Source organism: Diadema antillarum, unplaced genomic scaffold (genome assembly GCF_040938485.1).
Source record: "Diadema antillarum isolate AM-2024a unplaced genomic scaffold, OU_Dant_1.0 seq00000799_RagTag, whole genome shotgun sequence".
NCBI classification, from domain to species: Eukaryota; Metazoa; Echinodermata; class Echinoidea; order Diadematoida; family Diadematidae; genus Diadema; species Diadema antillarum.
This window is the reverse complement of record NW_027271683.1, coordinates 1,011,757-1,083,845: the sequence shown is the minus strand read 5'-3', so window position 1 is coordinate 1,083,845 and position 72,089 is coordinate 1,011,757. Positions and strand designations below refer to the sequence as shown.

The following is a 72,089-nucleotide window of genomic DNA, read 5'->3' as shown; positions in this document are numbered from 1 at the left end:
GTTGTTGTTGATAAATACCCTTATGATATAATGATAGTAAGTTATATCCTTTTGTTGAGATATAGTTTTTTTTTTTTTTTCTGATTAATTGACATCAGCCGAATGCTATATTTTTCTCCACTCACGCAGTGGACAGGCTGCACAGTGTATTATAATACAATTGGCGTGACAATAGGCCCTACATAATTCTGTTAACCTGCATTTCGTTCGAATTTGGCGTGTGCCTTGCGCTTTAGAGTTGCCCTTGGCAACCGTGTACCTGCCCTATGTAGTAACTGTTGGCGGTCCCAGCGTGTGGATCTTGTTGGGGCATACTAGGGACGGGGTGATCTTTTGCCCTGCAGCTATGGGAGAAGAGAAATCCTCAAAATAATAAATGATAAAAATGGTTTATTTATAGATATCCCTTGTGTTCAAGCCCATTGCTGGTTCTCTCCGAATTGATTCTTCGGGCATGGGCTCCCTTAGACTGTAGCTGTTTGAGATCTGTACCCGGCAGGCATGATGACTGTCAGGTCACTTTTTGTAATCAAGAGCCTGCACAGGGTAATGGTTTATTGTAACCAAATCTGTGTTCATACCATAATTCATGTGATAAATACGCTGTTATGATTTTCGGTATTTTATTGTGATTTGAGTCTGCAAGGGGTTATGGTCCATGCAACCTAATCCTCCACGTACACATTACAATACATGCGAGTTGTTATGATTTTAAATATTTACTAAACCTACCTGCAATTAATATTTTGTTGTTGTTGTTGATAAATACCCTTCATGATGTAATAATAACAAATAAAATATGAGTTTTGGGATTTTTTTTCTCTTTCTCTTCTGGTCGAAATATTTTTCTGATTAATTGGCATTCTCAGTCAAAACTCCAACAACTGATGTTTTTTTTTGTACAGTGTATTACAATACAGTAGGCCCTATGTTAACCCTCATCTTGTTCGAATTCGGCGTGTGCCTTGCGCTTTAGAGTTGCCCCTGGCAACCGTGTACTTGCCCAGCGTGTGGATCTTGTTGGGGCATACTAGGGACGGGGTGATCTTTTGCCCTGCAGCTATGGGAGAAGAGAAATCCTCAAAATAATAAATGATAAAAATGGTTTATTTATAGATATCCCTTGTGTTCAAGCCCATTGCTGGTTCTCTCCGAATTGATTCTTCGGGCATGGGCTCCCTTAGACTGTAGCTGTTTGAGATCTGTACCCGGCAGGCATGATGACTGTCAGGTCACTTTTTGTAATCAAGAGCCTGCACAGGGTAATGGTTTATTGTAACCAAATCTGTGTTCATACCATAATTCATGTGATAAATACGCTGTTATGATTTTCGGTATTTTATTGTGATTTGAGTCTGCAAGGGGTTATGGTCCATGCAACCTAATCCTCCACGTACACATTACAATACATGCGAGTTGTTATGATTTTAAATATTTACTAAACCTACCTGCAATTAATATTTTGTTGTTGTTGTTGATAAATACCCTTCATGATGTAATAATAACAAATAAAATATGAGTTTTGGGATTTTTTTTTCTCTTTCTCTTCTGGTCGAAATATTTTTCTGATTAATTGGCATTCTCAGTCAAAACTCCAACAACTGATGTTTTTTTTTTTTTTTAAATTAGAGGTATGCTCCCAAATTACTCATTTTTTTAGCAGTAAACGTATGCAAGTTACATTCCATTATCATTAATGCAACACGCTTAAGCATTTGATGCAGGTTGTGTATGGTTACCCAGGGTGAATTGTACAGTCTTCTCTTTATTGTTCAGGATGGCATCTGCTACGGGTGCCATCTGAACTGCATACAGTATCAGCCGAATGCTATATTCTTCTCCACTTACGCATTGGACCGGCTGTACAGTGTATTACAATACAGTAGGCCCTATGTTAACCCTCATCTTGTTCGAATTCGGCGTGTGCCTTGCGCTTTAGAGTTGCCCCTGGCAACCGTGTACTTGCCCAGCGTGTGGATCTTGTTGGGGCATACTAGGGACGGGGTGATCGTTTGCGCTGCAGCTATGGGAGAAGAGAAATCCGTAAAATATTGAATGACAAAAATGGTTTATTTATAGATATTCCTTGTGTTCAAGCCCATTGCTGGTTCTCTCCAAATTGATTCCTCGGGCATGGGCTCCCCTAGACTGTAGCTGTTTGAGATCTGTACCCGGCAGGCATGATGATTGTCAGGTCACTTTTTGTAATCAAGAGCCTGCACAGGGTAATGGTTTATTGTAACCAAATCTGTGTTCATACCATAATTTATGTGATAAATACGCTGTTATGATTTTCGGTATTTTATTGTGATTTGAGTCTGCAAGGGGTTATGGTCCATGCAACCAAATCCACGTTCACATCACAATACATGCGAGTTGTTATGATTCTAAATATTTACTAAACCTACCTGCAATTAATGTTTTGTTGTTGTTGTTGATAAATACCTTCATGATGTAATAATAATAAATAAAAAATGAGTTTTGGGATTTTTTTTCTCTCTCTCTCTTTTGGTCGATATATTTTTCTGATTAATTAGCATTCTCAGTCAGAACTCCAACAACTGATGTTTTTTTTGTTTTTTTTTGTTTTGTTTTGTTTTGTTTTGTTTTAATGAGAGGTATGCTCCCAAATTACTCAACTTTATTTAGTAGTAAACGTATGCAAGTTACATTTCATTATCATTAATGCAACACGCTTAAGCATTTGATGCAGGTAGTGTATGGTTACCCAGGGTGAATTGTACAGTCTGTTCCTTTTTTTTTTTTTTTTTTTTTTTTTTTTTTTTTTTTGTTCAGGATGGCATCTACAAACGGGTGCCATCTGAACTGCATACAGCATCAGCCGAATGTTATACTCTTCTCCACTCACGCAGTGGACCGGCCGTATATACAGTGTATTATGTACAGTACAATGATTATGTTAACCTGTCTCGTGTTCGAATTCGATGTGTGCCTTGCGCTTTGCAACTGTTACTTGCCCTATATAATATAATGGTTGGCGGTCCCAGCGTGTGGATCTTGTTTCGGCATAGGGATGAGGAGATCTATTGCTTTGCAGCTGTGGGAGAGGAGAAATCTGTATAAGAATGAATGATAAATACGGTTTATTCGTAGACATTCCTTGTTTTCAAGCCCATTGCTGGTTCTCTCCCCTGTTCTCTCCAAATGGATTCCTCGGGCATGGGCTCCTTTAGATTGTAGCTGTTTGAGATTTGTACCCGGCAGGCATGATGGTTGTCAGGTCACTTTATTGTAATCTAGAGCCTGCACGGGGTAAGGGTTCGTTGTAACCAAATCTATGTTTGTATCATAATCCATGTGATAAATATGTTGTTATGATTTTCGGCATTTTATTGCGTTTAGAGCCTGCACGGGGTTATGATCCATCGCAACTAAATCCACGTTATGCCATAACCTATGCAAGAAATATTTTCAATATTGACTAAAACTGACTGCAATTAATACTTTGTTGTTGTTGTTGATATATACCCTTTACGATAACGACAATAAGTTAATAAAATGTGTTTGGGTGTTTTTTTTTTCTCTCTCACTCTCTCTTGGTCGAAATATTTTTCTGATTAATTGGCATACCAATTCAGAACTCAATCAGCTGATGTTTTAAATATCTAGGTATGCTCCCAAATTACTCAACCTTTTAGCAGTCAACGTACACAAGCTAAATTTCATTATCATTATTGAAACACGCTTAAGCATCTTATACAGGTTGTATAGTTATCCAGGGTGAATTGTTCAGTTTGTTCTTCTTGTTCAGGGTGGCATCTGCCAACGGGTGCCGACAGTATCAGCCGAGTATTGTATTCTTCTCCACTCACGCAGTGGACCGGCTGCACAGTTTAATACAATTTATTACAACATACTATGTCAATTTGTAACTTGTTCGAATTTGGTGTGTGCTTTGTTCGCTATAGAGTTGCTCTTGGCAACCGTGTATTTGCCCTACATGTTCTTTTTGTCCAGGATGGCATCTGCCAACGGGTGCCATCAGAACTGACAGTATCAGCCGAGTATTGTATTCTTCTCCACTCACGCAGTGGACCGGCTGCACAGTTTAATACAGTTTATTACAATATATTATGTCAACTTGTAACTTGCTCGAATTTGGTGTGTGCCTTGTTCGCTACAGAGTTGCCCTTGGCAACCATGTATTTGCCCTATATAATATACTGGCCGTCGGCGGTCCCAGCGTGTTTGTCTTTTTGGGGCATAGGGATGGGTGATCTTTTGCGCTGCAGTTATGGGAGAGGAGGAATCCGTATAGAATTAATGATAAAAACGGTTATTTTTTTTTTCATTTCTTGTAAAATTGATTCTTCGGGTAAGGATTTCCTTCCTAGAGTTGCCCTTGGGAACCTAGTATTTGCCCTATATACTGGCGGTTGGCGGTCCCTATGAGACTTGAGATGTCTTCTCTTCTGTCATAACACAATACGTATTACATACATGTGTTCCTTCTATTGATCGGATATAGAACAATTACCGGAGTTTTATTATAACTTATTTTGAATATTAGTATTCATGCTTATGACAAACTGTTCTCTTTATGTTTGTGCCTACTTAGATCGTATTAATGTTATGTATAGGACGATCCTATTTTCCTTTGTAGACAACGTTATATTAAGAGACAACGATAAAATGTGTAACTGCAATATTGCAACAATCTCCACAGTCAAATTGTTCTATACTGCCCTCTACAGGTGCCCTCGTGGACTCAAGCAACGGACAACACGCTCACCCTTTAATACGCAATTCTATAGACACAGCATTCAATTCAATTAATGATGATGACTTTTTTGATTTGGCAGGACCTTCTTTTGAACAAAACGAATCAAATATCAATCAAAATGACAATTTTTTTGATAATTATGTTTCTGACAGTTTTAATTCATCGCCGCAAGAATTAGATTATGATTTTGACACAGAGAACCAATTGCAAAGTCCGTCTTCTGAATATCTTACTCAATCCCAATTTACCAATGTTGTCAAGGAATATGATAGTACTACTTTTTCTCTTTTACATTTTAATATTAGAAGTATTAATAAGCATTTTGAAGAATTGAGGTTATTTTTAAATAGTCCCATCATGCATAATATCTCGGCGGTAGGTTTAACCGAAACCTGGCTCTCTCATGACTCCAGTCTTCCCTTCGCTCTCGACGGGTACGATTTAGTGGTTAATAACAGACAAAATAGGGTAGGTGGAGGCGTTGCCATATATGTTAAACAAAATTATGATTATGTAGTCCGCGATGAGTTCACCAGTATGACTGATTTTTTTGAGTCTTTATTTATTGAAATCACAGTTCCAGGCAGCAAAAATATAATCATAGGTGTAGTATATAGACCACCAAACGCGAATACTAAATCATTTTTAGATTATTTTTCGGATCTGGTTAAAAACCCACTTTTTATCAACAAAAATTGTTTTATAATGGGTGATTTCAATATAGATTTGCTAAAACAGAATAATATGTCGCAAGATTTTTTGGAAATATTTTTGTCTGCCTCTTTTTTACCCTTAATATCTAAACCCACACGTATAGTTAATGAATCTGTTTCTTTAATTGATAACATTTTTTGTAACATTCTTCCTCCTCCTGATTCTTTTGTAGTACTCTCAGATATCACCGATCATTTCCCCATCTCGACTGGTTTTTCTTTAAATGAAGCAGTTAATAATAAAAACAACAATATATTTAAACGAAGAATTACTCATGAAAGTATAGCTAGGCTAGGTGCTAGCTTAGACACCGCAGACTGGTCCTGTATCTTTGATACAGATGATGTTAATTTGTCTTATGAATATTTTATGAAGATTTTTATCCAACATTTGGACATTTGTATTCCAAAACGTAGAGAAAAATCAGCTAATTACAAAAAAATACCCAGGCTCCCATGGATTTCAAAATCGCTCCTGCGTTCAATAAATAGAAAGAATAATTTATATTACAGATTTAAAATGAAACGTACTGAGCAATCAAAGTTGAAATACACTAGTTACAAAAATACTTTGACGAAAATTATACGAATAGAAAAGAAAAAATATTATACTAATCAGTTACAATTTTACAGGCATGATATGCAAAATACATGGAAAGTTTTAAAGCAAGCCATGAATATATCAAATGTTAAGTCAAATATTACAAAAATTAGATTTGATGGTGAAATTGTTGAAGATTCTCAACAAATTTGTGATGTTTTGAATAACCATTTTTCTTCAATTGGGGAAAGCCTGGCAAGTAATATTCCTCCCTCCACAAAACATTTTTCCGAATTTTTGGGTCCCCCAAATTCTAGTTCAGTATTTTTTAATCCAACATACACTCAGGAGATAATTAATATTGTCTCTGATTTCAGTTCCAAAAAAAGTGCTGGACACGATGACATCAGCAATTTTCTTTTAAAGGGGGTAATATCGTCAATTGCGGATCCCTTAGCTCATATATTTAATCTATCCCTTTTTAATGGCACCTTCCCCGAAAGTATGAAAATAGCAAAAGTCATCCCCTTGTTTAAAAAAGGTGACAAATTAGATGTAAATAATTACCGACCAATTTCTTTGTTAAGTGCATTGTCAAAAATTCTTGAAAAAATTATTTATAAAAGAACTATTAATTTCTTTAAATTCAATCATATATTTACGAATTCTCAGTTTGGATTTAGGGAGAAACATAGCACCACACATGCATTATTGAGTTTTATAGAAAAAGTGGCACATGCTATCGATAAATCTTCTCATTTGATAGGTTTGTTCCTGGACTTCTCCAAGGCCTTCGACACCATCAATCATGATATTTTACTTAACAAATTACACCATTATGGAGTGCGTGGGAAGGCCTTGGAGTGGTTCAGGAGCTACCTCATGAACAGGAAACAATATGTTTCTTTAAATGGTTGTAATTCACAAATATTAAATATTAAATGTGGGGTGCCACAGGGAAGTTTATTAGGTCCACTGTTGTTTACTGTTTACATAAATGATTTTTGTAGATCATCAGATGTTCTTTCTTTTATTCTTTTTGCAGACGACTCAAATCTATTTTTTTCACACAATAATCTTTTTACCCTTGTTAATACAATAAATTTAGAATTAGAAAATGTTGCCCAGTGGATAAAAGCAAATAAGCTATCTCTTAACCTTCAAAAAACAAAATATATGCTCTTTAGTAATTCTACTGAGGCATTACCTGTTGATATTGTTTTAGATGGTACTCCACTCGAAAATGTCTCCCATATAAAATTTCTTGGAGTAACAGTTGACAATAAGCTGTCCTGGAAATTTCATATTGACAGTATATGTAAAATTATTTCACGTAATATTGGTATAATTAATAAGCTTAAGTTTTGTTTTCCTTTGTCGTCCCTGCTCGTATTATATTCATCCTTAATATTGCCATATTTAAGTTACGGTATTCTCGCGTGGGGAAATACATATAAAACATTCTTAGATAAATTACTTTTATTGCAAAAGAAATCACTCCGTGTTATATGTCATACTGCATTTTTGTCCCATACTGACCCACTATTTTATGAGCATAAAATATTGAAAATTAATGATTTGTATTTGTTTAATCTAGGACAATTTATGTATAATTATAATAAAAATAATCTCCCAAATATATTTGAAACAATGTTTCAAAGAAATCAATCCATTCATAATTATCCAACACGGCGATCAAATGATTTCCATTTGCCATTTCTGAGAACTTTGTTGGCTCAAAACACATTTATTTACGACGGGCCAAAGTACTGGAATTCACTTCCCAGTAACATTACTACTGCTCAATCTCTGAATTCCTTTAAGAATAAATTAAAACCATTTTTATTGAAACTTTACAACATCCAACAGAGTTAGTTTCCCTTTATCATCTCAGTCAAGTCATCATTTTTTTTTTACATAAGTCCTCCTATTAAACTATGTCCCTCTCTGTGTTCTAAATATAACGATGTGTTTTTTTTTCTCTCCTGCATTCTTACCAACATAACTACGTATAAAAAATGTTTTGCATTACATTCAATCCAGCTTGTATTTTATCACTTATTTTACATTATGAAATCCAGATTGCTTGCGTCCACGATGGCACATGCTGTAGTTCCCTCTTTTTTCTCCCTTTTTTTCCTCTTTTTTTTTCCTCTTCTTTTTCCTTTCCTTTTCTCTTTTTCCTCTTCCCAATCATTTTGATGTCAGTTGACATCGGCTCGTTTATTGTGTTTTATATTGATGTTTTGTGTATTTTTCTGAGGGTCCCATATCGTACAAGCTTTACTTCTTAGTGGGACCCTCCACTTCCATCCTCATCCTTAGTTGACTTGTATTATACGCTTTATGTATTTAACAAAGATGTAATCACATCTACTTTTCATTTTCATAATTTTCTTATGTACCTTTTCAAGTTTTGTTCTGTATCACAAATATCCCGTGTATACGCAATGTACATAAAGTTCTTTGTTCATTTTGATGGAGGTGAAAATAAAGTTGAAAGGCTTGAAAGGCAAGAAGTAGCATTTTGTAGCAAAATGTACAATATAGGTCAAAAATCAAGGTCAAAGGTCAAAGAAGTCAAAGGTCAAAATTCTGTGTAGAAGTTTTGAAGCCCTCACCTAGTGCCATCACATAAAGCAAACGGAATCGAAATCGGGTTAGAAATGGCGAAGGAGTAGCATTTTGAAGCAAAATGTACAATATAGGCCTAGGTAAAAAATCAAGGTCAAAGATCAAAGAAGTCAAAGGTCAAAATTCTGTGTAGCAGTTTTGAAGCCCTCACCTAGTGCCATCACATAAAGCAAACGGAATCGAAATCGGGTTAGAAATGGCGAAAAAGTAGCATTTTGAAGCAAAATGTACAATATAGGTCAAAGGTCAAGGTCAAAGGTCACAACTGAAATTCTGTGTAGAAGTTTCAAAGCTCCCATGTAGTGCTATCATATAAAGCAAAAAGAATCAAAATTGGCTCATAAATGACAGAGAAGTAGCAAATTGAACATTTTGATCACACACGGACGCACAGACGGACGGACGGACACACGGGCACACACACGTACGGAGCCCGTTTCATAGTCCCCTGCTCGAACTCGTTCGGCGGGGACAATAAGCCTATGGATAGACTGTTTTCCGTGATAGAAAATGTACACCCCAGATCCAAGGACAGTGTTCTCTGATTCTGCCACATATAAATTGGAAATTGTTGTCAATTGATGGGAGTAGGAATGCCGTAGACATCAAAGAACGATTTCCTGACATGATCACGAAATGTGGCTTCCACCAGACTCTTGATATTTCGACGAGAGGCAACAATTCATTGGATCTCTTCCTCTCGAATAGACCCTCACTGATTAACCGTTGTACGACTCTTCCCAGCTGATATCACTGACCATGGCATTGTCTCATTTGATTTTTCATCACTACACTCTTGAGAATTAGGCCTCGGAAAAGAAAAATCTATATGTGGAAAAAAATCCAATATGGACGAAAGGAAAAGGAATACAAGAATTCCAGCACGCGTTTGTGTCTAAGTACTACGTGGAATGCCCGGTCGCAGACATTTTTTTTTTTTTTTTTTGACTGTTATCAAGGATGCTCTCTTACTAAGGATATGCCGGCAAAGACATCTTCGTCTTGATTTATTAACCATCCGTGGATCAATGCTCCGTGTAAGAGGATTTGCACGAAGGATGAAGCGCAGCTTTAATAAAGCCAAAATAACAATGAAGCAGAAATACTTCACAAGATACCACATTGAAAAAGATATGCACATCAGATTATGTTACCATGGAAGCACATTGTTCAACATTGATAAAAGATTGTGTTTTGCACATCGGGAAATCATACTGGACATTGTGTGCCTCATCTCAAGTCAAATACTGAAAACTGAAGGAGTACAAGTCCAAAATATTTCAATTACTATGGTTTATACCTTAGAAATGGTGTTACCATTAATTTAGCACACTGGTCAACATTGGCGAAAGATAAAGTTTGTGCATGAATATACGGCAGTGGTCACATGTACCAAATTTCAAGGTAACACACGTAAACAGAGGAAAACTGACCAGAAATGTTATAATTTATTATTGGAAAATTGGATGGAGTCCCATTTTCTTTGCTCAATTTTCCAATAATAAATTTCAAGGTAAATACAAGACGTACACGTACAATCGAGGGATCTACCTCAATCCACATTTTTTTTTGATTTGTACAAAAATCTGTCGTACAGGACAACAATATATCTTGACTCTCACAAAATATGTCATGCACGATAACATAGTAATCATTTCTCAACACTCAAACCCCCCCCCCCCAAAAAAAAGGGGGCATCTTGCACTTCACACATTGATCACAACAAATGTGCCGAATTTTAACTGAATTTCTTTTAAAACTGAAAGAGCAGTTTCATCCAAAATATATTGGTACTATCACTTTTAATTACCCATTTTCATGGCAACGCATCACTGACGAACACGTTTCTCGCACATCTACCTACGATAGTGGTCGCACATGCTCATAAAACGGATGAGTAGTTCGATCCATATCATGATTTTGCAACGGACTGACTGACCGTCTGTCAGTCGACACCAGGGTGATTCCAATACACCTTCAGGGATCATACACACCATGTATGTATGGGTGGGGGTATTATGAATAAAGTCAAAAGAAATAGATAGACAATCATGTATCATATTCATTGATAGTGACTGAGATTTGTGTCCAGTCTCCATTGGGACGGCCCACTCTCAACACGAAATATGTGGCTATACATGTCTAGAATATGTATGATACACAAATAAACCAAATTCGTGGAGTCCAACATTATTTCTTGATGATATCTGAATTGCTTTATTAATGTAAATTATGTACAACAGTAAGAAATAATTATATTGTGGCTCTCAATATATATCACGTAAAAAAAAGAAAGTATTTATAGCACATCGTCCGTCAACATTTCATACGAGAATTGGGAGCAGGTGCGATTACAAGTGTACATGCATAATTCACATTTTGATTTGAAAGTTACATGGTAACACTTTACAACGAAGTGACAATCCGCATCGTGCGGCTTTCTGGTGCAAAATGATTAACACTGATTTCCACATATTATGACAAATATGATATTTAACCATGAAGAGCAATATTATAAACAGTGATATTTTACACCGTAAAGCAGCAAAATTTTGACCGTAGGCATTATAATAATTCATGTTTCCCCTTTGGCGATAACATCCTCCACAAACATAATTACTGTAATGAACCATTCATCGAATTTTTTCATTAATAATACGGGTATCAAACTCTCACGTAAACTCTTGTTTCCTGAAACTAAGAAAAATGTTCTTGAATAATTTCTACTTCAAATCAAGTGTAAAAAATCTACAAGTAATGCCACTATAGCTTTTGTCCCTGCAATTAACTTTGTTCGCAGATTTAAATTCTTGATAAACCTCATACTCTATATACGGCCACAGGGAAACTCTACAAGAAAATTAGATTAAAAAGAAAAATCTTGAATTTACCACACTGCAGGGTAGACAAATTTCCAGCCACTGCACAAAATGTGGATTTAAGCACAGTAATCTCCCGTTTTGCAAGAGCATCGAGTACAAATGACCTTCTCCTACACCTAACTCACCAAAGGTTACGGTACTTCGTTCACAGACAGACAAAACCACCAACGACATCTTGGTCAATTTGTGAATGATCTGCAATGTGATGCACACAACCAGGAAAGAGGGTCTTAGGTCTATCACTTAGTCCGAAATCCAGTAAACGCTTAATACACCAATACACTGTTGTTAATCTCCGTCCCGAACGGTTCTATTACCTTGATATCATAATTCTTTTACAAAATTGCATTGAGTGAGAAGCATCAACATTGCTCACATGTTTTCTTGTGTACAACGTGTGCATCCTTGACGGAGTGTATACATAGGTACATATTCCAAAATATTTGGCGCAAGTCTCATTTCACATACAGATTTATTACATGTAATAATGACAGGTTAAATTAATGAAGCCATAAGAGCAGTGAAAATAAAAACAAGGTTTAACATAACAACACACCGGAAGCCCATTCTGTTATCATACCTGTGATTTCGTCTTACCAGAAATCCATTTCTCCACAGCATCTTCATTACCTTACACCAGTGTTAAGACTTACAAAAAATAAGAATATCTACCAGTATACCTTTTCTATTAAAGCGATGTATACATGGCTGTTTCAGAATGTTGATGACAAGCATGTGTTATCATAGTATGATCCTAATACATTTGTAGGAGAGCATATTTCCCTCTATATAAATCCAGAGACTCCAACCCAAAGCACCTTCTGATCTGGAGATTCTCCCGCCTGAAACCCCTTGCAAACGGGAGATTCCAAGTTGATGTGTGCGAAGCGCGAAATCCCCAGGGTTCTAGATGCTCTCTGGTGCTATTAAGGCTTATTTTTTCAACATACGATAGCAATAGATAAGAAAGCCTTTCCAACGGGAGACACAGAGCCAGGGCGGGAGAAATTAAATCATATTAAAGCAGGAGAACGGGAGATTTTGCAAAAATGGGTTTTCGGCGGGAGATCTCCCGTCGAAAACGGGAGAGTTGGAGTCTCTGTAAATCATGTACTATTAAAGGCATAATATCTTTAGGGGTATATATCTCATGTAGTCACAACACTACAGCTAGACCCTTGGTGAGTTACATCACACTGTAAAAGTGGAAATTTTCGCGGTGTGGAAACTTTTGCACATTTCGCGCAACCAGACGCTATGAAAAGCACACGAATATTTCTGCATGCCATATGTTAAAAATACGCAAAATCCATCTTACCTGGCCAAGCGCAAAAAATCATTACTCGCGCGAATATATTGACTATTACATTACCTGGTCATAGGTTATATATGTATGAAACTTGTGCACATTTTGACTCACGGGCATAGAAAGGGTTAAAGGTCCTGTTTACCTTTAGGAGCAGTGATTTAAAAAATATTCCAGATATCACATTTGAAGCATATGTGTAGGTCAGCTGAATCACAAAACATCTTACCATATAAAATTTTGCAATAAAGCCTAAAATATTACAAGGAGATATCACTATTCTTCTCAAGAAACTGTAACTGTAGACGGTTTAGTCTAGAAACATTTAATTATAACTATTGTTCACATTTTGTATATTTAACAAAACTTAACATCGATTGTACTGGTCCAAATTTTTACATTCTTGGTTGTTTCTATCCCTAACTCACATTTTAGAACTATTTTGAAGTACTAATACTCGGTTTTTGTTTCAACTGCAAATGGTAAATTATGCCTTTAAAGAAGCATTGCCATATAGCGAGCTTGTGTCACTAAAATAACATGAGAGGGGAAGAAATAGGGTTACTCCGAATGTTGCATGCTCAAGCATTATGTGAGTGACAAGGGATCCACTGAACAAGTGGTCACATAATAGAATTGAACTGCACACACATGTGAATATTTTACTTTTGACGGTGTGTGGGAATGTAGACAATGTTCACATCTGTCAGCGGGTTTCAAACGGAGTAACACATTTTGTCCACAAAATTGACCAGTGTGACTCAAAACTAAGAACCACTGAAAGAAGATGACACTATCATTATGCAGGTAATCACATAAAGTAATAATTGGGTTTTTTTTCTAATTTTCTCTACACTATAGTGTCCAACTCGGAGGGTGAGTCAGTCTACATAGAATAGATTACCAGGGCATGACATAATCATCACGGCAACTGGAATTGATTGTATAATATTAAAAAAAAAAATCTTATCTGACTCTTTTTTCTTTCTTTTTTTTCTTTTCACAGACCACTTTGACTTTGCCAAATCAGCACTGCCACATTACACTTTCACCATTTTCAATCAAGTTAAAGGGGTGTCTTATTGAAGTCTATAATGTATCAACATAATTTCCTCACTAATGTTCTACAATAGATCCATCAATGAACTTATTTTCACTTGCATTGGCGAGAGTAATTTCAATTTGAGCTGCTGACTGAAAAATAGGAGTGATTTGGCTCAAAAGTAGGAAAGAAAGAGCAGTTCTGTTTAAATAGAAGTGTGTAGTAAAATTATTTTTTAAAAAAAGAAGGAAACTCCCACTGAAACAAGAACTGGAAATGGTCAAATTTCAAAATTCTTTCCTCCAAATTCAGAATAGTTGGGAGTTGTGGCTGTTGACCCATTCTACAGACCTTAATCTATTACTGCTATTATCAACACATGACCATCATCATATATTGCAGGAAACTGCAAAGAATCCATGCACAAACAGTAAACAGACTTTGGCAATAGTCATGGCACTGAAAACCCCTATGGTCCAAATTCATGAAGGTGGTACAATCTTGTCCATGGTTTAAAACCAGGGACAAAGACTGTAGTTTTGTATGGGGTGCCAAATTTCGTTATGAAATCAGTCATTTTGTCAACGAAATGACCATTTCGTTATTTAAACAAAATGACCATTTCGTTGACAAAATGACTGATTTCGTAACGAAATTGGCCATGGGAGACTTGGCACCAGATAAAAAACTACAGTCTTTTAAACCATGGACAAGATTGTAGCACTTTCATGAATTCGGACCCTTGGGGCTAAAAAAGCGTATTACGAAAACCCACGCAAATCTGTCAAATCCATCGAGCCTAGTTTGTGGCTGTGAATACCCTTGGACATCAAAAATACAACTAAACACTGATTTTTTTTTTTTTTAATACACATGGATGGTCTCAATGCAAATGAAATATAGTGTAAAATGAGGAAAGTTCGCGTGTATATTCTAATTTCGTGAGAGCCAAGATTCGCAAAATTAAAATGCATATGAAAGTTCTTGTCTACACTAAACACATTGAATGTTAGAGGTAACTCGCTAAAATTTCATGCCGCGAAAAAGGCCGATGGCACCAATTCGCGAAAATTTCATGCCGCGAAAATATCATGTTTTACAGTACTTGATACTGATCTGGACATTGACTGCTGACCCAACTTGAATCAAATTTCCATTTCTCCATATTTTCCGTGTGGACATTGTCTGGACAGATTTCTATATAACATACACCACACAGTTTTGCTCTATTATGTGTGTCTAGCTTTGACTTATGTTTGCATAGATACGTATTAAACCACTGAAGCACCTTATTTCACAGAAATACACTGTCCCCTCCACTGTGACGTAATAGTTGCAGTTATGGTATTTGTCAAAGGTACAGGCATATGTGATAAGTTCTAAAACCAAGAGACAATAATACCAGGGATACGCCGGAAAAAGCAAATGCCTCAAACTGGTCAGCTTACTCTTTCTATTAAAGACTACACTACACAACCAGCTTCCTTCCACATTCTTTTCTTCTTTACACTATTCTTTAAATGACTTGTTCTTAGAAATGCTGCTGCAACAGAGTTAACTTGACTCCAAAACATCAAGGTAAAAAAAAAAAGTTTCGAGTAAAATAAAAAAAAAAGAAATGTTTTAAAACTGAAAGGAAACTACAGACTTGGATTACTAGTAATTGCAAAGGTTAAAAAATACTGTACATCAAAGCTCCAGGTCAACATCATTATCTGCATGATGGTAAAACAGTGAACATTTAAGATACATGATGGGCCACTACTGAGATATCATAATTTTTCTGTTATTTTCATATCATATATAATATATATGTCATTCTTAGTGTGTTCTGCAGTTTCCAGCTTATGCCATTGTTTCTGTCAGAATAGCAGAATGGTGAGTTCTGTAGTTCCTTGTTCCTTGTATTATTGGTATCATGCAAAACTACATATCATCTGCATGACCAACTACTACAATCCTACCAATGACACTTACATTTCAAATAATATATCTATGAGTTAAATCTGTAAATTCCCAAAACTTTTTAAAACTTGCCAAAGAGCAATACTGATCGAAGAGGAAAGAAAGAATAATGAACATCAAAATCAAAACAAAAACATTTGACAAAAATACTGCAAAATTATTTGTATTAATTACGTGTTCTCCTATAATTGTATAATTGTACATTGTATTTCAGAAGAATTTCCTTTACAGAGTATCAACGTCTTTCCTTCCTTTGTTTGGTCCTAAGTCGTATCCACACTCCTTATCTTTCTCTTCACACCTAGACTTCTACTGGGATCAGCTTGAGTTTAAAGTATAGTGTAGGTTCCATCATATGGGGGGGGGGGGGGGGGGGGGGCATTTTTACTTTTGAATTTTAAAACTTTGATGTATTGACTGTCATATTCTTTAACTGAAATATTCTATTGTACATCCAAGTATGATATAATGTATCATCTTATTTTGTTACATTTCATGAATTTTCTATTCCGCTTGTTGACTCTCAATACTATGGCCTACAAGTAAAAATCAGGCACAATCCTTTTTTGCTTGCATTTTGAATTTGGTCTCTTTTCCTCTCTGCATCTATAACTGCAACATATCAGTGAAATTGTTTAGTAAAGTTACAAGTATTTAATTTGTTTTCAATAAACTATGATTGTGCTTTGCTTTGGATCATTGTATCACAGGCACAGGTAACAAAGGTCATAGGTTGTAGGTCACATGGCCATTATGCTAAAGGCACATAGACCCAGTGGTTGCGGGGGCTCTGATGGATGATACTGCCAATCACCGTTAGCACGATACAAAGATTACCGAAGGTGAGGGGTCGTCAAGAGTAAAGCACGTAGGTGTTGCTATATAACGTTGCCTTTGTTGTCTTCTGCGCGTCAAGCAGTCTGTAGTGATGTCAAGGTGTGCGCTTCTTAGTATGACGTCACAGAAGAAGTTTGCTAAAGCTGTCATCATCAGCCAAATCATGAACCAAACTGTGATGAGACCACTGACAACAGTGGACCGGACTTCTTCTGACTCCTGGAAATGGGTCACAGCGTAAGCGCCAAAGAGGAATCGATAGCAAAGGTCTCTGTAGGAAATTTGTGCCGTGCGCCCGCTTACGCATTCGACTAAACCACCAGGTCTATGTGCCTTTAAGAGTAAAGCAGCATTACCAAATCTTTGGCAAACATGGACTTTTCCACAGGTAAGGCTAGATATTTCCCTTAACTGCATTCAAATAATGAAGACAGAGTTTCATGCTTACACACCAAACAAATAAAGAGTTACATGGTACAACAATTGCACGATTGTACTGGTAACAGCTCTGTTCATCTATAGACAGTTACAACTAATTGGAAAGAACAATTGTGACCTTCATAATATTTGAGCAAATGAAGAAAGTGTAATTTTGATTTCATGATTTCTTAAAGACTACATTTTCCATTCGGTTGAAAAGCCAATTGTATTAAAAAAAGTAAAAATAGAAACGTCCATGGTGATTGTATCTTCAGAAATCACGGCTGGCCTTATAGTAGGGTAAAATTACTGTACAACCGCACCGAACTGAACAACAAATCAATCAGTTGGAACCTCAAAGGGCTCGTATAGTTCTGGTTGAGACCTAACTTCAGGTCCTTACAATTTTTGGGTGAGATAATGAGAAACCTCTTATGAAATATGAAATAGCATGTAATTCCATGAGAAAGTCAACATTTATTTGAAGAAAATAGGTTTTGAAATGGCTGAGATATCCAAAACAGAGCGATTCTAATAAAGTGTGGGACCCACATTTTATTACGATTGCTTTGTTCTACTTTGTTTTTAGATGTTTCAGTCATTTCAAACCCAATTTTAATCAAATAAACTTTGAATTCCTCTTAAAATGGTATGCTCTGTACTATTTCATAAGTGTTTTCTTGGTATCTCGCAAAAGTTAAAAGCCCAATTCTCATCTCCACCAATACTGTGCCATCCCTATAATATCGGTGTCACTGCTGCAATCATTGCGATCATCTTTATGGCACATACCTGAGATGGAGACACCTCTGAAATTGAAAGAGGCGCTCCAGCATATTAGTTATGAAAGAAAATAATCAGATTAAGGAACCTGCATTTGAAATCAGATATAAAGGTACCCCAGCAAATTGGTTATGAAAGGAAATATCCAGATTAAAGATCATGCATCTGAAAGTGGATATAAAGAAAATAGAATCTATGATCATGCCATTATTATAATGTTACTGAAGCATCTGATTAATGCCTCTTTGTGCTATCACTTGAAACCTCCTCAACCACGTGACTGATAAGTCTTCATTTCCTATTGTTATTCCAATGTCGTCTAATTCAAATTTCCACCAATAAGGCATACACCCAAAGAGAAGTATTTCCTTCTCCACTCTTGCTACTGATAATCTATAACAATTTTTCCTCCAGAGAATACTAGCAAATTCCATCTTGAGTGACAAAAACAAATGGTATTGTAAACTAATTGTTCTTCAATAAACTAACAAAGCAAAGTGAAATAAACATATAGTGAAGAAAAGTAGAATCAGGACTACATAGATCTGTTAAGTGTGGTCACAGTCAAATACGAAGTGCTACCTATAGGATTCTGGAATTTCAACAGACTTTGCACGGGAACTAGCAGGTTGCCGTATGCAATGTATTCAATGTTCCCATTTATGAGGTAACCAAAGAATGTCAAGTTTGGCGAACTACAGGTGACCCCTTCCTCGATTTCTCGCACATTCTCATGTGCTTTCTTTGATTTCACAACATCAATTAAAAAGACTATTGGGTTTACCACTTCCCTTGTAACAACAGTAATATTGTACTTTCTTACACACTCATATATATGGCTTTAGAAATATAATATCACAATGTAACCACCGAAGCATTCCATGGATGTTTGCAAAACGGCAATATTCTTGTAGTGATAAAGTCTTCAGCTCAATGTGAATGCCTGTGCTCGGAAATCACAGAGCCATCGACTGTACATTCATATCCACACACATCATCCGCTTTCACTGTACTTAACATTGCATCTGATCAAAGTTCAGAAATTGATCCCAAGCGAAGCTCGGTCCCAGTATATATAGGACGACGGCGATCACCACGGGCTGCGACATCGATCACGGCGCGATATTGACGTTGACGAAGCCAGCATTGCATCCGCATCAGGGCCAGACACACTGATAGAGGAGATGCCGTAGGGGGAGGGACATGTCTGCAGTAGACAGTAGGGCCGATTGAGATGTGTGATTTGGGGGTAGGAAGAGGAGGAGGAGGAGGAGGGGAGGGGGGCAGGTGAAGGGGGAGGGGAGGGGTCAGCAGCATGCCCCTTTGTCTTCGGGCGGGGCTTTCTCGTCTCCGAGATTAAAGGCGGCGTCATCCTGCTCCCGGTCTTCGTGGTTGATGGCTTTGTCGTTGGCTAAGATCTGAGAGGGGAAAGCCAAAAATAAAACACATCAGAAACATTGTACACAGGCCCCTATTTACTACAAAGTTGCTACTTTGGCGTACAGATATTTTCGAAAATAGAAGGGCACATTACCTGTTGCATAATCTACCAAGCTATTAAAGAAAAAAATGAATTAATTTTTATACTTTATCTTAATTAATATGTTAGAAATCATAAATTACAGATGCTCTAACTCAGAAAATAACAATTATTCTAATACAAGTATTCTAATTTTTGGTGATATTATTCTTTGTAGCATTCCTAACATGTTAAACAATGTACTTGAATGAAGAAAATCTGGTATCAAAATCAATTTCTTATGTATTCTATTGTTCTATGAATTTCTTATTTATTTCAGTGTTTTTCGATCTTCTGTTTTTTCATTTTTTTTCTACAAAAATGTATTACATATCCTATTGTAAGCATAATTGTGCTAAAAATTAATTAATCTCAGCCATTGAAAGTGAAAATAATCATATCATTTTGAATAAGGTGAGAAAACTCTATTTGCATAGACTTTGTACACAAAATCACGTTTTTGAGCCATTTTCGGTCCGACAAGCATGTATAAAAGATCATGCAGCATCATAACGATATGCCTGATTTTCGTGGAAGTGGTGTCATGAGATGTGCGAAACTAGAAAGTAAAAAGTCAGTGAGCGGCGCAAAAATTTGACAAAAATTGGGACAATCCACGCGAGCACTATGCATATCACTTTTGCTGCGGCTGTCACTGGATGAGAACACTACAGTGCATGACATCACACATTTAAAATAGAAAAATGATATAAAAGAAAATATTACGAGAATTTCTCACAATCTTTGAATATTTTATGAAAAGTACCAACTAGGCAATTCTTTGATTTGATGTATTACTGACTCATGTGAATTGTAATATTATTCCCCTTGCTTTCCGAAAGATCTACATGTAAAGTAGAATGTTTGTTTCATTAGGCTATAGATGTCAATTTGAAGCTGACATAGTTCTTTACTGTTGTCCATACTTTGATGTAACAAAACATTGTAGTCTTACTTATCCAGTGGTGGTACGAAACTTTAAAGATTCATCCCTTTTGAAGACTGTCCGATTTCCCTCAAACATTCACTAGTGTTCTATTAATGTTGCCGCATTTACTCAATCCAAATTATATAGTTGGGTTTCATTTTCCACTAACGCTGAGTGACACGGACAGATCACACCTCCCTCCTTAATAATGATAACAATAATAATAATAATAATAATAAGGAACTAGAGAAGCACTCTGAGAGCGCAGACCTCCGCCAAGCATGCAAATCATTTTCACCACTGATCTTGTTCTTCCGTAAAGATATCAGTGATTTCCACCCATACGTACTGCATTGTGTGCTGAAAGTTACCAGATTTCCCAATACGTGTTATATAGAAGCCTTTGTCACGTCATAAACCCTCAACTGCACGGCGCGCCTCACCCCAGCAGAAACTAGAGCACAGTGCGCGCAGGCAAACCTCAAATACGCGCAGCCTGAACTCCCAAGTTCATTGACCCTACCTGCCAAAATGTCAAAAATCCTTCATAAATTCCCCCAAAATTTTCGGATCACTGCCAAAAGTTAATTGTTTGGTACTTGTGTCATTCTCAACCTTTCCTGCAAGTTTCATCCCAATTAGTTCACTACTTTTTGAGTTATTTTGCACACAGACAAACTAACTAACGAACTAACGAACAAACCAACGGTAACGAAAACATAACCTCCCCCTTGGTGGAGGTAATAATGTCTTCTTTATCCAGGGTAGCCTCATCAGTGTTGCTACTGCTCTACCAGAGGGCCCTGCCACTATCATTACCCTAGCATTGCCAGGTACCCATACAAGGTGGGTAAAAACATCTTGTCCAAGGACGCTAGCACTGAGAGTCGAGAGTCTTATCCACTATGCCACAGCTCCCCCCCCCCCCCCCTTCTCCTTTCCTGTCTCCTTCACTAAAGGACTGTGAACATTCACATATCCAATGCTGCACACTAGCACTGGTCTGACGGTCCTTGACCAGTAAAAATTACAGTGGGACCAGTAACTTTTTTCCGGAATGGACCAGTAACACATGGAAAAAATGGGTTAGTGTGCAGCCCTGAAATATCAATATTACGGATGTCTAATAGTGTTGTACATTACCCATGTTGTAGATCACCACCTCTACATAACTTCATCAGTCTTCATATTTTCTCTTTATTTTCCCTTTTTTTTCAGGGAGTTGGTTTAATACCATCCATTGATACAGTGGAACTGTCTAGTTCTGTAAAGCTTCATATTCCTCCCTTTACAAATATTTTTAGTGGTGTTGATTAAAAAAAATAAAATCCACGTGGCTTTAATGCTTCCATCATCACAAGGGGCACTGCCATTGAAATACAATGTAGTTGCAGCCTTCTGACTGAATGCCTGATACTGGAAGATACTGGGCACATGGTGGCGCTGTTGAATAATAACAGACTCGAGTTTATAAGATGTTATCCCAGCATGTAAAAATAGCTGAGAAAATCTTCAAAACTACAGTAATTTGGAGAGAGAGATTACACTGGAGGTATTTTGTGTATTAAAATTTGAATAGAACTTGCTCTGTGTATCAGCGATGTGTTGTTGACACACTCCTGTGATAATACCCTATCTAATCAAATAGCGCCACCACTGTTTGAGTTTCCACAGCTACATGCAACACGGAGAATTACAGTTCGGGAGCAACAATCAAGGATATGCTATTGGCAAACCCACGCCAGCATGCAAGCTTTTCTACAGGCTGTTGTGTCCCCTCTCTACTTGAAACTATTCGCAAAGGCAGAAAAAGAAAGTGTTGTAATCGCAGCAAGCGGAGACTCAAAAGGAAACAAATGCCCTAAAACAACCTTTCAGATGGGTTTGGACAGCATGCGGTGGATTGATATACAAAATCACATCAGCCACAAGTGTCACATCACAAACAAGAGACCCGCGGGTCTAGCGCTCACCTGAGTATCGCAAGTTCACCTTTCACGCAGTCACTAATCTAAATTATTCACAGCTCTATCAAAATTTGATGAGGCATTCTCAAGTGGAAGATGAAAATGTACAATAAGGGCCCAATTTTTTCAAGATTCCTTAATTTGGGGGAATTGGGGCCCCCTGGGGCCCTCTGGGTGGGGCATGGTGCCTAGTTTGATAAATTGAGATCCTGACCACCTAGGGATGCTACCTGCCAAGTTTGACAAAAATCCATCATGAGGTTTTCAGGAAGAAGATGAAAATGTACAATTCAGGCCCCCATTTGGACCCTTCCAACCACCCCCCCCCCCCCTACCCCCAAGAGGGGCACCCCTGGATCTCCTATGAACAAACTTGAAACTACAGTCATTAATGTACTCACTCATAGTATTATCTCAGCTCTATAACTTCTGATTCTAGAGAAGATTTTTAAAGATTCCTTCATTTGGGGGGTTTGTGCCCCCTGGGGGCCCCCTGGGCGGGGCATGGTGCCTATTTTAACAAATTGAGATCCTAACCCCCTAGGGATGCTACCTGCCAAGTTTGGTGAAAATGGGTCATGGGGTTCTCAAGAAGAAGATAAAAATGTACAATTTAGGCCCCATTAGGACCCCTCCTCACCCCCCCCCCCCCCCTCCCCCGGGTCCCAAGGGGGGGCACCCCTGATTCTGCCATGAACAAACTTGAAACTACAGTCATCAATGTGCTAACTCATAGTATTACCCTAGCTCTATCACTTCTGGTTCTAGAGAAGACGATTTTTGCGGATTCCTTAATTTTGGGGGGTTTGGGCCCCTTGGGGGCCCCCTGGGTGGGTCATGGTGCCCATTTTAACAAATGGAGTTCCTAACCCCCTAGGGATGCTACCTGCCAAGTTTGGTGAAAATGGGTCATGGAGTTCTCAAGAAGAAGATGAAAATGTACAATTTAGGCCCCATTAGAACCCTCCCCTGGGTCCCAAGGGGGGCACCCCTGATTCTGCCATGAACAAACTTGAAACTACAGTCATCAATGTACTAAGTCATAGTATTAACTTAGCTCTTTCACTTCCGGTTCTAGAGAAGAAGATTTTTACAGATTCCTTAATTTTGGGGGGTTTGGGCCCCCCTGGGGGCCCCCTGGGTGGGGCATGGTGCCCATTTTAACAAATTGAGTTCCTAACCCCCTAGGGATGCTACCTGCCAAGTTTGATGAAAATCGGTCATGGGGTTTTCAAGAAGAAGATGAAAATGTAAAAAGTTTACGCACGACGCACGACGGACGACGGACGACGGACGACGGACGACGGACGCCGGACGAAGGGCGATCGCAATAGCTCACTTGAGCCTTTGGCTCAGGTGAGCTAAATATGTAGACCATATACCACCACACAGGTATTGGCTGCAGTGAATTTGAACACATCGAAAATGTTTCCTAGCCACAATCAGATGCAGGAACGAGCAGCCGAAAAACAGCATGCATTTTCCTTCCATCCATGAGTGTTCTAATCACTCAATATTGGTTTTTACCAACAAACCATCCAACGAAATGTGCAAGAGATATCTTGCAAAGGACAATACCCTCCCAGAATCAAGTTTGGAGGTATATCTATATTGAATGTTGATAACAAAGTGCCTGAGCACTAAAAGCACTCTGAGATCGCGGATCTCCGCCAAGCATCTAATTTCCCCCACTGTTCTTGTTCTACCATAGAGATCGGTGATTTCCACCCATACGCACATGCTGAAAATCGCCCAATTTCCCAGTATAAAGGCTTTTGTTTACATCATTCGCTTCAAGCTGCGCGGTGCCTTGCCCCAGCAGAGCACGTATATGCAAAACTCAAATAACGTACAGTTTGAAGTCCCAAGTTCATTGCCCCTATCTGCAAAAAGATGAAAAATCTTTAAAATCAATCAAAATTCCTGGATCACTACCAAAATTTAAAGAGCAGTTCCTTGTGTCATTATCAGCCTTTCCTGTAAGTTTCTTTCAAATCTATTCACAACTTTTTGAGTATTCACAAATTTTTGAGTTATTTTGCACACAGACAAACTAACAAACGCCGATGAAAACATAACCTCCTACCTTGGTGGAGGTAAAAATCAGCTTTTGAGTGTGTACTGAGAAAAAGAGGCTTTGAAGTTCAGGGTCTGGGCACGTGCGTACTTTAGTCAATCTGAGCTCTGTGTAATGAATGGGAAAACAAGTTGCTATAGAAACTGTATAACAGCTACAATAAAAGGATTATCATAATTATCGAGCTGAAATTTTGCATACATGTAGTCTTATTATCGAATCTATTTATGACTAATACTAACTTTCAAAGCAGTGTCATTATACACAAAATGCACAGGTGAGAGTGTATTAGTGGAGATGCAGCATACTCAAGGGTATTTTAATGGTGAAACATGCATGTGGCAAAGTCGAGTGCATGTTACACAACACTGTGACTACTTGAGAGGGACCTGCATCTCCACTAACGTCCTGAACTTAAACCTGTGCATTATTTGTTTTATAAAATGGTTCTGTAATTTATTCTCATTTTACAAGTCAGATACGTGTATAACTTGCGGCGACCTTGCTTTTGAAAAAGCCAAGATGTCTGAAGAAATGCCCCAACCAACCACGCTGGTATACACGTACTGTAGCTAAACGTCCACAAACTTTTTATATGGTGTTTTGATGTCGCATTAAAAGAACATGACATACAGATTTATCTGAATGTGATAGAGGTGCAATTGTATCAATTGACAAATAATTTTTGGAAAAGGAACAATTACATTTTCAAATTTGTACAAACTGTACCACATTCCAAGCACACAGCCCATACTATTGATGACTTTTCATACTCAAAAGAAAGTTGCTTTATGGGTACATAATTGTGTATGTGTTTGGGAGTTCTGGGTCCCATTTCAATAATAAAAATTTTAAGGATAGCAAATTCTTGTGTGGGACCCAATTTTATTATGATATCGGTGTGATGGAAATTATTGTTAGAACGGCAAATGTCATGGCAGTGCCAACAACCCAGCTTGCTGATTAGATGCTGCTATGGGAAATTGTTATTCTATGTAGCAAAAGTTGCTACCCTAATAAAATTGGGGCCCAGATGTTATTTAGCTATGTGTGTTTCTTTTTTTTTTTAAAGACATTCCATTGGACACTCTCACAATGAAGCAGTCTTCCAAATCCCCTTTCAGTCTATCAAGAATTAACTTTCTGAATAAAGACTTCCATTCAAGTAACTGTGAATTTTCCTTGGGCATTTATTCGGAGGCTTTGGATGAGCAGTTATTCTCCAAATCCCTCACACTGCTGCAGTGTTAAAGAGAGAGAGAGAGAGAGAGAAAGAAAAAAAAAAGAAAAAGAAAAAAAGAGGAGCCCACTTCCACACTTCAATGAGCATTGAGTTGAGGGTACTTCACTGTAATAGGGATGGTACAGTTTTGGTTGATACAGGGCTACAGGTTTCTAACTTTTTTGTTATGTTTGTTTGGGTTTTTTTTTTTTTTTTTTCAGATGAAAAATGAAAGCGCAAATAATTCCAAGAGTGATTTTACATTTATTTGATGAAAGCTGGTTTTTAAATGGCTGAGATATCCCCAGCAAAGCAGCGGGACTCACTTTTTATGTGGATTTCTTTGTTTTAGTTTGTTTTTTGGATATCTTGGCCATTTCAAAACCATTTTTTTTTTCAAAATTAACTTTCAAGTCCTCTTAGTATTGTATGCACTTTAAAATTTCATAAAATGGTTTCTTAAGTTTCTTGCAAAAAAAAAAAAAGGCTGAATCCTCACCTCGACGAATACTATACCATCCCTTTAACAATTTCTTGGTTGTGCACCATCCCTTTAACAATTTCTTAGTTGTGCACTATTATGTGCATGGCTGATTTAGAGGTTAGGTTAATTTTTGTACGATTGTTTACTTTTTCTTCATCTTTAACATACCGCTATGCTTGGCTGAGTGGAGTATGAAGGTCTGAATAGCATGCAGTTAAACATGCTTTTAATTTGTTATCTGCAAAATATAGCGTCATGGATCCCTACACTGGTAGTCATTATATCTGAACCACTTGCTGTGTAGGTGTAAATGTTGGTGCAATCTTGCAGAAATTCAAGGACTGCTTACTTTTAAATGCATTCTTGAGTTTTACTGTGCCAAATTCTGGAATTCATGCAAGCGATGTGATTCAAAAAAAGTCTGCTCCAAGTTTGGATGAAAGATTTGAACAGTCTGTCAAGTCAAACACAGACTCATGAAGAAGTTTTGCAATTCAGCTTTCTCTGGACGGCCATGTGAATTGAGCCTGCAGCTGCGAGCCTGAGACCAAGCCCTGTTATAGTTGTTCTTGCTAATGATAGAACTGAATGCCTGATGCTCTATTTGTGTCGAACACCTATCCACTTCAGAAAACACGTGTCCTCCAACTGAATGACAAACTGCCCTATTTAGACGTAGGGTGAACATGTGCGTCTTGTCTCTGTGTTCTTGCACCAGCCACATGCCAGACAAATTTTTCAGCCAACCAATTGTGCCAGATGAAACATGGAACACTGAACAATATTCTTTTCAGAAGCTGCAAAATCCTCTTTTTATACCTCTGTCAAAGAAGGAGGTCATGTTTTGTTTTGTTTTTTTACCAGCATTTCTTTGTGTGTTTGCTGGTTTGTTTTTGTTTGTTTCTTTTTGTTCAAAATAACTCAAAAAGTTGTGGATGGATTTGGATGAATCTTGCAGGAAAAGTTGATTATAACACAAGGAGCACATTATTAAATTTTGGTAGTGATCCAGGTATTTCTGTGAATTTTGAAGTACTTTTGATATTTTTGCAGATACAGTTTGCAGGGTGAATGAACTTGGGACTTCAAACTGAGCGTATTTGAGGTTTGCATACATGTTCTGCTTGGGTGAGGCGGCGCGCAGCTTGAAGCTGGTGATGTAAACAAAAGCTTTCTATATTGGGAAATTGGACGACTTTCAGCATGTATGTATATGGGTGGTGATGGGTGATAGTGGAAATGAGCTGCTTGGTGGAGGTCTGCACTCTAAGAGTGCTTCTCTAGTTCTAGAGTGTGCACTTTCTTTCCATTAAGAAGGTTACACTGTAGAAATGTGTATTTGTATTGAGTTATACATTATTTCAAACCTTCTGTGAGTGTGCCTTAACTAAAAATCTGTGTCTGGTGACTTTTAGTTGGTTTTGTGATATGGGTCACATACAGTGTACTATAAGGATCACATCACACTACTGTACCTCTGCAAAGGAGGTAATGCCTTTGTCGCTGTTTATTTGTTGGTTTGTCGGTGTGCAAAATAACTCAAAATGTTGCGAATGGATTTGGAGGAAATTTGCAGGAAAAGGTGATAATGACACAAGAAACAGACGATTCAATTTTGGTAGTGATCCAACATACATGTGTATTTTGTTTTTATTCTTTATAATTTTTGAAGGGATTTTGATCATTGGCGGATAAGGTCAATAAACTTGGGAGTTTAAGGTTTGAGGTTTGCACACGCGCACCAAAGCACCTGCTCTGCTTGGGTGAGGCGCCGCGCACATGATGTAAACAAAAGGCTGAATATTGGGAAATTGGCTGATTTTCAACATGCGTGTTTGGGTGGAAATGCTGCTCTGCAGAGGTCTGAGCTCTGCGAGTGCTTTTATAGTTTCTCACGCAATTGCTGTGGTTCTCAATCTCAAATTCAACCACTTGTGAAATTGTCCAATAAGTCTCAATTCGCTAGATACAGGGCTGGCGGAGTGTTTTCAAAAGGGGGGGGGCCCACTTCGGGGTTTCATGAACTGATGAGCAAAAAAAAACAAAACAAAAGGGTCCTCAGGTCATCTCTCCCCTTCCATTACTGGGTTTCTTTAGCAGACAAGCAAAAACAAAAACAAAAAAGGTCTTCAGCTCATCTTTCTCCTTCCACTTCCAGGTTTCTTAAGTTGACAAGCCAAAAAAAATAAAAAAGGAGGGGGGGGGGTCTTCAGTGGGAAAAACATGACCTTACCGCACTCACACTTCAAGATCTCTATCTATTTCTATTTAGTGCCACTTACATACTTCTGGATTACAAGAAGTGTGGGGACCCAGAGTGATGACACCTTATGTATTCCTTTGTATGGTGCAGAAAAAAATGGGGGGGGGGGGTCCCCGAGGTCCCCCCCCCCCCCATTCCGCCAGCCTTGAGATAATTCTCTCGCGACATAGATAGCTAATACAGTCTTTAGGACTGTAAGGAGTATACTTACACTTGTAACCAGAAACCTGGCTGCCTCGTCAATGTTGATGTTATCTTTGGCAGACGTCTCGAACCAATTCACAAAGCCTTTGTCCTTGCAGTATTCGTCCATTTGGCTGCTGTTATTTACAAGGCCCTCTTTTGTTTGGTCACACTAAGTTATGCAGATGAAGAAACAAAGAACATTTCACAAACATATAATGTGAGGGAATGTCAGCTAAAGTGATGTTTCAAGCCCCCCCCCAAAAAAAATTCAATAGACCATCAGATATATTACTGCACAACTTGCAGCCTAATTAATTGGAACCATGCTACATTATGAAGAACTGTAACAAATTCGGCCTCAATTGTGGTGTGCGAGTATAATCAACAACAAAATTGCACGAAGACAAATTTGAACATTTATTTTCACAACTACTGTTAATGTATTAAAACCTGTAACATTCTTGGCCTATTCATAAAAATTTGGAGAGACATTTTGGAATATATGATAAGTTTCACTCTACCTATATGAACTGGCTGACTTACAGAAAACTGAAGATTTTTGGGAGACTACACTCATCTATAAATTGGCTGGTTGAAAGAAACTCGCAATGTATCTGAGATTTCACTTTACAATATTGGTTTAATAACTGAGGGGACACTTAACAGATATTTGGGTAGGGATCCCGGTGATCTATCACCTGGTCTACTCCCATTTCGTCCAATAGCCATTTAGTGTAAACCAACATGGTCTAATCCCGTTTCGTCTACAACCACTTCGTCTCATGACCATTTAGTCCAACTGCCACTTAATCTCAGTACCAGTTGGCCTACTTGCAGATGGGCTATGCCTATTTCGTCTAATACCCACAGTGTATTAGACCAAATGAGGAAAATCCTATGGAGACGAAATTGCGATTAGACCATCTGCTGATTAGACTAAATGATAATTAGCCAAACTGGGCATTAGGCCAAGTGAAGATAAGACCAAACGAGCATTAGACAAAATTGACAGTTGACCAAATGAGTTAAGCCGTAGTAGTGTTAGACGCACTGGGAAGTATGTGTACGTAGACCATCTGAGAGTAGACCAAGTGGCAATAAACCGCAATCCCTCACCTTCAGAGAAACTGGAGCTGTACATGTTTGGGTGGCTTCCACCTCATGTCAAAGGCTAACTGCAATGAGATCTCGGTGTTTGGCTGACTCAGAGAAATCCTCTCGAGACAAATCGAAAGGGCAATATCACTAGCCATATTGGCTATTAAAAAAGGTATGGGAAGTTCCACTCACATTATTGAAGCAATTAATTGAAGAGACCTGGGATATTTGGGTAATCCCTTCATCCTATTAGCTTCTTTACAGAAAAGGGAAACTGTATGGGCAGTCTCCCCCATTTCATTGGCTATCAATAAGAAAAACTTGAAGTCTGAGGGTGGTTTCCCTAACTTCACGTGTGAATTCAGACATTCAAAACTTTGAGGATTTTTCAATTCTCCGCATTGCTTCAAACACAACCAATTAAGGCATTACCCCCGCACCTTATTAGCTAATAACACGGCTGGGATGGGGCTGCCGTTCGGTAGCTGAACTTTAGAGTCCAGGTCGTGCTTCCATTTAGTGACCGCCTCAAACGTCGACACTCTCGTCACGTCGAAGACGATGAAAGCTCCGACGGCCTCCTTGTAGTACACCCGGGTCATGTTGCCAAAACGTTCCTGGCCTGGGAAGATGATGAGGTGTTAAGAAAGGAAGAAAATCACAGACTTTATATTAAAAATTGGGCACAGATTAAGAGGGTAATCACCAAGGAATGGCGGAATTACCATGTACGATGTTTGTTGAAATTTTGCACATTCTTATTTGGATAAAGCAGCCACTACAGTATACGGATGTAAAGACAAATATGTGATGGTACATCAAAAAATTAAGAAAAAAATGTGTATGCACTGATTTCGTGTGAGGACTCAAAATAGGTGAAATTGGTCAACCTAGTTAATCTTCATTTCTACATATATTGTGAAAGAGCAATACATTGACTACATTTTTGTTAAGTGTGAGATCCTTCCCCTCCTCTTCCCCCCCCCCAAAAAAAGTAAAAAAGTAAAAACAGTTACCGTAAGGTTATTGCAGCACAACAAAAAATGGATTCACAATTTTTTATTGGCTTTACAACTGGATATCAAAAGGAGAAGTTTGTGAAGATCTGTGTGTGTTTTGGTTCATAGGGCACTTGTATGAGGCCATACAGATTTGGACTTCATGAAATTGGGGTACTAAGACTAATTGCCTATTCATGCCAAACAAATATCTGGTGAAACACATTTTTAGTCCACCTTGCATAAAACATCCTCACGACTTTCATATATGAAAAGGACTGAATTTCTCATTAGACTTGTCCAAATTTAGTATCTCTCACTGCCGCCATACGTAGCTCAAGCTGAAGTTTGAAATAGGGTATTACACAAATGCCAAAGAAGAAACATCCCAGCTTCCTGTGGATTGGAGTAAAGGTTATATTCAGCTCACGTGACTTCCACTCATACAGAATTTATTTCATGTATAAAAGATTTATGTGGTCTGAAGCTTTTATGTCCATGGATCCGAAATATGGTCAGAGTGGAGCCAAGATACCTCATGATAGGTTGCTTTTATGCACTTTTTGCAGCACTAATAGTGCTACAGTGACCTCTGAAATTTATCATGAACACTTCCATGAGATGGTTACTACAATGTACACTTGGTTTTGCAATTTCTGATATAGCACACAATAAGAAAGTGCAATGTATGTTCATAAAAGGCTCACTGAGAATATTAAACTGCAGCCACAATGTCTATTATAGCAATGCAAATACTTGTACCACTCTATGTTGATACAACAAACAAAATTTGCGGTACTGACTCATACAGTGTAATACAGAGACTCCAACTCTCCCGTTTTCAACGGGAGATCTCCCGCCGAAAACCCATTTTTCAAAATCTCCCGTTCTCCCGTTTGAGATTTAATTTCTCCCGCCCTGGCTCTTTGTCTCCCGTTGGAAATGATTTCTTTTCTATTGTATGTTGAAAAAATAAGCCTTAGATAGCACCAGAGAGCATCTACTGTAGAACCCTGGGAAATTCGCGCTTCGCACACATCAACTTTGAGTCTCCCGTTTCCTAGGGGTTTCAGGCGGGAGAATCTCCAGATCAGAAGGTACTTTGGGTTGGAGTCTCTGTGTAATAACGGAGTATGGTTTTGAGTCGTAGAGTTATCCATTTGTCAAAAAAAGGCTGCAGGACCACTCATTTTTGTTGGAGTCCAGAGACAAAAAAAGTGGGACTCACTCTGATATGTGCAAGTCATGGTGATGTAAAAAGTCAATCAGAAGTACACAGATTGAGAAAGTCTAATATTATTCTTGAATTCTGTTACGAAAGTTTGAATTCAATACAGCTATACACGTAAACTGGCTACAGATATTGCTCTATGATACAATTTATTTCGCTATATAATGTATGGTGCAAATTTTATTTTCCAGAAGTGTGTTATGTATCACTCTGATGTATTTTTTATTATGCATTCGAAGAGAAATTTTGACATGTTCGCAACTAAAATAGAGGCCTTCTCAAAGAGATGTGGCTTTTCAAAAGTAAATGGAAACTTGGGTATTGTGAACTAACTGTGCTTGTTATCCGAAATTTCAAGACTGGCTACCCTCAGAAACCAGATCCGATCATCAAAGGAGATTTGGGATGGAGTAGGGGACTGGCTGACTAGGGAGATTAAAGGGATCTTAAGTTCTCCAGACAATACACTCAACCAGTTGCTTGAGAGACGTCGTCAATGCTCATAAAATCACTGTCTACTGTAATGTATTGAACAGCGCTGCTTCGTAAATGCAGTGGGTTATCACTAGAACTACATTGTATTCACATGAGAATACTGTGAAACATAATTCGCGGCATGAATTTTTTGTGAATTGGAGCTGATGGCCTTTTTTACAGCACTTTAAATTTTTGCGGGATGCCACTGGCATTCAATGCATATACCTTGTAGTGTAGACAAGAACTTTCGCATGCATTTTAATTTTGTGAATCTTGCTCTTGCGAAAATAAAATGCACGTGAACATTCCTCGTTTTACAGTACATTTTGTAGCTCGGTTCTGAATGGTATGCTGAACCCCATTGCACACAAACAACCCTACTGCACCCACATAAATCCAAATAACGCAGAATAATACAGCCGCTACATGCTGAAGGCATCCAAGAATGCACAACAGCGAAACTAAAGAGCCAGATCAAATGTGTAATTAAATTTTTTTCATCACTTCCGCTGATTGTTATAGAAGCAGGCAACTCGTTTCAGAGTTAATGGCATTTTTTACAAAAGGGGTAGAGCGTCAAATGTCCAGTATTTATCTCTCTTTGATGAAACTGACTTTTTTTTTCTCTTTCTCTCTTTTAAATTCTTCTGCTGGGATTTGGCGGAGTAATAATGAGGAAATGGAGGTGGTCATACAATTAAGAGTTGTGTTCACACTGAGCTGACTTGTGCTATCTTCAGATAATCATGGGTGTGAATAAAATGAGTGCCACAGTGTAAGTTGGAAACATTTTTTTGATTGCATGAACACAGCCAAACAAGACTCTGTCTTGTGCTGCTATAACCCAGATAAAAGCAGCTCACAAGAATGGTGCTGCCTTTCTTTTCAGGGCACAAGAGAGTGTGTTTCATGACTTGAGTGGACAGCAGAGACTCCAACCACAAACACCTTCTGATCTGGAGATTCTCCCGCCTGAAATCCCTAGCAAACAGGGGACTCCAACTTGATGTGCACGAAGCGCGTATCACGAGCGCAAAGTCCCTTGCGGTCTAGGGTTCTAGATGCTCTCTCGCGCTATTTAAGGCTTATTTTTCAACATACAATGAAATTAAGTAAGAAGTCATTTCAAGCGGGTGAAATTAAATCTCAAGCGGGAGAACGGGAAATTCTGCAAAAATGGGCTTTCGGCGGGAGATCTCCCGTCAAAAGCGGGAGAGTTGGGGTCTCTGGGACAGGTTCGATCAAAAGGTCCCTCGATATCCAACACACACACTGTGTACCATGTGTCTTCTCATGAATGGCAAGTACTGTGTGTATGGATGCATGACATCACTACAAATATTATAGCTGCTATGATGAAGGGTGCGAGCACTCAGCATCAATGGAAACCTAACACTATCGTAGAAGTAGTGTGGACCTCCCCAAGTTTAAACTGCATTCACAGTGCATTTCATAACAATAACAATGATTAATATTTTTAAAGCACATATTATCATTAATGTTTACAGACATAATTTACCATTTGCAGATGAAACAAAAACCCAGCAACAGTGCTTTAAAATAATTTTCAAATGTGAGTTAGGAATAGAAACAACAACTGCAAACATTTGAATTAGAATAATCGATGTTAAGTATTGTTAAATATTACAAAATGTGAACAATATCTAATACGATAATAATATATGTTTCCAGACTACAGATTGTAAACTGTCTACAGTTACAGTTTATTGAGAAAAATATTGATATTTCCTTTTATATTCTAGGCTTCGTTGCAAAAATTCTATATGGTAGGATGTTTTGTGATACAACAGACCTACACATGCATCAAATGTGATATCTTGAACATTTTAAGATAACAGCTCCTAAAGGTAAACAGGACCTTTTATATAACCTCTTTGCTGGTCATTATTATATTAAGTCTGCTAACTCTGGGAATGACACAAGATATGGGTAGAAAACAGTTCAAGAGGGATGCCAAGTTCAAAAAAATTTTATGAGTGAGATTTTCATGACTCGGCATCTCGGTGAGCGAATGTTCGCGCGAGCGAGGGTGTGGGAGGGGTTTTTCCCCCCTGTGGCCTCCCACGGTAGGGAGCTTTTTCAATTTTTAGCTCTTAATGGTGCGATCAGGTGCATCCTTAAGTGACTATTTTTCACTTATTTTGAAAGACAAAAGGAAAATATACCTTCAATTGCAACTATCACTTTAATCTTTTAAAGCTGTATGCTCCTTATTATAGGCCCAAGTTGAAGACTTCGCCCGATGAGTGAGAAAAATGGGTGCCATGTGTGAGATTGCCCCTAAATGCTCGAGTCTCACGCAGAATGCGTGAGACTTGGTAGCTCTGGTTCAATGATATGGTTCCCCCAATACAAGGAAGCCTCATCACATGATCAGATATTTACATATTATTTACATTTTAACTACTATATTTATCACATCACTGCCAGGTTCCCAGTTTCCCAGCTATACATTGTACATGTAGACAGAAAGGTACACAGTGTGCATAGTGAATATAAACTGTCTTGTTGCGAATGAATCCATTATTTACTTTCAAAGGGGGATGAAACCGAAACATGGCACAGTATGTGGACTGAGTGAATGCAGCTATAACAGTAAAAAAGATCGGTGAGTTTGAGGAAAACCACACAATCCATTCAAAATTTATGCATTGTTAAAGTTTGGTGCAGCCATCGCTAGATAAGAAGAGTACACATGAAACACTTCGTGACATCACACGTATGGAAAATCACTTTTTTTTTTTTAATTGAGAGGATTCTACACGTACATATTAATGAAAAATACTTGGAACTCATTCCCTTGAATTGTAACTTACATGTGTTTTAGGTAATATTATCAGTAACCCTGAAAAAGGTATAAAGTTAAAGGACAAGTTCACCTTAATAAACATAAGGTTTGAGAGAAAGTAGCAATATTAGTAGAACACATCATTGAAAGTTTGAGGAAAATCAGACAATCCGTTCAAAAGTTATGAATTTTTGAAGTTTTTGTGCAGTAACCGCTGGATGAGAAGACTACTGCAGTGTACGATGTCACATGCGTACAACAATATAAGGAAAATATAAAGAGAATTTCACAAAATTCCATCTTTTGAAAAAAGTACACATTCCCCTGACTGGTTACCGACAAATGTTATGGGTAATATTATTCCCCCTGCCTTTAGAAAGAGGCAAGTCAAGTGCTCTTTTATTATGCGAAAAAAGTGAAAATATGTTAAATTTTCTTATACATTTTCTTTATACTGTTGTACGCAAATGACTCACAAGCTGTAGTAGTCTCCTCATCCAGCGGTTCCAACACAAAAATTTTAAAAATTCATAACTTTTGCATCGATTGTCCAATTTTTCTCAAACTTTCACTGATGTGTTCTACTAATATTGTTGCATTCTCTCAATCCTTATGTTTATGAAGGTGAACTTGTCCTTTAAGTGCACTTTCATTCTAGAAAAGTGAAAACATGCTGAATTTTCTTTATATTCTCTTAACAGCATTTTCCACATGCGACATTAAAAGATGTTGTAGTCTTCTTATCCAGCAACGGCTGCAAAAAAACTTTAAAAATTTAGAACTTTTGAACAGATAGTCTAATTTCCCTCAAGCTCTGCTGATGTATTCCACTAAAATATGCTGCAACCCCTCAATTCACACACACACACACAAATACAATGTACAGTTATATGGGTTTAATTCTTGATTCATACGAGGTCAAAGCTTCATCCATTATAACACCCTGCATCCAGAAAAAGAGACAAACTGATGTAATAGGAAAGAGGAACAGACCACCTGAAAACATTTAAAGGACAAGTCCACCTTCATAGACATGTGGGTTGAGTGAATGCAGCAATTTTTTTGTAGAACACATCAATGAGAGTTTGAGCAAAATCGGACAATCCGCTCAAAAGTTATGAATTTTTGAAGTTTCTGCTCAGTCACGGCTGGATGAAAAGACTACTATAGTTTGTGATGTCACATGAGTACAACGATATAAAGAAAGAATAAAGAAAATTCAACATATTTCCATTTTTCTCGCATAACAAAAGAACACTCGACTTCTCTCTTTCAGAAGTCAGGGGGAATAATATTACCCTTAACATACGTCAGTAGCAAGTTGAAGAACTGTGCACTTTATTCAAAAATTAAAGTTTTGTGAAATTTTCTTTTTATTTCCCTTATAAGTTATAGTTGTATGCATGTGACATCATACACTGTAGTAGTCTTCTCTTCCAGCAGTGACTGCGCAGATACTTAAATATTCGTTACTTTTGAACGGATTGTCCAATTTTCCTCCAACTTTCACTGATGTGTTCTACTAATATTGCTGCATTCTCTCAATCCTTATGAAGGTGGACTTGTCCTTTAACCCCACTAACACGCCAGGGTAATGACTGAAAAATCGAAACAAAACAAAACAAAGGAACACAACTCTCGACTTGGATTTCCTACCTTCTCATAACAGTCATCATATTGATGATGAGTTGCATGCTGTATAGATAAATGATACGCTGTACACTGGGGTACCCTCGTGACCCAGGTTACCGCTTTGTGTAGCGCCATCTCATGTCCATTATCATACTTTGTACAATGTTGTCATGGCAACTATTTTCTCATCATCTGCACCGGCATAAATTGGCGTGGCGATAACGATCCCAATGCCGATTTTCCTTCTATGTCAACTTTTAAACAGCGAGGAGTACAACAGATCATGTACAAAACTTTGTAATTGAGAAAAAAAAAGTTATTATTTGCATGCATTAATTGTTGCATAATAACATGGCCTTTATAATTTGCAGCATGAAATTTTTGCGAGTTGCCTCTCATCAATGCATGGGTGTTCACAAGAACTTGAGCATGCATTTTGATTTCGTGAAACTTGGCTCACATTCCTCACTTCCTGGTTTTACAGCACTAGGGAAGAAGTTCACCTTCTCTACTTACTCTGAAATTGGAAACTGCAGAATCCAAAACGCCTTCCTCGGTCCAAAATTCTACCCCTAATTGTAATTCAGCAATTCAATAACGTCTAGACATCACAGTTTGGCAAAATAAAAAGCACAATATGAAACAACTTTACACCTGCATATGTATACTTTGACAAAAAATAAAACATAATAAAAGAAATAAACAAACCTGCAATGTCCCATAGTTGTAATCTGATTAGCGTGTCCGCATCCCAGTTGATAACTTTCAGTGCAAAATCTACTCCAATCTGGAATCAAAAAGTACAACGAGAAACAAGAAATTTCATTACAGTGTGTAATCTTGCTATAAACTTTGCGGGCAAGTTCAAAGCACATTCAAGGGATGGTATAGTTTGGGTTGAAATGGGGATTTACTAGATTTTGATTATTTGCAAATAATTAGAATCCATTTATGAATATGAAATGTTAAAGAGCATACGATTCTATGACAAATGAAAAGCTTTTTTGATGAAAATTATTTTTGAAATGGCTGAGATATGCAAAACCAAAGAGGTCCTAATTTAAAAGGTGGGACCCACCTTTTATTAGGACCACTTTGTTTAACAGTACTTTGTTTTTTGATATCTCAGGGATATCATAACCAATTTTCATCACATAAGCTTTCAACTCCAGTTAGAATCTCATGTTCTTGAATGTTTCATACAAGAGGTTTCTAATCATCTCGCAAAAGTTAAAGCCTGAATCTCCAACTCAACAAAAACTACACCATCCCTTTAACGGAAACATACAGGGAAGCATTAAGTTTTCAACAAGTACCACTGTAGGTACAAATTGTATGCTGCAGCAGTTGCAGTGTGCTACACAATTTGTAGGTGGTGACACTGGAAAGGACTACCACCACCACCACCACCAAAAAAGAAAAGAAAGAAAAAAAAGATAATAATAATAACAATGATAATAACAAATACAAATGTATTCAAACGAATATTCAATAATAATTCAAGTTGAAATACAGCGTAATTATTCACTTTCAAAGTAGTCATCGTACGCATTATCGTAACTTGTTGAAACCACACTATGATGATGACTTCTGTTACGAGATTACAGAATATTTAAAACACCTCACCAGTGTGAATGTACCATACATTAAAAAGTTTTACATTACAAGTAGGGCCTTTCTCAAAACCACTTCAAATCTTCTTATATTTATCATTCTACTCGTACATTTACATTCTATATAGTGTGCACATTGTAGTATGTGCGTGTACCAACAAACACTGTACATGTACAGCTTGCATACTGTCCCCTGTGCAAGTCACTATTCTTCACAATGTACCAATTTTTTGGTACTTTTAATTCTATTAAAGGACAAGTTCACCTTCATAAACATAAGGATTGAGAGAATGTAGCAATATTAGTAGAACACATCAGTGAAAGTTTGAGGAAAATCAGACAATCCGTTCAAAAGTTATGAATTTTTGAAGTTTTTGTGCAGTAACCGCTGGATGAGAAGACTACTGCAGTGTATGTATAACTTAGATGTCACATGCGTACAACAATATAAGGAAAATATAAAGAGAATTTCACAAAATTCCATCTTTTGAAAAAAGTACACATTCCCCTGACTCGTTACCGACAAATGTTATGGGTAATATTATTCCCCCCGCCTTTAGAAAGAGGCAAGTCAAGTGCTCTTTTATTATGCGAAAAAAGTGAAAATATGTTGAATTTTCTTTTACATTTTCTTTATACTGTTGTACGCATATGACTCACAAGCTGTAGTAGTCTCCTCATCCAGCAGTTCCAACACAAAAATTTTAAAAATTCATAACTTTTGCATCGATTGTCCAATTTTCCTCAAACTTTCACTGATATGTTCTACTATTATTGTTGCATTCTCTCAATCCTTATGTTTATGAAGGTGAACTTGTCCTTTAATAGAATACACACACATGTAGGATCTACTACACTGTACCGTAAGCATTTGATACAGGTGTACCTTGATCACATGGCATTGCTTCCTATGACTCGTGATATGACAGGGTCTGCAGGTATGCATGTGATGTGATAGGACCAATGCCAACTGCTACCTGTATACATTGTATTTTGATTGCATTATTGTTTGTTCTGAAATCGCAACTCCTCAGCTCTTCACAAAACATTCAACATCATTCAAGACTTGTGCAAACATGCGGTAAAAAACTTTGACCTAATTTGAAAAGTCTAGTGTACTTCGAAAGCCAAAAACATTTACATATGTGCTGTACAGTGTACGTGCTGCTTTACATTTCATTGTATTCTGGGCTGCCCAGAATGAAAGAAACAAAATGGAACCCTTGAATCAGAACAAATTACTGAAAACAAAAACAAAAGCACATTCTGGTGAGTTTGCACGAGTGCACTACATGTACAACAATATCATCATTTAGAAGTTAATCTATCAGATCATTCAAATTGTATTGACATAGTATGTTCTAGGAAGCTGCATTTTTATTATCATGCTAAACACGAAACTCAATCAGCCTTTTTAAAGGTACTGTTTACCATTGGGAGCGTTGATCTAAAAAATGCTATAGAGATACAATGTACAGATGTATATCACATTTGATGTGTGTACACTTGTAGGTCAGTTGTATCACAAAATACCCTACCATTAAACATTTTGTCATAAAGTCTGAAATAATAGATATAATCACTATTTTCCCCACTAAATCATAACTGCAGATGGTTTTAATAGTCTAGAAACATTTTTATCGTAACTATTGTTCACATTTTGTATTATTGAACAATACTTAAGATTGATTACACTGATTTAATTTTTTTTACATCACGGGGGTTGGTTGTTTCTATTTCTAACTCACATTTTAGAACTACAAATAGTACTTGTATATTGTACATGGGTATAATTTGAAGTGCCAAAGCTGGGGTTTTGTTTTATCAGCAAATGGTAAATTGTGCCTTTTAAACAGCTCATCTTCTACATGCTGGCACAATTACCGCTTTATCACTGGTCCACGTGTACTATAAACTTGGTGAGAGATGAAGTTACTATTAAATGACTGGCACTTCAGACAATGACCATTTGAACTGATTTGCACTTTCTATCCACTTTTACATGATCGAACGGCATGTACACCTACAATGTATAGTACATAGTACTGTAAAAGTGGTTTCTTTCGCGTACAGAAACTTTCGCGGTTTCCATCGATGCCGACTTTTTCGTGTGTGTTTAAATTCGCGGTCGGTAATGATAGCGTTGTAACAAGCCACGAGTTCAAAACATTTTCGCGTGATGTTAAATTCGCGGTTCAACCTCAAAGCGCGAAAAGCGCGAAAATAAAACCACCGCGAAAGAAACCACTTATACAGTACCGGTACATGAAATACAAAATGGTGAAAGGAAACTGACTTCATCGAGAAGGCATAATTGTACTGTGATAGTCTTTGGAATTCACACATTCTAGAAATAAAGATGCACATCACATCAACAAAGCTTTGATATCATCAAAGGTCATCCAAACCCTCATACTGTCGAAGTGGAAATTTTCGTAGTGTTGAAATTTTTGCATATTTTGTGCATTTCATGCAACCAGAAACTAGCGTAAAAATAAAAGCATGCAAATATTTTTGCTTGCCATACAATGTCTGTATGTTCCAATAGCTGACGTCTTGATCCTGCGTAATTAAAAACAGGCTGTACGGTACTCGTCTTATATGCAGCCGAGCACAAAAAATTACTCGCGCAAAAATATCCCCTTTTGCAGTATATCGCAATTTTCGGTCAAATTTTGATTTTGCGATTTCCAGTCATTTCGAGAGTGGACATTCCATTATTACACATATTGTAAAAGTTTCTAATTTTTACAGTTCTTGTCGAGGTGAGGATTTAGCTTTTAACGTTTTTCGAGATATTCAGAAACCACTCTATGAGATGTCAAAGAGCATGCGATTCTAAGGGGTATCAAAAGTTTATTTGATGAAAATCCGTTTTGAAATGGCTGAGATATCCAAAAACAAGGTGAAACAAAGAAATCCTAATAAAGTGGTGGCATGTCGCCTTTTATCATTATCACTTTTTGGGATATCTCAGCCATTTGAAAACCAATTTTCATCAAATAAACGTTGAATCCTTCTTAAAATTACATGTTCTTTCATACATTTCATAAAGGTTTCTCATTATCTCACTTAAGAATGTTCAAAACATGACTCCCCATCTCAACCAGTACTGCACAGTCCCTTTAAGATGTATTTTTGTGTAATTATGACATAAATAGAGCCTTGTCATTTCATTTTGTTCATTTCCCCATACATGTACTGTAGGCAGGTGTGTTAAAAAGCAGCGATATGCCATCCTCTCCTATTCAGATGACCAAAAACACAGTGCACGTGGTCAACCAAACTGTCATATTGTACGCAGAATGTTTCCTGAGGTTTTTATTTTTTGCGAATATTGTGAGTCAGGTGCTGTTTGCAAATTTAAAGATGCATGGAAATATTGACTATGATCCCGATACAAATGTGCAGGAATGCCCAGTTCAAAAAATTTGTATGAGTGAGATTTTCATGACTCGGCATCTCGGCGAGCGAATGTGCGCGCGAGCGAGGGTGTGGGAGGGGTTTTTCCATCTGTGGCCTCCCACAGTAGGGAGCTTTTTCAATTTTTAGCTCTTAATGGTGCGATCAGGTGCATACTTAAGTGGCTATTTTTTACTTATTTTGAAAGACAAAAGGAAAATATACCTTCAATTGAAACTATTACTTTAATCTTTTGAGCTATGCTCCTTATTATAGGCCCAAGTTGCAGACTTTGCCCGATGCGTGAGAAAAATGGGTGCCATGCGTGAGATCGTGAGACACACCCTAAATGCTTGAGTCTCACTCAGAATGCGTGAGACTTGGTAGTACAATGTATATGGCTGAATGTGACATGCACATATCTACATGTACATCATACTCTGTTCAGTACTGGACTCTATGATCACGAATTTAACCACTCGCAGAATCATTGGGGAAGTCCACATTCGCAAAAACTTAGACTCATTATTAATCATTATATGGTGTATACAGTATCCTTGAACTGGCCACAAACTGTAATTACAAGAAGGTTGTTCCTATCTCATATTGTTAAGTTCTATTATGATTTTGTAGTTTCGTGAATCGGTTAACTAAACCTTTCTCAAATGGGGGATACGCAATAAAATATGTGTTTAATCTAAGTGTAATGAGGACAGCATGGCAAGTTTTGACTGCAAATACCCCCAGAATGTGACGGATTAAACTCTGTAAAGTTCAACCTGGTTGTTCACTTGCCTTTGAATGTTGTTGTACAGTATTCTTCCACACAGGGTCTCAGGTTACTGTGCATTCTTACACCATTGAGGACTACAACTTTGGCACTGGGCCTGAAACTCCAGGCCTTCAAATACTATTGATACTTGGACTATGATTTTGCCCCAGGAAATCCAGGTGAACTTGAACCCATCAATAAACGGAAGGCCTATTGAGCATATTTGGTACTTTGATCCCTTGCTGCAGAGGATTATTAAACAAATACAAACTCCAGGTTGAGCAAACTTAAAAGCCATGTGGAATTGAAGTGCTATTGTACAGTGTAGCTGTACATAGGGAATCGATAATTGCTGCAAGGAACGTGTGTGTGTGTTTTGATGCAGATCTAGCATCCAAACATTCAAAGATTTCTTGACTTTACTGAGGACCCTGAACCTACTAAGACCAATAAGTGTTTATCCAGGGGTCATCATTAATATCTGATAAATGGAATCCTTACAACAGCAGCTTCCACTGCATATATTTATATGATCTATAGAGTACCATTTAACTTTTGGGAACAGTTCACCAGTTGTTGTGTAAATGGTTTCTAGTTCATGCTTTGTTTTTTTCTCTGTGTCTCCCTCCTGTTAAAAGTTGAATTGTTTATTTTGTCGTCAAGTTTGATACATCTGTACAACAAATACGGTTTAATAGTCTTTGGACATTTATTTGGTGTTATAATTAAACCAAAATTGAATTGAATCGAATTGAATTGACACATTTTATATATATTTTTCTTTTCATAAATCAGTACAGTTGAGTCCCACGGTAAGGCAGAAAATCTCAATTTCTACTATGGGAAGATGTACACGTGTATATCATAACCGTAATACAGAGTTGTGTACATTGTACACAAGTACCGTAATACTTGAGGGATTAACAAAAAGCAATACAGTACATACATTGAATGCTAAAAACAGCAAAGACAAGTTAATGCTCCAAAATGAGCTTGATGTTAAAAAACACACACACACACACACACACACACTTCACGCCTTGATGTCATTTAAAGTTACACAATGATGTACCTGTAAAAGAGTTGAGTAGAATTTTCCTTTTTTCAATACAAAACTTTAATAGTCTAAATTGAATTAATATTCCTGTTGTTCTGAAATTTGCTGGTACACTTGTACATGTACAATTGTATGTGTACGTGCAGGAGTAGAGCAGGAAAAACAAAGCTTTGAGGGAAAAAATAGTGAAAGAGGGGAAATTTGCATTCAGGATCGCATTGTGCATTGTGAAGGATATAGTTGTTAAACCATCTGTGGTTTTGGGTTTTGTTTTTTTTTGGAAAAAAAACCCAGAAATTCAGTGAATGTGCAAAGCAGAAATCATTATTAAACTACATGTGTACCGGTACATCGTAGTAGCATAGTCTACTGAGTGTGATGAATGCAAAACAAGCATGATGAGCAGAGGGGTGAGCGACTATTAAAGCATGTCGGTAATAAACACAGTGTTGTAGACTGTGAAGCAAATGCTATTACAATGTACAGAGTGTTACTATCCAAAGCATGCATGTATTTTGATGAGTGTAGAGTACTGAGTGGGATGAATGCTGTACAATCTTGAATGAATTCACAGAAAGGAATGAATGTAAAAGAACAAAATAGATGGCATGCATGAAGTGAGGCATGCAAAAACATCACGATGAGTATAATGTGCAAAGAGGGATGAATGTTTTGCGATCATGATGGCGTTACTGTACTTTAAAGGTCCTGTTTACCTTTGGGAGCAGTGTTTTAAAAAATGTTCAAGATATCTGATGCATACACTGTATACAGTGTGTAGGTTTGTTGTATTCACAAAACATTCTACCATAACATTTTTGCAATAAAGCCTAACGAAGATTTAAGGAGATATCAGTATTTTCTCATTAAACCGTAACTGTAGACCGTAGTATGGAAACATTTTTATTATAACTATTGTTCAGATTTTGTGTATTTAACAATTACTTATTAAACATCGATTGTAAAACGGATTCAAACTTTTACAGTGGTTGTTTCTATCCCTAACACTCACATTTTAGAACTATTTTAAAGCACTAATGCTGGGTTTTTGTTTCTTCTGCAATGATGGTAAAGTGTATTGTATAATGCCTTTAAGCACAGAGCAGGATGAATACAATCTTGACAATTAAACTGATGTCAAAAGTATTTAAGTGGATACTACAAGTTGTAGCAATCCTGATGAGTTTAAAGTGTACTGAGTGGGAAAATAATAGTTTTTATGGTCGTCTCTCTTCAAAGTAGCCTTTTCAGTATCACCAAGTATGCTGCACTATTTAAAGAGGACACTGCCATTATTATACCAGCTAGAGTTGTCAGATATCCATTTTACTGGGTGGAGAGGGACATTTTGAGGAAAAACATCTTGTCCATGGACGTAGGCATTTCATGAGATTTAAATTCGAGACCTCCGATTGACAGTCAAGACTACAATAGTATCCACTTTGCCACAGTGCTTCCACAACTGGATGGATGTTAATAATCAGCAAATCATGATGAATTCACAAAGTGGACTGAATGCTACAAGAACATTTTGTACAATGTAGATACAGTGGTACTGGTTGAATGAATGTTTAATCATGAATCTGGTGTACCGAATGGAATGAATGTTGCCCGAATTGAAGATAACATACATGTACGGAGTGGACTGAATGCTACCAAGACATTTTAATTCTTCTTAAAAAGTCAAGCACGTTTAACCCTGTGTCTGCCAGCCATGGGTTACCGGTGCCTTCAAAGTGTACAATACACGGCAGGATAAATACTTCAAGATATGTGATATTACTGGTAAGTGTCGAGTGAATGCCAGGTTTAATACGATCGCTGTTTTGCATGCACACTGGAGCGCTTTCTTTGGCAATTTACAATGTACTCTGTACAGTGATGTCTGGAAAACTACTGTGTATTTTGCCAAAAAATAGAGATTACTCTAATACTCGTCCAAATCCCTATTGTGTCACCATTGCCTCTCTGATCACTGAGGCACAGTGCTACACATACGTCACTCAAGGGAACTTCCTACATTGTAGCTTTAAATACAGAGCACTGCATTGGACATCAAGTTTGGACGGATTTAATTGAAAGCTGATCTGAAAAAGCTTGACTACTTGAGAACAAGCTACATATTATTAAAGTGCTGTGGGCATTTAATACGAAAGAGTTCAAGACAAGATACAGCATGTATATTTTGATCTTAATTCAATATTTGCAAGTACTCGGTACCAATGGTAATAGTATTTGGGAAAGAGTTCATAATGTTCTGAAAAAGCTTGATTACTATTCAAACAAGAGACCCGGGGGTCACGCGCTCACCTGAGTATCGCAAGTTCACCTGCCATACATTCTTGCAGACTCTTACCTGAGAACATTGGAAACTTGTGGTGGGGGTACATGTAGCTTTGAGAATGGGGGCATGGTGTCCATTTACATATTCCATCACACTGGTAAAAATACCTGCCAAGTACACTGTACTTTATAGAACGTTGGATTATGTAGCTTGCGAAAAAAGACTTAAAGCCCTATCACTTTTGATTAGAACTAGAGAAAAATATTATTTAATATTCATTAATTTAAGAGGTTTGGACCCCCCTGGGGCCCCTAAGGAAGCATGGTGCCTATTCAAACACTTTGAGATTTTATCCCTATGGGAATGCTACTTGACAAGTTTGGTGAAAATCCATTATGTTGTTTTCAGCAAGAAGATGAAAATTTGGGCACGCATTTGGACCCCCCCCCCCCCCATCCCATCCCGCTTCCTTGGGTCCCAATGGGGTGGGGGGAGGGCACCCCTGATTCTCCCATAAACAAACTTGAAACAACAGTCAGCAATATACTGACTCATTGTATTAACTTAGCTCAATCACTTCCAGTTCTAGAGAAAATCTGTAAAGATTCCTTACAGGAGGGGGGACCCCTGGGGCCCCCCAGGTGGGGCATGGTGCCCATTTGATGGAATTGAGATTCTATCCCTCTAGGGATGCTACCTGCCAAGTTTGGTGAAAATTAGTGGAAGGGTTTTCAAGAAAAAGATGAACATTTACCATTTCGGTCCAAATTTAGGCCCCCTGGGGCCCCCCAGGTGGGGCATGGTGCCCATTTGATGGGAATGAGATTCTTTCCCCCTAGGGATGCTACCTGCCAACTTTGGTGAAAATTCATTATGGCATTTGGTGATAAGCACAATCAGGGTATGCAATCATGACTTTCTCACTTTAAAAAATTGTAACTTCTAAAAGAATGCACCAACTGACTTAAAAATTCACATGCAGTACTCATACTAAGACATCAGTAATCACATGTGGTAAGACAATAGCTAATTTCTTCTCATTTACTGTTAATTTTTAAATATCAATTACCAAAAAGTCCCCAAAAACCCACGTAATGCGTCAAAAAAAGCGTTTTATAACTTACGTAAAATCAAGATTTGATGTCCATATTTTAAGTCTACCCCTATGTGTTTAGTATCAAATTATGGATTTTTTCCTGGCATTGCTTGCATGCAATAAAAAACAGTGGTTCTTTCAGTTGGAGAAAGTTATGAGGTCTGAAGTCCCGTCCTGGTAGGAGTGTAATGCTGGCTTATTTTGTGACATTGTGACCTTTTAACCCATGCTGTACAGCTATACATGGAGAAACAGCTTATTGTTCTGCTTTCCCTGAAAGTACTGAAGACACACTATAATATGGTGTGCTGTTTGCCAATAAATGTTCAGCCAGTTTTGAGTTTTGGGTCATTTTCAAATGCTGAGGAAAATATAAGTGCAGCCATTTTTCAGTATTTTCAGTGAGGTATATTGACTACTTAAAAGAATCTTTTCCCCTTATTGAATATCCTTGTTTTTTTAACCATGAATTGTACATATACCACGTAGAAATCTATTGTGTGAAAATTTTAGCAAATTTGAGCAATAGGAACTTATTTTTGTATATTTTTACAAATTGCTGAGTATAAAAAAGACCGATCCACCCCCATGTTATACTGCATAAAGGTCATATGATAAGTGTTCAGTGTTCATATTTCAATGCTTGTTCAATTTTTAAAGATATCTAAGCAAAAACATAGTATTTTGGCTTAATATGTCATTGTTTGAGTGTCACAGCTTGGATATCAACTCAAGTCATCATAAATCTCACATTCATTCTTCTATCTGTGTTTACAAATATGAGAATTGATCCAAACACTGTGCGCACATTGAAGGTCAAACTGCACAGATAATTTTTTGATGAAAAATATCATATCTTCCAAAGTACCAGCCCTAATTTCATAAAAAATTTGTAATAATGGCCACTATATGTCTGTTACCTATTCCTGAAAGTTTCGCCTCTTCACTCTTTGGCAAAAGTGAAATATGATAAAATATGTAAAAGTGGTTTTATTTGAATTCAAAATAATGCCTACAAAATTGATCATCCATTTCGAGAAGTGAAAATATGAAATTTATTCATATTTTGTGATATGTCATGGCTATGTGCTGGTGGTGAATGAAACCTTGGGACATTTATCAGGAATAGATCTAACAGCAATATCAGATGAAAAAAACATTCTCCTTTTTTTTAATGAATTTTTCCAATATATTAGTCATTTCAATGTAATTCGACACCCCTAATTAAAATGCTAATTTATGTGCAGTTTAATGCAAAATTTTGACTCTTTCTTTACATGAAATGAAAATTTGAACACTCAGCTACAACAAACAGCAAAAAAAGCATTTTCACCAAGTTTTTTCATTTTTCCCCTGTTACACAATTGCATACCCTGATTGTGCTATTGACCATTTTCAAGAAAAAGATGAAAATGTACAATTTGGGCCCCATTAGGACCCCTCCGCACCCCCCTCCCCTGGGCCCTCGACATTTCGCACGATTACTCTGCAACACGCAATGCTCTCGCCGCGATGCTCCATGACTTTTTTCTTTTGAGTTTCCCACACATTTTGACACCAAATTTGTGACGCCTGGGGGTACGGTTCTGAAGTTACATGACTTTTTGTACATGCACGTGAGGCCAAAAATGGCTAAAAAATGTGATTTTGTGTACAAAGTCAATGCAAATTGAGTTTTTTCACATGGTTCATATAAATATGCTTATTTTTACTCTCAATGGCTAAAATTAGTTTGTTTTAGGAGTATTATGCTTCAAAAAGTGTCTGTGACAAATTTTGTTACAAAAAACAACAGAAACAAAAGGTCGAAAAAACAAAGAAATACATAAGAAATTCATGAAACAATAAAATAAATAAGAAATTAATTTTGATACCGAATTTTTTTTCAAGTACATTTGCTAAGAATGCCACAAAGAATAATTATACCAAAAATGAGCACTTTTAGAGCTTTACTTACTGATTTAGATGAAAGATTCTGATTTCTCGCATAAATTATCATAATTAATCAAAATAAAATAAAAGAAGACTATTTTCTAAAATTTAAAAACACGATCTTGTAGATTACATCGCACACTACCATTGTGCAAAGTTCCGCGACGATCGCGCGATCCACGGCCGAGATCTTAGGGGGGCCCTTGAGGCCCCCCCCCCCCCAGTCTTTCGAGCTACCAAAATAGCCCAGTCTTTTTTATAGGGTTAATGTATTTCTTAGTATGACACACGAAAGTGTGGGGGCACGAGCCCCCACAGCCCCCACGGTTCCGTCGGCCATGGTTAAGTACAGGCCAAATAAGAAGCAGTGATTGGGAGTTACAGGCCAACGCCTTCTTCCTGTATACCAGTACATGATGATGATGATGATGATCATTGGTATTACAGTTGTATGTACACACTGTCTGTTTTCAACTTTGGATGTACAGCAAATATGGTTTAGTCTTCAGATTTTTATTGGGTATTTTTTTTCCCCATACAACAGAAATTTAGTGCAATTCAATTCAGAGTAGAATGAACACTGGGATATCACACACGGCGAGTTCAAATTGGAATGCATAGAAATCAAGATGAATGCAGTGCACTGAACAACAGAGCTGTAAATTCTATGCTAAAATAATTCATTCTGAGATATGCGGCATATCTTGTCCACACGTGCATATGTTTGTAGATGATACCAGGTGAATATAAAGGTAGCGATGGTTGGCTTTTATCATTTAACACATTAAAATGTTATCATATTTTATCATTTGATATAAAATCTGTATATCAATTTAATATTTTGTCATTTGATATTACAAATCTGTATAATTTTATATTTTATCATTTGATAAATCTGTATATAAAATGTTACATTTTATCATTTAATATAACTCTGTTCATATTGTAAAAATATTATATTTTATCACTTAACATTAAGAAGCATGACTCACCGTTGCTCTGTAGTGCTGTGAGAAAAATTGATGGACGTATCTCTTGATGACGCTCGTTTTGCCGACCCCAAGATCCCCAATGACCAGCACCTTGTAGAGATGCTCTCTCTTCTCGCCCGCTGCAGTCTAGAGGTAGAGTGAGAGAGAGGCCATTACAAAGCTCATTAAAAATAATAGAGTTCTTAAAGGGAAACATTACCCTTGACATACTGTAAAAGTGGAAATTTTGGTGGTGTATCTATTTCGCTCATTTCGCATGACCAGAAACCAGCGTAAAAATAAACACAAGCGAATATTTTTGCTTGTCATACAAAATGTATGTTCCACTATAAAAAAAAAACAATATGTCTCGATTTCGCGGGATTAATCAGCACATCTGCACCTCAAGTAGCACACCTGGGCCAAGTACACACACAAAAAGAATGCCCTAAAAAAGTTTGCTTGTTTGTTTGTTTAGGTTTTTTTTTTAACTTGGGGCATCTAAGAAGGACCATATGGACAGACAAATGGCGAATGTCCAGTGGTGCACACAATGTACATCATGAATACAAACTTGTAGCCTGTACACACAGACAGACAGACAGACAGACCTTGCGTTCACATTGTCCCCCGCGCCGCGGGGAAAGTCCCGAGCTGTGAGACTTTCTCCTCCAAAACCATAATGTGAACGCTCGCTGGGACTTGTCCCCTCGTACCCGCGAATCAATTCGGGTCCGGGGACAGACTGACAGTAGTCCACAAACATACTGTACACTAATGCCCCGAGTGCCCTTTGGGTTGGAGGCATCAAACCTTGAACAAAGAGACCTCCTGTACCAAACACATTGTATCCATAATTCAACAGCACTCAGTGATTACATTCCATACTGTGTGATGCACATTGCACAGCTTTTCTCCACACCACAGAACATCTGGTGCCTGTCATAACCGCAAGATGCCTGTCTATATACAAACATACTGTACACGTGTAGTTTTGTTTTGATTAATTGTTTGTTTCATGGTAATGAAACACATACTTTTTTAGTGTGCACTAAATACTAGTATCGTATGATACAAGTTTCCTTTCGATTTCACAACTCATCTTTATTAAGGTTGAACATGGATTAGATCATACTGAAGACACTTAGATTGGTTAGAATGCTTTTCTCTACCGGTATTTCTTTTCTTCTTCTTTTTTTAATTGCCTGTTTAATATCTAGCTGCCTTCACTTGAAGCTCAAACCCAAACTTATCACAAACATAAAAATGTACTTGTATTCTGCAAGTTGTCATGACAATGTAGCCACAAGGATGTAAATATGCCACAATGAACTAACATTAGAACTCGTAACATTTTGCTCTATATTTGATATTACTACTTCTCCATCTATCAGTAAAATTGCATAACATGTCTATCAATCCATGTATTGTATAAGTACTTTGCTAATAAGATTATTTGGCTCAACAAAGTGAGATATTTAAAAACAACAATACCAATAGCATGATACATCAAGATGTCTGTGTTATGTTTTAAATAGCTCTATTTAATAGGTGACTGTGCCAACCTGTGAACATTTTCTTTCCCCGTATGGTGCAAGTACATTGTACCAGCGAGGTATTATAATCAATTACAATTACATGAATTACCTTGTGTGGAGTCAGACACAGCAATCTGCAACATATGGCCAAGAACATAGACTTGTTTGAATCACCACACGTACGATGAATATAACCACATTCTATTCCACATTAACCCGTTCCTTACTGGAATCTGGTATACCAGGTTCCTGTGGCGTCAACTGATGAACCTGGTATACAAGGTTCCCAAAATGTAGACAGGAGTGGCTGCATTTGTGGCCTAAATTCATGTTAATTTGTGTTATGCTGCCCAGAGAAATGGCTTTAAAGGGGACCTCCGGATGATTTTCAGACTTTTACATTTGAACAACTATAAATTAGTCAAACTGAGTACAGAGTTTCCGAATTTATAGTGATTGGGATAAGGAATGAGAATGTTTTCAAAATTTATAACAAATTGCAATGAACAAGGATGATGACATGACAGCCTCACCATAAGAATGCATGAGTTGGGGCTCAAGGGAGCAGAACAAAAGAAGAAGGCATGCATAGATTTTTCACAGGTGAACTTGTTGAGCAAGCGGTATTGTAATGGAATTACACTGCTACATTTCTGAAATATATGAGGCTCTAATGTCATCAACACTGTTCAGTGTAATTTGTTTAAGATTTTCAATTTATTGGTTTCTCTGCTCAAGGACCACAAGAAATTCCACGAATCTATACATAGAGCTGTTGATTTACGTTGTATGTACTACATGATGTGAAATTATGAAAATCGTCCGGAATGCCCCTTTAATAGAAAGATTGGAGTTTCTCCTACACGTGTATTAATATCTGTTTTATTTCTACAGGGAAGAAAACTGCGTATATCGCAGTACTATTTGTCTTTTCTCCAATGTAGTGTGTGCTTGTTTTGATGTAAAACTTGTATTAGATGTACATTGTACACAGCGATAAAGGTCGAGCTCAGTAGATTTTGTTTTTTTATTTCACTGACCAAATTCAGGTGCTTCTTTTGTGTCACATAAAACAAAAGAGTTCATGAACCCATCAGCACATACTCTATTCATAACTTGTGCCCGACTGATATTTTGCACTTTTCAATGGCACATGTGTAGATGTAATGTGGAAATGGTGGAAATGTACTGCAGCTTGACTGCTTTCACACAGGTGGATTACCTACCTGTCCATTCTAACTAAGTCAACCTGTAAAAAGAATCTCAATTGGGGGCACTGAAGGCTCGTGGAGAATTGTGGGGAAAATTGGTTTTAATAAATAATAGAAGAACCATAAAACACAACTTCATTTTCTTAGGCAACAAACAGTGAATGTTCACAGATGGGTCATGATGAAGCATTTTGAACAGAATTTGAGTCAGAAGGAAAGCAGCAAGGCATTGCATCATAGAGAATAGGTGAATGATGATCACATTACCAATTTAGTTTCACAAGTCGGATGGGTATGACATCAACTTTGCTCAACAACCATGCTATCATGCACGGCAGGTCTACACTTTCAAAACAAACAGTGACTAGAAAGAACATCCTCAACTTGTAATGTTGTACACTTGAGATGTACTTAACCAACTTGTCCCATTTGACTCTGAGACATGCATCATCAATGTGTAATACTTTGTTTGATTGTATCAAATTATAATGCATGTATTGTTTACAATGTAGTTCTTGTTTGTATACATGTAATGTTTTTTCTTCAATAAAAACATTTTTTAAAAATCTACCATCATCAAGAACAATATGCAGTACACACACAATGATACAGTACCTCTTTATACCACAATCCAGGACTCAGCAACACCAAAACATTTTCTTCTCTAGAACTGGATGAGGGCAAATACTGATACGGTATATATTTCGTGAGTCTAAATTTTTGCGAATCGGGACTTCCCGACAATTTTGCGAGTGGTTAAATTTACGATCATGGAGTCCAGTACTGAACAGAGAAATGTGTAAGCGTATCATACAAGTACATCACATTCATATTGGCATCAGAGTCAATGTTTTTGCATTTAATAATTTTGCAAATAGCAGCTGACTCGCGAATTCACAAAAATAAAAACCTCGCGAAATATTCGGCATATACAGTAAGAACCACAAACACAACTTCACTCTATTATAGGCAACAACTAGTGAATGTTCAAAGATGGGTCATGATGAAGCATTTTGAACAGAATTTGAGTCAGAAGGAAAGTAGCAAGGCATTGCATCATAGAGAATAGGTGAATGATGATCACATTACCAATTTAGTTCCACAAGTCGGATAAGTATGACATCAACTTTGCTCAACAACTGTGCTATCATGCACAGCAGGTCTACACTTTCAAAACCAACGTTCCGTGACTAGAAAGAGCATCCTCAACTTGTAAATTTGTTGTACACCTGAGATGCACTCAACCAACTTGTCCCATTTGACTGCATGAGACATTTATCAATGTGTAATACTTTGTTTGATTGTATCAAATTACATTGTATAATGCATATTTGTTTAGTTCTTGTTTGTATGTTATGTTTTTTCTTCAATAAAAACATTATAAAAAAATCTACCATCATCAAGAGCAGTACAGTAATGCAGTACACACACAATGAGAACCCTTTATACCACAATCCAGGACTCAGCAACACCATAACTTTTTCTTCCCTAGAACTGAATGAGGGCATGAAATACCAGTACTTCCCAGCTATAAGGCTAAGTAAAAAAAGAATGTAGTTTCTCATCCTTGTGCTGGAGATGTGATTTTTGCGCCTCATCCTTTTTTAAAAAACTGCATATTTGTAAATTATTTTTCAAAATGGCGATGAAAATATCAAAATCTCTAATCCTCATCTTTGTCTGGATCTTTTTTAATGATAATGACAATGACAGAGACTAGAACCCAAAGCACCTTCTGATCTGGAGATTCTCCCGCCTGAAACCCCTAGCAAACGGGAGACTCCAAGTTGATGTGTGCGAAGCGCGAAGTTCCTAGGGTTCTACAATGTTCTCTGGTGCTATCTAAGGCTTCTTTTTTCAACATACGATAGCAATAAGTAAGAAATCCTTTCCACTGGGAGACACAGAGGCAGGGCGGGAGAAATCAAATCTCAAACGGGAGAACGGGAGATTTTGCAAAAATGGGCTTTCGGCGGGAGATCTCCCGTCGAAAACGGGAGAGCTGGAGTCTCTGTAATGGATACACAAGCGCTTAATACTGATGTTTCTAAGTGCATGGAAGTGTTACACAGCGTTGCCACATCATAGCAGATACAATGTAGCATTGCACATAGAGTTACCACATCAACTTTAGGCCCCATTGCAGGGCATGTGCATAAGGAGGGTTGGGTTTAGACCTCTATTAATTTACATTGTAGGTTTGGTTAGGGTTATTATGTAGTTAAATTAGTTGAGGGACAGTAGAAAGCTTTTCAGAGAATAAAAGGATGAAGAAAGAAATCAAAGCTAAAAGGAAAGAAAAGGGCATTATCCTGAACTGAAATCGGTCACCACTCCATTCACCGCCATTCATTTTGTCATACAGTTGTCACAAATGTACACACTAGTAGTTATGTACATGTATGATGTACTGTATGCATGGTTGTTTTAATGTGTATGTACACAGGTTGACCAGATAAATGGAGAACATTCTATGTGGTATAGATATAGTACATACAGGCTGACCAGATAAGTGGAGAATTTTCTAGGTGGTATACAATGTAGCTATACAGTACATGCCTGTAGCAGGAAATACATTATAGCTCACTCAATCTAGAATGATTTCACCCATTCCAGAAAGTTCTGGGAAGTGCTTACATGTTTGGCTGAGTGAGGCACTGTCCCTGTAGCCCAATGTGATTGGTAGTTATTCTTGGTAATGATGTTTTGTACATAGTTAGGCAGTGAGTCATCCAGGTTTCCTGGAACTTGGACTGGCTAGTAGGTTGGAGAGAGTTATAGAATGTGCTAGAAGGAGTGAATAGATAGTATATAAGCTAGAGAAATTCTGCAGTAGGCAGAGTACCCAACACCTCTGCTCTGAGAGTTACGTCACCTCTGGCTCTGAAGCGACTTGTTATAGTCAGTCCTGTGTTACCTGCTGACCTGTTATGTTTGTGGAGATACTTGGCCTGGGAGACATTTTGCCTGCAGAGAATTAAGGTGCCTTCATTGGACTCCATGTTTTTATGTCAATGGACATTGCTACGACAAAGCTGTGACGGGCTGGATTCCTAGCTGGACAATATAAAGTGAATCATCATTCAACGCATCGACTGGACGTGGTCGTTGAATTCTGCACATTTCGCTGGGAACATTATACTGTGGATCTACTGTGGACATCTATGTACCCTGGAATTATAACGCGGACTATTGTAACCTGTGCCTCTGGATTTACGTCGCAGGAATCATTCATCGGTGCATCGCGGATCATTCATTTGTGCATCGAACATCGTATTTGGACACTTTCAAAGGATTATTTAATGCATGTAAGTGATTCCATTACCGATTTGTAATTGTTTCTATTGATCATTGTTGTACTGATATGACGCCGATTACCAGTCTGTACCCTCAATATCACTGTTAATAAACCGCCTGAACATCAGTTGATTGTTTCTTTTGTGCGATCATTCTCAGAGTGATTTTGGTCGTAACAAAATTGGGGGCTTGTGTCCGAGAAGTGAATTTAAAGCCAAAACTTAGAATTTGGAACGTTCCGGAATCCAGAATATTGGTACAGACAAAATACCAGTTGAGTTGATTGTTCAATTGTATACATGTATTGTGTGTAATACATTGTGACAATGTCAATCAGTACAATGGATGTTCAGGCATTTGTTCAGAGGACAGATTTGTCCCTCAAAGATTTGCAAAGGTTACGCAAATGTGATTTGACCGCTGTTGCACAGCATTTAAATGTTGATGTTCCACAAGGTGCTAGAAAGGCAGAGATTCTTGACTTAGTAGCTGGTCACATGGAGCTCAAAGAAGAAATTGACACTTCCGATCAAGCTCACATTTCAGATCAAACACGGCTTGAGCTAGCTAGATTGGAAATAGAGAAAGAGAAGATGAGATCGGAAAGAGAGCAAAAAGCTAGGGAAATGGAAATGCTGGAAAGGGAAAAACAAAGAGAAATGGAAATGAAGAAATTCGAAATGGAGCAGCAAATGAAATTGCGTGAGATGGAATTGACTCATGCACACGCTGTTGGAAATCGTGAAAGGGCTCCTTCTGATTTTGATTTGGCAAAGAACATTCGATTGGTGCCCAAGTTTGAAGAAAACAGAGTTGATGCATATTTTGTGTCATTTGAGAAGGTGGCTAACAGTTTGAACTGGCCACAGGAATTTTGGCCCTTGCTCCTTCAAAGTGTGTTTGTCGGCAAAGCAGCCGATGTGTACTCATCTCTCTCTGAAGAGCAATCACGTGACTATGCTACAGTCAAGAAAGCAGTGTTGAATGCTTATGAGTTGGTGCCAGAGGCGTACAGACACAAGTTCAGAAATTCGTACCGCAAACCAGGCCAGACACATGTTGAGTTTGCTCGTGAAAAAGAAATGATGTTTGATAGGTGGTACAGATCCCTGAAAGTGGATCAGGACTTTGATAACCTACGTGAGGTTGTTCTCTTGGAAGAATTCAAAAAGAGTGTTGCTTTCAGTGTGAGGTCGCATTTGGATGATCACAAAGTGACAAGTTTGCATAAAGCAGCCTTGATGGCTGATGAGTATGAGCTGACCCACAGGAATGACAACAGACCACCTTTCAGGAATTTCTCTGGAAATAAGAGAGACAAAAATCAGTCGAGCAGTCCAAAGAATGCTGGTTCTGAAAAAGGCACGAGTTCTGAAACTTCATCGACACCAAAGCCTCAATCTGACAAAGGGTCCGGTACAAGTGCAAATGTCATTAAATGTTTTCACTGTAACAAGACAGGGCATGTAAAGTCACAGTGTTGGAAGTTGCAAAACAAAACAAAGAAGGACTTGGGATTTGTCATGTCAAAAAGTGTCCTACCCGAAAACAGTGTCCCGTTCAGTGAAACACAGGCCATTGAAAGTCAATCTCCCAAATTCAAATATAGGCTGAAGCAGGTGGATGAGAGCTATCGTAGCTTTTTGTTTGATGGTGAGGTGACCCCATGTACTTCTGGTGAGGCAGGTAAGCCAGTAGTCATCCTGCGGGATACGGGGGCCTCTCAGTCGTTGATGGTGGATGGTGGTATGACTTTTCCACCAGATAGTGCAGTGAATGCAAAAGTCTTGATTCAGATTGTTGATGGCAGTTATATGTCAGTGCCACTGTATAGAGTGGATTTGAAGTGTGACCTAGTTTCTGGTCCTGTCACTGTTGGAGTTGTTCCTGAGTTGCCCATGGCAGGCATTGACTTCTTGTTGGGGAATGACTTGGCTGGGGACAAGGTGGTTGCGTCTCCAGTTGTTTCGGAGAAACCAGTGGTGGTTGCTGAAACTGAGCAGTTGCAGGAGGAATTTCCTGGGATTTTCCCAGATTGTGTTGTGACTAGGTCTCAGGCTCGTAGAGCTGTTCAAGATGATGCGGATTCTGTTGATGTGGAGGAGAATTCCGGTGTTTGGTTGGCAGAAACCTTTTTCAAGGATTTGAATGATGGGGTTGCTGTATTAGGCTCCAAGGCTAACAGTGATGGGCTGTTTAGCAAGTCTTCCTTGGTTGAAGCACAGCAGGCAGACTCTGAGTTGAAAGGCTTGTCTCAGACGGCGTGTTCTGAGGCTGAGGCTGAAAAGGTCCCTGAGTGCTATTATGTCAAAGATGGCATTTTGATGAGGAAGTGGAGACCTCCCCATAGGCCAGCTGATGAGGATTGGACGGTGGTCCGTCAAGTTGTTGTCCCTCCCTGTTACCGCGGTGAGATCTTGAGGATTGCTCACGAGTTACCTCTTGGCGGCCATTTAGGCGTCAGAAAGACAAAGGATCGGATCATGAGGCATTTCTATTGGCCAGGGTTGAATGTGGATGTGGCTGAGTTTTGCAAGACTTGTCACACATGTCAGGTGGCTGGTAAACCACAGCATTCAGTGAAGCCGGCGCCATTGATTCCGATACCTGCGTTTGAAGAACCGTTCAGTCGGGTTTTAGTCGACTGTGTTGGACCTTTGCCTAGGACTAGGTCGGGTCACACGTACCTCTTGACAATCATGGATATGTCTACACGGTTTCCAGAGGCTATCCCATTGCGAAATATCACTGCTAAGACTGTGGTAGATGCTCTAGTGCAGTTTTTCACTAGGTATGGGTTGCCCAAGGAAGTGCAGTCTGACCAAGGGTCAAATTTCATGTCAGGCATATTTCAAGAGGTGATATATTGTTTGGGTGTGAAGCAGCTGAAGTCGTCAGCTTATCATCCCCAATCCCAAGGTGCGTTGGAGCGCTACCACCAGACCCTAAAGATAATGATTAGGGCATTTTGTGAGGAGTATCCCGAGGATTGGGATAAGGGCATCCCTTTCCTGCTGTTTGCAACGAGGGACTCCCCAAATGAGTCGACGGGTTTCAGCCCATTTGAGTTGGTGTACGGTCATGAAGTTAGGGGCCCACTGAAGCTCATCAAAGAGAAATTCATGACGGAGGATGATGAGGTCCACCTACTTGACTACGTGTCAAAGTTTCGTGAAAGGCTTTCAAAGGCTTGTGAGGTAGCTAGGGAACACTTGAAAGTGTCACAAGACTCTATGAAGAGAAAGGCAGACAAAAATGCCAAAGCCCGAACTTTCAACCCAGGTGACAAAGTTCTTGTACTGCTGCCCATACAAGGTGAACCACTGAAAGCCAAGTTCAGTGGCCCATATTGTGTCAAAAAGAAATTCAATGATGTGAACTATGTGATCAGTACGCCAGACAGACGAAAAGATCAGAGGGTGTGTCACATAAACATGCTGAAAGAGTACTATGAGAGAAAGGCTAGTCAGCCGGTAGGCGTAGCTCAGGTGGTAGTAGAAGAAGTAGATGAAGAGGGAGAAGCTCAAGATGAGAATGGAAGTGAGCCCTCTAGTGCCAGGTTGTCTAACTCAGAGATGTTAGGGAAAGTAGATGAGGCACTGAACTACCTACCTGAAAATCAGAGGAAAGATGTGACTAGTCTGTTACATGAGTACAAAGAACTGTGTAAAGACAAACCAGGCTGCACCCCTCTGGCTGTACATGATGTCGATGTAGGAGATGCTGACCCTATCAAGCAAAACCCTTACAGGTTAAACCCGAGCAAACTGCAAAAAGTAAGGGAAGAGGTTCAATACATGCTAGATAATGACATAATAGAACCTAGTAAAAGCAGTTGGAGCTCCCCAATCGTCATGGTGCCCAAACCGGATGGGTCTCAAAGATTCTGTATAGATTACAGAAAGGTGAATGCCGTGACGAAAACAGATTTTTTCCCCATTCCCAGACTTGAAGACTGCATTGACAGGGTCGGCAATTCTGCATATGTCAGTAAAATAGACCTTCTAAAGGGATATTGGCAAGTGCCCTTGACCGACAAAGCCAGAGAGATTTCTGCCTTTGCTACACCAGATGGCTTGTTCCAATGCAAAGTAATGCCATTCGGCATGAAAAATGCTCCGGCCACCTTCCAACGGCTGACAAACCAAATCATTGCCGGACTTGACAACTGTGTAGTATACATTGATGACATCCTAGTGTATAGTGACACGTGGGAGGAGCACATTACACACTTGCGGCAACTTTTTGATCGACTCAAGGAGGCTGGATTGGTGATTAATCTGGCAAAGAGTGAATTTGCAAAGGCCAAAGTGGTGTATCTCGGGCATGTAGTCGGTCAGGGACAAGTATTGCCAAGAGAAGCCAAGGTAGAGGCTATACTAGGCTTTCCCATCCCCCAATCCAAGAAGGAGTTGCTCAGATTTCTGGGCATGGCTGGTTTCTACAGGAAATTTGTACCGAATTTCAGCACTGTAGTCACCCCCCTAACAAACCTGCTGAAGGGCAAGGCAAAGTACACTTGGACTGATGAGTGTCAAAGAGCCTTCGAGAAACTAAAGGCAGTCCTTGCTAATGAGCCTGTTTTGGCAGCTCCTGACTTCGCAAAGCCATTCAAGGTGGCAATAGATGCTAGCGATGTGGGAGTGGGAGCGGTTTTGCTCCAAGAAGATGAAGAAGGCACTGAACGACCAGTTAGCTACTTCTCCAAAAAATTGAACACATACCAGAAGAAGTACTCCACAATTGAGAAGGAGGCTCTCAGTCTCATCCTTGCCCTCCAGCAATACGAAGTGTACTTGATAAATAGCAAAGGGGAGATTATAGTCTATATTGACCACAACCCCTTGGTCTTTTTAGACCGGTTCAAAATGAAGAACAACAGGTTGTTCAGATGGAGCATGATGACGCAGCCATATGCACTCAAAATCAAACATGTGGCAGGCAAAAACAATGTAATTGCCGACGCTCTGTCAAGAGTGTAACATGAAGAGAGTATCAAAGGTGAAAAGTTTTCACCGTATATCATTTCCAGTGTATGTGTTTAGCATATTCATTAATGTGTGCAAAACAGTTTGATATGATTGTATAAGCTCTGAGAATCCAAGCAATATTATTGTAAATGGTATCCATGAAAAGATAACATGGAATTAATACAGCTATCCAAAAGGCATGTGATAGTATGTGATTATTGTAGCTTGACTTGGATTTTACCTCACATTCATTGTAAATAATAATGAGAAATTGTGAAGGTAAAAGAAACCCTTTCTACGGCAAGGCTTTCTTTTTCCCATGGGGGATGGTGTCACAAATGTACACACTAGTAGTTATGTACATGTATGATGTACTGTATGCATGGTTGTTTTAATGTGTATGTACACAGGTTGACCAGATAAATGGAGAACATTCTATGTGGTATAGATATAGTACATACAGGCTGACCAGATAAGTGGAGAATTTTCTAGGTGGTATACAATGTAGCTATACAGTACATGCCTGTAGCAGGAAATACATTATAGCTCACTCAATCTAGAATGATTTCACCCATTCCAGAAAGTTCTGGGAAGTGCTTACATGTTTGGCTGAGTGAGGCACTGTCCCTGTAGCCCAATGTGATTGGTAGTTATTCTTGGTAATGATGTTTTGTACATAGTTAGGCAGTGAGTCATCCAGGTTTCCTGGAACTTGGACTGGCTAGTAGGTTGGAGAGAGTTATAGAATGTGCTAGAAGGAGTGAATAGATAGTATATAAGCTAGAGAAATTCTGCAGTAGGCAGAGTACCCAACACCTCTGCTCTGAGAGTTACGTCACCTCTGGCTCTGAAGCGACTTGTTATAGTCAGTCCTGTGTTACCTGCTGACCTGTTATGTTTGTGGAGATACTTGGCCTGGGAGACATTTTGCCTGCAGAGAATTAAGGTGCCTTCATTGGACTCCATGTTTTTATGTCAATGGACATTGCTACGACAAAGCTGTGACGGGCTGGATTCCTAGCTGGACAATATAAAGTGAATCATCATTCAACGCATCGACTGGACGTGGTCGTTGAATTCTGCACATTTCGCTGGGAACATTATACTGTGGATCTACTGTGGACATCTATGTACCCTGGAATTATAACGCGGACTATTGTAACCTGTGCCTCTGGATTTACGTCGCAGGAATCATTCATCGGTGCATCGCGGATCATTCATTTGTGCATCGAACATCGTATTTGGACACTTTCAAAGGATTATTTAATGCATGTAAGTGATTCCATTACCGATTTGTAATTGTTTCTATTGATCATTGTTGTACTGATATGACGCCGATTACCAGTCTGTACCCTCAATATCACTGTTAATAAACCGCCTGAACATCAGTTGATTGTTTCTTTTGTGCGATCATTCTCAGAGTGATTTTGGTCGTAACACAGTGTAGCCGGGGAGTGCTATCCCCCTCCATAGACTTTGCGCATACAATGTTGATCTAGTGAAGACGTAAAACAAGAGGGGACCGACCGATATCACGATTTAGCCAAGAAAAGAAAAAGAATCAAGAAGAAAGAATTTACTTACAAATACAATGTACTTCTAGTCATACAGACAAAAAAACAAACAAACAACAGTATTACCTGAACCTAACCCAGGCGCATGGATGCACATGTCCAGCGGTGGGGCCTAAATGTATTTTGGGATTTTGCCATTTAGATTTAGGAATTAGAGCTACAAATTGTAACTAGAGGATGTCTATTAAGTAGTCTAGTAGGAAAGAGTTCCTTTTGGGACAGCCACTACAATTACACTACGACGGAGTAAAAAGTGGGTCAGTGCAGATCTATACAACTCTACCCAGCCTAACCTTGCTAGCGATAAGCACGGATGCACGTTGACCGAAAGATCGGTCTGTATCTGTCCGTCGGGGAATGTTCCGCGGAGACTGCGTCTGGCTTCACGTGCCCTCTGTATACTACGGGGAGGACAGCGCTAATGGCAAAATAGATGCCTATAAAAGAGTCCTCCGGACAGACGGATCTTTCTGTCTAGGATGCACGCACTCACTTTAGAGTGGTTGTCCCAAAAGGAACTCTTGCCGTCTAGAATCTAGGTCTAGTGTATCAGGGTGGGGGTGGGCGTGGGGTGGGGATGAAGTGCCGCACTGCAGGTGCAGGTGGTGGTGGTGGTGGTACACCCACCTGAGTGTGCTGCTGTGCTGTCCATGCTGTTGTGAGAGCTGAGCCTGCTACCCATTTTCATAGTCTAAATTTACTATTAGATTTTACTAGAAACTCTAGAACTAGAATTCTACTAGCTGCTAAGTGCTAACTGCTGCAGCCTGCCGCTGCAAAGTCACTGCAAATTGCGAACAGCATCCCACACCACGGACACTACATACGATATTTTCGGACCACATTGAAGTAGCATGCAAAAGGTAACTTGAGACCGGGCGTGGAGCGTCATGGCCATGGGTAGGCCTATGATGGGTGCAACACGGGTGGCAGAGGGACGGACGTACAGCGGAGCGGACCTCAATGTTTGTACAGCAGCCCTTTGGCCAGTCAATGTACGACCCGAAAAACAACTCAGACCAACTTACCATGTTATAGTCGACGTAACCACTTCTCTATAAGAGATACAGCATCGATAGACTCATAGATCAGAACTGCTTCAATATAACTGTGTAGAACCGTCGCAGAAAATTGTTTTCTTGTTCCTCGACCCGGTTTATAGATGAGAGTTTACCTCATTACGATTATTACTGCACACTTCACACAGTAGATCTTAAGTTATAGAGTCAGCTGACTTTCTGCTGCAAGGATGTTAATATTGCGCGAGTAATCAACAGGGCGCCATCTCATGCTCGACAGTAAACAGGGTACATTACTATTTTTGGATCTGAGACTGAGAGAGAGAGAAAAAAATAGACCTAAAACTACTTAGTAATGTCATAATTATGAGGATAATGATGACGGAGCTGGAAATTCAGAGGATTAACAAGATTTGTAATTACTTGCCCAAGGATTTGTGTCTCTTCTATCATTTCTTCGAATAGAACAGGCATGAATTCAGAAAGCAAGAGATATAAAGGGGAAAATCCATTCCAAAAACAAGTTAGTCTAATAAAAAAAAAGAGTAAAATCTTACGAGTTCAATGGTAAAAATTTGACTGAAATCGGATGAAAAAAATAAGGAAGTTATGACAATTTGAAGTTTTGTTGATTTCTGAGAAACAGTTCTCGTGCATTGGATATGAATATGCAAATGAGTGAGCTAACCATGTCATACTCTCCCAATTAATTTTTCCATTGATCGCCTACAAAAATAATAATAATAATAAGATAAAGAAAATTCAATGTTTCTGTCATTGGAGTCTGAAACATGATGCTATTCTTAATTGAAAAACTTCAGAATAGTGATCGGTTAGATGTTACAGAATTTGAGCCCCGGGCATAAATTGCGTTTGAATGAAAAACTTAAAACTTTTATGTACAAACTATATGGCAAGTTGTGAGGGGATGACAGGCTCACTTTACCATTTGCATCTTCATATTATTTACCGTTCAAGAACTGTTTCCTGAAAAATAAGCGAAACTTCAAAATGTCATTAACTTAATTACTTATTTTTCACCCGATTTCACTCAAAATTTTACCGTTAAAATGAGTTGATTCAGTCGGTAGCGCGTCTGCCTCACGATCACGTGGCCCGGGTTCGAACCCGAGTCTGGACTGAGCAATGTTGTGTGTAAGCGTACCGTCCCCTCTAGCAAGCTGAGGCAAACACTCTGTCCCTCGGATAGGACATAAAATGGAGGTCCCGTGTATGAGAGAGTCACAGCTCATGCACGTAAAAGATCCCGCTTCATTCATTCATCGCAAAGTGCAGGACGGTGTTTTACCCCGTGAAGTGGCCCCACCTCACATCCAACTGGACCCCATGGAAGACCAGCTTAACCTAGCTGAATAATATGGGCTATCCAGCCATCTTCTCAGATGGAAATGAACAAACAAACAAACAAAACTCGTAATATTTTTCTCTTTCTTATCAGCCTGCATACTAAGCAGTTCCAGATAAATCATTATACATCCAAGCCACACCAACAGTCGTTCTTCCCAGAAGTAATCTCCGCCTGGAACAGGCTACCCCAGACTGCCGTTGATTCCACATCAAACCAGAACTTCAAAAATCACATTAAAATCGCGGACTGTTTTAACTCAATAAATAGATCAAACTAATAACCACCGTCGAACTCTCGTCAACCTCCAGTTATATTCCCTAATCCCTAGACGAAGTGTTCCGGAGATCTATTTCTACAAGGTACAATTAAGGGACAAGTTCACCTTCGGCATCAGTGAGAGTGTGAGCAAAATCAGACAATCCGTTAAAAAGTTATGAATTTTTGAAGTTTCTGCTCAGTCACGGCTGGATGAAAAGACTACTATAGCTTGTGATGTCACATGAGTACAACGATATAAAGAAAGAATAAAGAAAATTCAACATATTTCCATTTTTCTCGCATAACAAAAGAACACTCGACTTCTCTCTTTCAGAAGGCAGGGGGAATAATACCCTTAACATACGTCAGTAGCAAGTCGAAGAAATGTGCACTTTATTCAAAAAGTAAAGTTTTGTGAAATTCTCTTTTTATTTTCCTTATAGTTGTTCGCATGTGACATCGTACACTTTAGTAGTCTTCTCTTCCAGCAGTGACTGCGCAGATACTTAAAATATTTCGTAACTTTTGAACGGATTGTCCAATTTTCCTCAAACTTTCACTGATGTGTTTTGCTAATATTGCTGCATTCTCTCGATCCTTATGTGAAAAGGCCTAATTTCTTGGACTGGATTTCCCCTTTAAGCAGAGGGGTGAAGGTTGAGGTGTGGGTTTTCTTCAATTTGTTATTATGTCTCCCTCTCGGTGCAGCTGGTTCCTGTTTTCCGACATGTATGTTGTTGATCTCTTACAAATTTCAATTGCAGAGGGAGACAAATTGAAGAAAACTCACACCTCAAAATTATAGGCATATTACTAATTATTTGGAACTTTTTGATGTTGCTCTTCCTCAATTCTCAATCCCAAGGACACCACTATAATAGGCCTATTAGTAATTATGAGAACAATCACAAGATCATAATGATATTGCAAGAGAGCCCAAGATTATGAACGAAACAGTCAAAAAGGGGAGGAAAAATACAATATAGTGTAGAGTGCCCTCATGCGGGGCATGAAACGAAATCACGGAAGGACGTTATAAGAAGGGCGCTGACACTGATAACCGGGGGTCCAAAAGCTAAAAACAGAGGTCGAGTTGCACTCTCTCTACAAACTAAGTAGACCATGCTTATTTTCAAGTTTTTATTGTAACAAACAACATTCCACTGGTCTACCTCAAAAATTTGTTGCGAAAGCCTCCAAATCCAAGATGGCGTCCAAGATGGCCGCCATATTTACTGAATTTGTTATTTGAAAGATAGAATTTGATTGAAAGATCAGATTTCAACAAATGTGATGTCATATGAAAGAGAATAAAATTTTCTACAAGTTGATACCATTTTTGTGGGTTATTGTGATAAGTGGATTGAGATTTTAAGGAAAAAACACTCATTTTTTTATATTTTTCTGAAAAAAGGAAAATCATGAAAATGCTTGATTCAGCATAAATCAGAGAAAGACTGAAGGATTATCTTGAAACGTTTCAAGAATTTTGTTTGACATATAACTAATATCTGGAGAAAATTAGGGGTCAGTACCGTTTTTGGTTCAGGAGTTATACTGTCTCAAACTTGAAAACTCACTATGTAAAAATGGCCACTTTAGTTGTGACAATACCTTGTTGGTCGTAAAAAGAGCCTGCGAGCGCCAAGACTACTACACGCACCACTGACACTGGCGCTTGTAGCAGTGCCAGTGGTGCGTGTAGTAGTCTTGGCAAACGCAGACATTTTCTTTGACAAACAAGGGTTTGTGCCTGCAAACTAACTTATCATACCAAGTGGTAGCTCAGGTGACGCTGATTGCTATTATTTCAAAGTAGATTGTTCTGAAGCAGATGAGATGAAGCAAAAATATCTTTCAAATAGAGGTAGAAGCTTGAAACAACCTTGCTATAGAAAGTTTAAAACAAAATCTGGATCAATCACTCAAAAAATTCAAGATTGCAGGCCATCAAAGCTGACATAGTGTATAAAATTGCGCCAAAGTAAATGTATTATTTCGTTTTTAATACAATTTTGTCTGTTGTGTTATCTTAAACCGTCTTAGGTTTTTATGGACACATTTTTAGAACCAGTGATATTCTACTCTCCGAAAAAGAAAAAAAAACCCAAATCGAGTGGAAGTTTTTGCTTTTGATATGAGGAGTGAATAACAAGAAAACGGTGAATTTAGAGTGAAATTGGAGTGACTTTTGAGTGAAAATGTTCGTTTTCACTCATTTTAGAGTGACCTTAATAGGCAGGGCTCCACACTAACTTTTATTTTTGGTGGCCCAAAAGCAAATATCCGATCTTTTTTGGTGGCCCGATCAGGCCACCTATGTTCTTCATTTCTGACATTTTGGTGGCCCGACGTGCGTTTTTGGTGGCAGCGGGCCACCGGACCACCGTTAGTGTCGAGCCCTGCCTTAGGGATCACTTGTCACTCTTCGAGTGATCCCCGAGGTCACTCTAAAATGAATGAAAATGAACATTTTCACTCTCGAGTGATCTTGATATCTAATATGGGAAAGCATCTATATACCAATGGCATAAGCTCAGATCAATTGTGACACTATAACCCACTTGAAATCAGCCCAAAAACAATGTAAGAAAAATCTGGTAACAGAAAATACAGTTTCAGCATGCTTATTTGTAAATGTGAATATACAGCACGAATAATCAATTTGGACAATTATATTCGAACAATATACTGTAAAGTAATTTCGCACAACACATTTCGCACAACAAAGTTGAGAAATTGCCGCCATGTCGGATTTTTTTTTTTTTTTGGGGGGGGGGGGGTTCGGATCAGAAGGGCTTTCAAGGACATCTACGGATCAGACATTATTACACATATACCATCATCATTCAGCCGTTTCTACAACAGCAGAGTAACATACAAGTAAAAAAGCATATCTTTGATACAGAAGCATTTCTTTTTTATCAAAGAGTGGGCCTTGCCCTAACACTGGAATGAGCTCCACCCCCCCCCCCCAAAAAAAAAAGACCCTCAATATGGTTTACACTAGCACAATATCGTTCGGATGTATATGAACATGTTATAGACAGCAATATAAGAAGATTAAAAAAATATATCAAATTATAAGTTATAAGTTCGGATTTAACTTTGACGCAACACACTAAAGGTATTCTATACCATTGGGAGAGATATCACATTCGATTTATATGTGCAGGTTAGTTGTATTACAAAACATTCTACCATGTAAAAACATTATAATAAAGCCTAAAACATACGAAGATATCACCATTGCTTTTCAAGAAACCATAGCCATAACTGTTGACAATTTAGTATATAAAAAAAAAACATTCTTATCAGATCTATTTAGTATATCTAACAATATTTAGCATTAATTATACTGATTTCAGTTTGTACATTAGTTGTTCTATCCCTAACTCACAGTTTAGAACTAGTTTGAGGAATTAACTAAAGCTGGGTTTTTGTTTTACGTGCACTAATGGTAAATAATGCCTTGAACGACAACCTCGATTAATTACCGCCATCTTGAATATTGTGTGGATACTATTTTTATCGCTAAATATTACACATTGGCAAAATTTGTGCCAAATTCCAAGCTCCTATCTCTTTTTGGAAAATACTTTCTGTTCAATTTTATCTGCCTCAGAACAATCTACTATGATGAAATGCTACAGTAATAGCGATCAGCGTCACCTACCACTTGGCATGAAAAGTTAGTTTGCAGGTACTTGCAAGTCACTAGACCGTTATAGTATTAGATGGTATTGTGACCATGTAAACACATTGTATGCAAAATTTATAATGCATAAATATAATTTTTTCAAGTTCTAGACGTTAACTTGTCAATAGTGTATGATATTGCCTGTAATTCCAGAAATATGAATTATGTCTCAATCTCAGTAAATCTCAATCTCAATCGCAGGTTTCAAAATAATTCTTCAGTTCTTCTTTGATAAATACTAAATCATGCATTTTCACATTTCTTCCTTTTTTCAAAGCAATATAAAAATATGGATTTCCCCCCCCCCCAAAAAAAAATTTATCACAATACACAGCTAAAGTGGTATCAACTTTTAGGAAGTTTTACTCTCCTTCATATGACATCAATCCAATGTCTCCATCAAATTTTATGTTTGAAATGTTAACTTCAATAAAAATGGCGGCCCTATTGGACCGCATCTGTACTTTGGAGGTTTTTGCAAGAAATCTATTGAGGTGTACTTACGGAACATTGCTTAGTATGCTTAATATTATGTATGGTCTTGTTTATAGAGAGAGTGGAACTCGGAAAGTAAGCACGATCTTGGATTTGACCCTCTGTGACGTCTTTGGGAACAGATACGTGTAAATGCATATTATGTAAAATGGGATTTCAAGTTTGAGACATTATAACTCCTGAACCAAATACAATACTGACCTCTAATTTTCTCCAAATATTGATTATATGGGAAAGATGTTAATTTCTGCATGGTTTTCATAAACATTTTTAATTTAATTTTTTTTTTTTACTTTTTAGAGAAATATTCATGGTGCATTCTGAAAAAAATGCCTCCGTAAAAACCTAAGATGGTTTGAAATAGCATTAAAATGTTCAGAATATATAAAAACCATATAAATAGGCAGCAAAACAGACAAAATTGCATCAAAATCGAAATGATACATTTACTTTGGCGCAATACACTATGTCAGCTTTGATGGCCTGCAATCTTGAATTTTTTGAGTGATTGATCCAGATTTTGTTTTAAACTTTCTATAGCAAGGTTGTTTCAAGCTTCTACCTCTATTTGAAAGATATTTTTGCTTCATCTCATCTGCTTCAGAACAATCTACTTTGAAATAATAGCAATCAGCGTCACCTGAGCTACCACTTGGTATGAAAAGTTAGTTTGCAGGCACAAACCCTTGTTTGTCAAAGAAAATGTCTGCGTTTGCCAAGACTACTACACGCACCACTGGCACTGCTACAAGCGCCAGTGTCAGTGGTGCGTGTAGTAGTCTTGGCGCTCGCAGGCTCTTTTTACGACCAACAAGGTATTGTCACAACTAAAGTGGCCATTTTTACATAGTGAGTTTTCAAGTTTGAGACAGTATAACTCCTGAACCAAAAACGGTACTGACCCCTAATTTTCTCCAAATATTAGTTATATGTCAAACAAAATTCTTGAAACGTTTCAAGATAATCCTTCAGTCTTTCTCTGATTTATGCTGAATCAAGCATTTTCATGATTTTCCTTTTTTCAGAAAAATATCAAAAAATGAGTGTTTTTTCCTTAAAATCTCAATCCACTTATCACAATAACCCACAAAAATGGTATCAACTTGTAGAAAATTTTATTTTCTTTCATATGACATCACATTTGTTGAAATCTGATCTTTCAATCAAATTCTATCTTTCAAATAACAAATTCAGTAAATATGGCGGCCATCTTGGACGCCATCTTGGATTTGGAGGCTTTCGCAACAAATTTTTTGAGGTATAGACCAGTGGAATGTTGTTTGTTACAATAAAAACTTGAAAATAAGCATGGTCTACTTAGTTTGTATAAGAGAGAGTGCAACTCACTCGTTAAGTAAGCGACTTTTTGGGGTTTGGCCCTCCGGTTATAAACACACACACCGGGTCAACTAATGTTAGAGAATTCAAGTCAATATATAGGCCTATTATATTTTTCTTTCTCCAAAGAACATAACATATAATTATACAATAATCAATGATAAGCCATGATATGTACATAAAGATTTGACTGTCTGATGAAAATTACACATTATATAGGTCCCATCAATTTTGTAATATGTTACATTATTCTTGCTCCGAGGAGAAAAATGAAGAGTTTGTTCGCAAAAACCGATAAGTCCATTTTTGAAGATTTTGAAGTACGGTCTCTGTCATAAAGTACAATACTTGTTAAATGATATATTGGTCACTACATAAAAGGTACATTTTTGAAGTTATAGTCAAAAGAAGCACATTTTTTTTTATTATTCTCTTTATTTTTCTTGACCTTTAATCGCAAATATCTCCATTTGGCAAATATTGGTTTTGTGAACAAACTCTTCAAATATAATATTGAGAAGTCTACTAAAAAGCAAAGCTTGTATAACTGTGAAGAACTCATATTTATAATTGACTCTTGAACTTACAAAAGAAAAACACTATATACTGAACAATGATGACAGACCTATGGCCTACAGGACAGACAGGATAGATAGAAACAAACATAAAAACAAAACGCAAATACAAATAGAAAATCAATCATAGCAACATACTGCCGTACTTTGGCAAAAGGAAGCAAGTGACATCGAGTAGGAACATAATGCTACAAATGAATGTTTTTTGGGTAGGCCCTTCGACAAGGAAATTTGTGATGAGAAGTAAATGAAATGTCGGTATTCGTGCAAGTCATATGGTGGTGCATTTATGACAATTCGAAGAATTTTGATATTCCCATGGAAACTCATTATTATGTAACTTGCTTCCTTTTGCCAAAGTATTATAGATTTGTAGCAAACATAAAAAATTGGCAAAAGGAAGCAAGTGACAATCATATCATAAAGATGCCACTTGCTTCCTTTTGCCGAAGTATTTCAGATTTTTAGCAAACATGGTAGATGAGAAATCTGACAAAAGGAAGCAAGTGACAATCATATCATGAGAATGTTATTTGCTTCCTTTTGCCAAAGTAGATTTGTAGCAAGCATAAAAAAAAATTGGCAAAAGGAAGCAAGTGACAATCATATCATAAGGATGTTACTTGCTCCCTTTTGCCAAAGTTATACTGTATTTTAAATTGTGTGTAAATATAAATGATTTGGTAAAGGGAAGCAAGTGACAATCATATCACGAGGTTGTAACTTGCTTCCTTTTACCATTTTTTTCATGCAATTTTGTGCACTTACAGTGCTTCCTTTTGCCACCCGAATATCTCAGAAAATTTATCTAATGGGTAAAAATTGTAGCTTTTGGAGTTTTCAGTTAAATAGAACACGCC

The 72,089-nt window shown here is 38.0% G+C and overlaps 1 protein-coding gene across 1 annotated transcript; it reads right to left on the bottom strand.

The window, feature by feature from the left end:
- Positions 1–19,145: 19,145 nt before the first annotated feature.
- On the bottom strand, positions 19,146–63,667 carry LOC139739481 (ras-related protein Rab-32-like). The gene is made up of 6 exons (XM_071650085.1): positions 63,504–63,667; positions 49,907–50,032; positions 37,467–37,545; positions 30,052–30,233; positions 28,539–28,682; positions 19,146–19,285 (listed from the first exon to the last, which is right to left on the bottom strand). Exons 1-6 carry the CDS (start codon positions 63,504–63,506, stop codon positions 19,175–19,177), a joined length of 645 nt encoding a protein of 214 aa, XP_071506186.1. The 5' UTR covers positions 63,507–63,667; the 3' UTR covers positions 19,146–19,174.
- Positions 63,668–72,089: the final 8,422 nt, after the last annotated feature.

Excerpts from the sequence above, each read along its gene's own strand:
- LOC139739481 (XM_071650085.1), bottom strand. Across the intron at positions 30,234-37,466 it reads ACAACTATGGGACATTGCAG|GCCAGGAACGTTTTGGCAAC; the intron begins GTTTGTTTATTT and ends TCATCTTCCCAG. Across the intron at positions 28,683-30,051 it reads CCGTGTTATTAGCTAATAAG|TGTGACCAAACAAAAGAGGG; the intron begins GTGCGGGGGTAA and ends TGCATAACTTAG.